General features: G+C 49.1%; 4 protein-coding genes across 5 annotated transcripts; 2 read left to right on the top strand and 2 right to left on the bottom strand.

Moving 5' to 3' along the window:
• Positions 1 to 1,036: 1,036 nt before the first annotated feature.
• On the top strand, positions 1,037 to 10,788 carry SAMD13 (sterile alpha motif domain containing 13). The gene is made up of 4 exons (XM_075320221.1): positions 1,037 to 1,089; positions 5,723 to 5,807; positions 7,413 to 7,524; positions 7,777 to 10,788. Exons 1-4 carry the CDS (start codon positions 1,080 to 1,082, stop codon positions 7,918 to 7,920), a joined length of 351 nt encoding a protein of 116 aa, XP_075176336.1. The 5' UTR covers positions 1,037 to 1,079; the 3' UTR covers positions 7,921 to 10,788.
• Positions 10,789 to 17,675: 6,887 nt separating this feature from the next.
• LOC142248870 (uricase-like) lies at positions 17,676 to 52,280 on the bottom strand. Of its 2 annotated transcripts, none has more exons than XM_075320219.1 (8): positions 52,147 to 52,280; positions 27,535 to 27,747; positions 27,204 to 27,320; positions 22,977 to 23,055; positions 22,684 to 22,870; positions 20,966 to 21,089; positions 17,985 to 18,068; positions 17,676 to 17,838 (listed from the first exon to the last, which is right to left on the bottom strand). In XM_075320219.1, the coding sequence occupies exons 1-8, from the start codon at positions 52,156 to 52,158 to the stop codon at positions 17,764 to 17,766; spliced, it is 891 nt and encodes a 296-aa protein (XP_075176334.1). In that variant the 5' UTR covers positions 52,159 to 52,280; the 3' UTR covers positions 17,676 to 17,763. The 2 variants fall into 2 exon arrangements, with proteins under 2 accessions (XP_075176334.1, XP_075176333.1); XM_075320218.1 differs by lacking the exon at positions 52,147 to 52,280 and adding an exon at positions 32,523 to 32,612.
• DNASE2B (deoxyribonuclease 2 beta) lies at positions 35,022 to 64,054 on the top strand. Its single transcript, XM_075320216.1, has 6 exons — positions 35,022 to 35,178; positions 44,412 to 44,583; positions 46,716 to 46,797; positions 57,256 to 57,417; positions 61,221 to 61,418; positions 62,969 to 64,054. The coding sequence occupies exons 1-6, from the start codon at positions 35,075 to 35,077 to the stop codon at positions 63,304 to 63,306; spliced, it is 1,056 nt and encodes a 351-aa protein (XP_075176331.1). The 5' UTR covers positions 35,022 to 35,074; the 3' UTR covers positions 63,307 to 64,054.
• On the bottom strand, positions 36,721 to 38,548 carry PPIL1 (peptidylprolyl isomerase like 1). Its single transcript, XM_075320220.1, has one exon. It carries the CDS (start codon positions 38,289 to 38,291, stop codon positions 37,791 to 37,793), a length of 501 nt encoding a protein of 166 aa, XP_075176335.1. The 5' UTR covers positions 38,292 to 38,548; the 3' UTR covers positions 36,721 to 37,790.
• Positions 64,055 to 71,527: the final 7,473 nt, after the last annotated feature.

Raw genomic sequence — 71,527 nt, 5'->3', positions numbered from 1 at the left:
TATACTGGACCGTGTACTGGACCCCTCCTATTCTGGGGCCATGTACTGGATCCCTCCAATTCTATACTGGGGCTGTGTACTGGATCCCTCCAATTCTATACTGGGGCTGTGTACTGGATCCCTCCAATTCTATACTGGGGCTGTGTACTGGATCCCTCTAATTCTATACTGGGGCTGTGTACTGGATCCCTCCAATTCTATACTGGGGTTGTGTACTGGATCCCTCCAATTCTATACTGGGGCTGTGTACTGGATCTCTCCAATTCTATACTGGGGCTGTGTACTGGATTCCTCCAATTCTATACTGGGGCTGTGTACTGGATCTCTCCAATTCTATACTGGGGCTGTGTACTGGATTCCTCCAATTCTATACTGGGGCCGTGTACTGGACCCCTCCTATTCTATCCTGGAGTTGTTTAGTAGATCCCTCCTATACTGGGGTTGTGTACTAGATCCCTCCTATTCTATACTGGTGCCATGTACTGGATCTCTCCTATACTGGGGCTGTGTAGTGGATCCCAGCTATTCTATACTGTAGCTGTGTAAAGGATCCCTTCTATTCTATACTGGGGCTGTGTAATGGATCCCTACTATGCTGTGGTTGTGTAATGGATCTCTCCTATTCTATACTGCGACTGTGTACTGGATCCCTACTATGCTGTGGTTGTGTAGTGGATCCCTCCTATTCTATACTGGGGCTGTGTACTTGATCCCTCCTATACTGGTGTTGTGTACTGGATCTCTGTCAGTCTAAACTGGGGCTGTGTACTGGATCTCTATCAGTCTATACTGGGGCTGTGTACTGGATCTCTCAGTCTATACTGGGGCTGTGTACTGGATCCCCTCTATTCTATCTTGGGGCTGTGTACTAGATCCCAGCTGTCATGTGTCACAGGTGAAGCGCAGATCTCTTACAGTCATTCACAGACATTCCTACAGAATCAGCACAATTCCTCTGCAATGAGCGAAAATAAAACTACAGCTCCCAGCATGCTCTCGGCTGCGGCAGCTTCTGATTGGTCGGATAGCTGCTCCTATTTGGACTGTGCGTGTAAGAGAGGAAACCGAGGCTGAGAGCAATGAAGAGGGGTGAGTGCGGACTCCTCTGCAGGGGGCGCTGGGGGGCCGGAGACCCTGCCCTCACACACTGCACCGGAACAGCAGCGGAGACACGGCCGGTGCACACAGCCGCATCATCCTATGGATCCATCCACTGTCTATCGCTCTATTATATATCTCTGTCATCTATCGTGACATGACGTTTGCAATCTTCTATTTCGCCTAATTATTGTGACCTCCTGGCAGATCGCGACATCAGCTGTGTCACCAGGAGCCGCCGCCGGTGTCCTCGCTTTTCTCACACTCAACCTCTGTTTTCTCTCTCTCGCTCGTCCTCTGGTTTTCTCTCGCTCGTCCTCTGGTTTTCTCTCTCTCGCTCGTCCTCTGGTTTTCTCTCTCTCGCTCGTCCTCTGGTTTTCTCTCTCTCGCTCGTCCTCTGGTTTTCTCTCTCTCGCTCGTCCTCTGTTTTCTCTCTCTCGCTCGTCCTCTGGTTTTCTCTCGCTCGTCCTCTGGTTTTCTCTCTCTCGCTCGTCCTCTGGTTTTCTCTCTCACACTCATCCTCTGTTTTCTCTCTCTCGCTCGTCCTCTGGTTTTCTCTCTCACGCTCGTCCTCTGGTTTTCTCTCTCACGCTCGTCCTCTGGTTTTCTCTCTCTCGCTCGTCCTCTGGTTTTCTCTCTCTCGCTCGTCCTCTGGTTTTCTCTCTCTCGCTCGTCCTCTGGTTTTCTCTCTCTCGCTCGTCCTCTGGTTTTCTCTCTCTCGCTCGTCCTCTGGTTTTCTCTCTCTCGCTCGTCCTCTGGTTTTCTCTCGCTCGTCCTCTGGTTTTCTCTCTCTCGCTCGTCCTCTGGTTTTCTCTCTCTCGCTCGTCCTCTGGTTTTCTCTCTCTCGCTCGTCCTCTGGTTTTCTCTCTCTCGCTCGTCCTCTGTTTTCTCTCTCTCGCTCGTCCTCTGGTTTTCTCTCGCTCGTCCTCTGGTTTTCTCTCTCTCGCTCGTCCTCTGGTTTTCTCTCTCACACTCATCCTCTGTTTTCTCTCTCTCGCTCGTCCTCTGGTTTTCTCTCTCACGCTCGTCCTCTGGTTTTCTCTCTCACGCTCGTCCTCTGGTTTTCTCTCTCTCGCTCGTCCTCTGGTTTTCTCTCTCTCGCTCGTCCTCTGGTTTTCTCTCTCTCGCTCGTCCTCTGGTTTTCTCTCTCTCGCTCGTCCTCTGGTTTTCTCTCTCTCGCTCGTCCTCTGGTTTTCTCTCTCTCGCTCGTCCTCTGGTTTTCTCTCTCTCGCTCGTCCTCTGTTTTCTCTCTCTCGCTCGTCCTCTGGTTTTCTCTCGCTCGTCCTCTGGTTTTCTCTCTCACGCTCGTCCTCTGGTTTTCTCTCTCTCGCTCGTCCTCTGGTTTTCTCTCTCTCGCTCGTCCTCTGGTTTTCTCTCTCTCGCTCGTCCTCTGGTTTTCTCTCTCTCGCTCGTCCTCTGGTTTTCTCTCTCTCGCTCGTCCTCTGGTTTTCTCTCTCTCGCTCGTCCTCTGGTTTTCTCTCTCTCGCTCGTCCTCTGGTTTTCTCTCTCTCGCTCGTCCTCTGGTTTTCTCTCTCTCGCTCTTCCTCTGGTTTTCCCTCTCTCGCTCTTCCTCTGGTTTTCTCTCTCTCACTCGTCCTCTGGTTTTCTCTCGCTCGTCCTCTGGTTTTCTCTCTCTCGCTCGTCCTCTGGTTTTCTCTCTCTTGCTCGTCCTCTGGTTTTCTCTCTCACACTCATCCTCTGTTTTCTCTCTCTCGCTCGTCCTCTGGTTTTCTCTCGCTCGTCCTCTGGTTTTCTCTCTCTCGCTCGTCCTCTGGTTTTCTCTCTCTCGCTCGTCCTCTGGTTTTCTCTCTCACGCTCGTCCTCTGGTTTTCTCACTCGTCCTCTGTTTTCTCTCACGTTCGTCCTCTGGTTTTCTCTCTCGCTCGTCCTCTGGTTTTCTCTCTCGCTCATCCTCTGGTTTTCTCTCTCACACTCGTCCTGGTTTTCTCTCACACTCATCCTCTGATTTTTTTCACACTCATCCTCTGTTTTCTCTCACTCTCGTCCTCTGGTTTTCTCTCTCTCGTTCGTCCTCTGGTTTTCGCTCTCGCTCGTCCTCTTCGTCCTCTGGTGTTCTCTCTTACGCTCGTCCTCTGTTTTCTCTCTCATGCTCGTCCTCTGGTTTTCTCTCTCTCGCTCGTCCTCTGGTTTTCTTTCTCATGCTCGTCCTCTGGTTTTCTCTCTTATGCTCGTCCTCTAGTTTTCTCTCTCTCGCTCGTCCTCTGGTTTTCTCTTTCACGCTCGTCCTCTGGTTTTCTCTCTCATGCTCGTCCTCTGGTTTTCTCTCTCGCTCGTCCTCTGGTTTTCTCTCTCACTCCCGTCCTCTGGTTTTCTCTCACACTCATCCTCTGGTTTTATCACACTCGTCCTCTGTTTTCTCTCACGTTCATCCTCTGGTTTTCTCGCTTGCTCGTCCTCTGGTTTTCTCTCTCACACTCGTCCTCTGGTTTTCTCTCTCGCACTCGTCCTACTTTTCTCTCACACTCATCCTCTGATTTTTTTCACACTCATCCTCTGTTTTCTCTCTCACACTCATCCTCTGTTTTCTCTCACTCTCGTCCTCTGGTTTTCTCTCTCTTGCTTGTCCTCTGGTTTTCTCTCTCTCGCTCGTCCTCTGGTTTTCTCTCTCTCGCTCGTCCTCTGGTTTTCTCTCTCTCGCTCTTCCTCTGGTTTTCTCACTCGTCCTCTGTTTTCTCTCACGTTCGTCCTCTGGTTTTCTCTCTCGCTCGTCCTTTGGTTTTCTCTCTCTCGCTCGTCCTCTGGTTTTCTCTCTCACACTCGTCCTCTGGTTTTCTCTCTCGCACTCGTCCTACTTTTCTCTCACACTCATCCTCTGATTTTTTTCACACTCATCTTCTGTTTTCTCTCTCACACTCATCCTCTGTTTTCTCTCACTCTCGTCCTCTGGTTTTCTCTCTCTCGCTTGTCCTCTGGTTTTCTCTCTCTCGCTTGTCCTCTGGTTTTCTCTCTCTCGCTCGTCCTCTGGTTTTCTCTCTCTCGCTCTTCCTCTGGTTTTCTCTCTCTCGCTCTTCCTCTGGTTTTCTCTCTCTCGCTCTTCCTCTGGTTTTCCCTCTCTCGCTCGTCCTCTGATTTTCTCTCTCTCGCTTGTCCTCTGGTTTTCTCTCTCTCGCTTGTCCTCTGGTTTTCTCTCTCTCGCTCGTCCTCTGGTTTTCTCTCTCTCGCTCTTCCTCTGGTTTTCTCTCTCTCACTCGTCCTCTGGTTTTCTCTCTCTCGTTCGTCCTCTGGTTTTCTCTCTCTCGCTCGTCCTTTGATTTTCTCTCTCTCGTTCGTCCTCTGGTTTTCTCTCGCTCGTCCTCTGGTTTTCTCTCTCACTCGTCCTCACAGTTGTGATTGTCTGCAGCCACCATTGGGGGGACCTCCCTGCGCACGTCCTCAGTGGTGAGATCTCGGAGAGCGTCCCCTGTGACGCCCAGCGTTCCAACCATCCAGAAATTCCAGGACATTCAGACAAAATAGCAACGTTTTTCCCGTCATTAAAATAAATTTGATGCGTCCTGTTCCGAAAAAATAAACAATCAAGTTACCAACTCTGGCGCCTCCCGGCAGATGTTATGGTTAATGAGGGGGGCAGTTCCATACCGGACCCTCACTGCCAGGCACTGTCTCCTATTCTCAGTCACTACCATTTTATTTTCTTCCACTCCTATATTTTGGAAAACTCTTTACTAATATTAAAGATCAGGGATGTACATGTTGTATTTCTTCACGGTTACTCTGGGCTGGCAACATTGTGTATAGGGAGGAAAGAGGCAGCACATCCCAGCCTCAAATGATCAGGTATTCAAAAACGTATAACTAGAGCATTAGGTATCAATTTTAAAACGGGATCATAACTCAGGGTTTCGCCTCGTATCCGGCTTCTTCTAGGGTGCGTCATACAACCTTGTTTAAATCTTGCACCTTTGTCCATTTGACTGTACGTATCGTTCTTTAGGGTCACTGTGTTGTTACTGTTGTTTCTGGGGACATTTTGCTGGTAATTTTTTTTGTGTCTCTTGCGCAATTGATTACCTGTTCACACCGTCAGTGATTTTATAAGGCTGGTGATTTGTGGTGTTGCCTCATGTATGGGCAGGGATTTCACGGCTGAAAACAGAGCACAACTACTAGTACATATGATGCTACCCACATCGGCCGCTGATCTTGGCGATATGATCAATCATATATTACATTCTGGTGGTCATATATCCCCCGATATGAGATCCTGGTGGTCATACGTCCCCGATATGAGATCCTGGTGGTCATACGTCCCCGATATGAGATCCTGGTGGTCATATGTCCCCGATATGAGATCCTGGTGGTCATACGTCCCCGATATGAGATCCTGGTGGTCATACGTCCCCGATATGAGATCCTGGTGTTCATACGTCCCCGATATGAGATCCTGGTGGTCATACGTCCCCGATATGAGATCCTGGTGGTCATACGTCCCCGATATGAGATCCTGGTGTTCATACGTCCCCGATATGAGATCCTGGTGGTCATACGTCCCCGATATGAGATCCTGGTGGTCATACGTCCCCGATATGAGATCCTGGTGGTCATACGTCCCACACATCGCATCAATCATCTCGTTAATCTTGTGATTTATGTTTTTGAACAGTTATAGAAATAAAAGAAGTGGCCGCACTTTCTCAGGACACGGAGACTATGGAGAGCAAAGAGAACGGTTCCACGGACTCCAAAAGGTAAATTCTGCTCGGCTCTGGTCACTGTGCGCCACATCATTGGGTGAAGTTTATAAAAACGAGTTCGGATGGCGCTCACCCCATCCGCATCCGATCAGCGATACCTAAGCGTTTGTAGGGCCGGACAGTAGGGATTTCAGCAGATCTGATCCCTTTTTTTCTGATAAAAGTAAGTGGGGCCTTTAATATCCGCCATCTTTGTGCTCCCACGGAAGGTTTTTATTTTCCATTTATCCTGCAGTTTTGAAATATCGCCGTCTTTAGGACAAACAACAACGTTCACAGGACCGAGGGTCCTAGGAGAGCTAAAAAAAAAATCCTACAATTATAAAAGAAGAAGAAAAAAAAAAAAAAGAGGTTGTAAAATGTTAGAAAGAAAAGGAGGCGCTTTAAGATTTTACACATTTTTCTAAGTTCCAAAATAATTTCAAAAATCCCCAAAGCATATTCTGTATCGCTGCATCCGGCAAAGTCCAATCCATCAAAAGGTAAAATTATCCCACAAAACACTGCGGAGAGAATGAAAATGGAAAACCCGGAATTGTTGGGTTTTGGGGGTTTTTTTTTTGTTTTTTGTTTTTTTTTACTCATCGCACCTCCATCAAAAAACAAAAAAAAATGCAGCAAAAAACAAAGTTTAATGTCCACAAAATGGTGTTAAATGAAATAAAAGAATCTCCACACACAATAAACAATCCCTCGCACCGTTCCATCGCTGGAAGAAATAAAAAAAAAAAAAAACATTCCGGGTCTCAAATAATAAAGACACAAACCAGAATAATAATAATATAAAAAAAAAATCTGAAAAATTTCAAAGCAGAAAAAGAAAATAAAACAGAATAAAAATAAGATAATAATAAATAAATAATAAATATAATAATAATTAATAAATAATAATAAGAAAATAAGAGAATAAAAATAAGGCAATAATAATAAATAATAGATAAATAATAAATATAATAGTAATAATTAAATAATAAGAAAATAAGACAGAATAAAAATAAGACAATAATAATAAATAATAAATAAATAATAAATATAATTAATATATAATAAGAAGAAAATAAGACAGAATAAAAATAAGATAATAATAAATAATAAATATCATTATAATAATTAATAAATAATAAGAAAATAAGACAGAATAAAAATAAGACAATAATAATAAATAAATATAATAATTAAATAATAAGAAAATAAGACAGAATAAAAATAAGACAATAATAATAAATATAATAATTAATAAATAATAATAAGAAAATAAGACAGAATAAAAATAAGACAATAATAATAAATAATAAATATAATAATTAATAAATAATAATAAGAAAATAAGACAGAATAAAAATAAGACAATAATAATTAATAATAAATAATATAATAATAATTAATAAATAATAATAAGAAAATAAGACAGAGGTGTCACCGTGATTGTTCCGACCTGGAGGAGGATCCGGCATTGTCTCCAGCCTCAGCCCTTGTAGTCATCACTGTGCTTGTGGATGTGTTGGATTATTGGAATTGTATTATTTTCTATTGAGAGCACCCCTTTATATTACTGACCAGTGTTGTGTTATTGGGGTCTCATGTTCTCATGTTTTCCAGCTCCATAGAGAACGGGAGACCCCCGGATCCGGCGAACTGGGCAATCGATGATGTCGTTAATTACTTTAAAGCAGCCGGATTCGAAGAACAAGCAACAGCATTTAAAGATCAGGTAGGAGACAATATAGGGAAACCCCGCTGTGACGGATCCTCACTTACTGTATTACACTCAGTGACGTGTTGTCTGGGATCCTGACCTGCAGGTGGCGCTCTCGTCCCACGTCTGACTGTGAGCAGTGAACGCGGCTCGTGGTCCGGATCCTGCGGTGACTTGTTACATTGTACCAACACTGTCTCATTTTCTTCTTTTTCTTTTTTTTATTGTTTTGTTTTTCTTTTCTTTTTTTCTTTTTTTTTAAATCAGGAAATCGATGGTAAGTCTCTGCTGCTGATGACCAGAAACGACGTTTTAACCGGACTCTCACTAAAGCTGGGCCCAGCGCTGAAAATCTACGAATACCACGTGAAGGCGCTGCAGACGCAGCACCTCAAGAGCGGCTCCCCGTGAGACGTGGGCTGTCATGTGGCTGCAATGGGACCCCAAAATATGAACCATCCACGAGGATGCACGAGCGGGGGAGGACGCGGGGACCGACACCGCTGATCTCCGCTCCTTTAAGAAGATTTATTGTGTTTTGTGATCCTATGAGGACCCTGCATGGATAATTGCCTTTATCTGTACAGAATTGCCCCCCCGAAAGGTGACGCGACATCCTGGCAGACCGCGATTGGGATTACCCCGAGATTAACGTGTAATAATGACCCGTACGGATTTATAAAGGATCCAAGGGCAAATGTGAACACAAGCCCAGCGCCCCCTAGTGGTCGGAGTAAGGTGAATAATCCGGTATGTGGAAGTGTATATGTGAATGGGGAGCGGAATGCGGCCCCATCACCCTTTACGGGGCCCCCGTCACCCCCCACAATTATTATAAGTGCCTCTCACTCTCCATGTTGCCGGTTACACAATCGGGGCCCGTCTTATTGCTGCCGCCCCAGGAGACCCTGTAAATCCTCGTATAGTAATTATATCAGGGGGCAGGTTGGGCGTTGACTTGTGATTCCCATTCCTGTCCACAGGGGGCAGAGTTATACTGGCTGCTAATAAGGATTGTAATGGTACAATGCGCTTAAACGCTGACAATCACTTGTACGTCCCTGCTGTTGTCGGTTGTCGCTTCCCTGTCCCCAGTATTTTCTGGGCAACATTATATGAAGCGCAAAATGTGACGTGTTCTCACCTGCAGTGTAAAGCAAGGCGGCCCCTGTGGATGACGCCTACAAATTAGACCTCAGACTGGGCCTGAAGCTGCAGATACGTCTGATATCTGAGTGACAATCACTGGAGGCATTTGTAGAGATTTCTCCAGAGCAATAATATAAGAACATTCACTATATGGAGAAAAGTATGTGCCCCCCCCCCCACATCCACCTCCGGGGGCTTCTCTGTCCCCATCTACATCCACAAGCATTAATATTGAGAAAAAAGTATGTGCCCCCCCCCCCCCCACATTCACCTCCGGGGGCCTCTCTGTCCTCATCTACATCCGTAGACATTAATATGGAGAAAAGTATGTGCCCCCCCCCACATCCACCTTTGGGGGCCTCTCTGTCCTCATCTACATCCATAGACATTAATATGGAGAAAATAATGTGCCCCCCCCCATCTACCTCCGGGGGCTTCTCCGTCCCCATCTACATCCATAGGCATTAATATGGAGAAAAGCATGTGCCCCCCCACATTCACCTCCGGGGACCTCTCTGTCCTCATCTACATCCGTAGACATTAATATGGTGAAAAGTATGTGCCCCCCCCCCCCACATCCACCTCCAGGGGCCTCTCTGTCCTCATCTACATCCGTAGACATTAATATGGAGAAAAGTATGTGCCCCCCCCCCCCCACATCCACCTTTGGGGGCCTCTCTGTCCTCATCTACATCCATAGACATTAATATGGAGAAAATAATGTGCCCCCCCCCCCATCTACCTCCGGGGGCTTCTCTGTCCCCATCTACATCCATAGGCGTTAATATGGAGAAAAGTATGTGCCCCCACCCCCCATCCACCTCCGAGGGCCTCTCTGTCCTCATCTACATCCATAGATGTTAATATGGAGAGAAGTATGTGCCCCCCACATCCATCTCCGGGGGCTTCTCTTTCCTCATCTACATCCATAGACATTAATAGGCGCTCCTCTGCAGATATAATAGCTCTGCTCTTCTTTGGGTTGTGGAGGCATCTGTGGAAATTTTTGCCCCGTCATGTGTGGGGTCAGACCCTGATGTTGGGGCGAAGGGGCTCACGATCTCGATTATAGGATGGAGTTGGGGTCCAAGCTCTGTGCAGCGTCATATTCTTCCCCCTCCATGTCTGTATGGACTTTGTGCACTGGGCACAGCCGTGGGGGACAGAGAAGGCCGGTCCCCAAACTGTTCCCACAAAGCTGAAGCTACACAATGTCTTATGCTGTAGGGTCTGAGCCCTGATAACAGCCCAGAGTATCTTCCTCCTTTACCATCTGTACAGCGGCCACAATGCAATCAGGGGGTAATCACCAAACCCAGACTCCTCCATCAGACGCGGATAGAGAAGTGCGATCTGTGGTTAGAAAATGTCTCCTCTAAGTCCAGTGGTGGAGGTTTTACATTGCTCCATCTGATGCTCGGCATTGTGCTTGGTGATGTACAGCTCAGCATTGTGCTTGGTGATGTACGGCTCAGCATTGTGTTGGTGATGTACGGCTCAGCATTGTGCTTGGTGATGTATGGCTCAGCATTGTGCTTGGTGATGTATGGCTCGGCATTGTGCTTGGGGATGTACGGCTCGGCATTGTGCTTGGGGATGTACGGCTCGGCATTGTGCTTGGTGATGTACGGCTCGACATTGTGCTTGGGGATGTACGGCTCGGCATTGTGCTTGGGGATGTACGGCTCGGCATTGTGCTTGGGGATGTACGGCACGGCATTGTGCTTGGTGATGTACGGCTCGGCATTGTGCTTGGTGATGTACGGCTCGGCATTGTGCTTGGTGATGTATGGCTCAGCATTGTGCTTGGGGATGTACGGCTCGGCATTGTGCTTGGGGATGTACGGCTCGGCATTGTGCCTGGTGGTGTACGGCTCGGCATTGTGCTTGGGGATGTACGGCTCGGCATTGTGCCTGGTGGTGTACGGCTCGGCATTGTGCTTGGGGATGTACGGCTCAGCATTGTGCCTGGTGATGTACGGCTCAGCATTGTGCCTGGTGATGTACGGCTCAGCATTGTGCCTGGTGATGTACGGCTCAGCATTGTGCCTGGTGATGTACGGCTCGGCATTGTGCTTGGGGATGTACGGCTCGGCATTGTGCTTGGTGATGTACGGCTCGGCATTGTGCTTGGTGATGTACGGCTCGGCATTGTGCTTGGTGATGTACGGCTCGGCATTGTGCTTGGGGATGTACGGCTCGGCATTGTGCTTGGGGATGTACGGCTCGGCATTGTGCTTGGGGATGTACGACTCGGCATTGTGCTTGGGGATGTACGGCTCGGCATTGTGCTTGGTGATGTACGGCTCGGCATTGTGCTTGGGGATGTACGGCTCGGCATTGTGCCTGGTGGTGTACGGCTTGGCATTGTGCTTGGGGATGTACGGCTCGGCATTGTGCTTGGTGATGTATGGCTGCAACTGCTCGGCCCTGAAGCCCCCAGCGGGCACAGTGTTACCTGATGTTACTAGAAGAGGTCTGGACTCTGCAATGGGGCTGAAGGAGAAATCTGAATTCACTGATTATGACGCGTGTACAATACTTTTCTCCATATAGATTATAGGATAATTGCAGAATAGCGGCTCCATAATGTCCTGATATGTGAGATGTCGGGCCACCAGGGGGCGCTGGATATTGCGCATAGTCTCACATGCTGTTAGGAAACCTGTGACTGGAAGGAGCACTTTACAGGGAGATGCTGCTTAAGGTGGAGTTTTTAAAGGGGATGTCCAGCAGGAAATAAATATCTATATAAATATGTTTAAAATAAAAAAATATATTTATAGAAGATACTATTCTGCTTAAATGCAGATTGTGAGGGGTCCGTGTCTGTCCTGGAAGCTCCACTTTCAGCTTGATCAGGAGAGTGTCCTGTGCCGGGAGTGATCGGAGCAATGTGAGAAGGGGCTGCCGAGTGACTACTCATCTCTATCAGGAGAGTGTCCTGTGTCAGGAGTGATCGGAGCGGTGTCAGAAGGGGCTATTTATAGTCAGGGTATTTTTTCTACAATTTTCTCCTTGGTTTTTTTTTTTTTTCTAGTCTTGAGGCTGCAATTCACATGCTTGTAATGTTGCATGTTTATTGAACATTTGTCACAGCTCAGTTTTTTGGGTTTTTTTGTCTGTTATCTTGCTTTAATGCAAGTTGGGGGTGCAGCCCTCCTGATACTGAGGCTGAACAATTACCTGCTTCTCACTTTTTGCTGTGTATTTAATCTGGGACCCAGCTAACCACTTTACCATCCATATTGAAGTTTTGACATGACACTAGTCAGGTACAGAATATGTTTTTAACTTTAGTAGGTTAGGGACTGTCTCAGATGGGTACACCGTGACGAGGTGAGACAGCTTCTTACCTTTTTGCAAAAATGTATATACTAAGTACCCTGTTTACTAAGCGGCTCAGGACACTCTCCTCATAGAGATGAGTAGTCACTCGGCAGCCCCTTCTCACACTGCTCCGGTCACTCCCGGCACAGGACACTCTCCTCATAGATGAGCAGTCACTCGGCAGCCCCTTCTCACACTGCTCCGATCACTCCCGGCACAGGACACTCTCCTCATAGAGATGAGTAGTCACTCGGCAGCCCCTTCTCACACTGCTCCGATCACTCCCGGCACAGGACACTCTCCTCATAGAGATGAGCAGTCACTCGGCAGCCCCTTCTCACACCGCTCCGATCACTCCCGGCACAGGACACTCTCCTGATAGAGATGAGCGGTCACTCGGCAGCCCCTTCTCACACTGCTCCGATCACTCCTGGCACAGGACACTCTCCTCATAGAGATGAGTAGTCACTCGGCAGCCCCTTCTCACAACGCTCCGATCACTCCCGGCACAGGACACTCTCCTCATAGAGATGAGCGGTCACTCGGCAGCCCCTTCTCACACTGCTCCGATCACTCCTGGCACAGGACACTCTCCTCATAGAGATGAGTAGTCACTCGGCAGCCCCTTCTCACAACGCTCCGATCACTCCCGGCACAGGACACTCTCCTCATAGAGATGAGCGGTCACTCGGCAGCCCCTTCTCACACTGCTCCGATCACTCCCGACACAGGACACTCTCCTCAGAGATGAGCGGTCACTCGGCAGCCCCTTCTCACAACGCTCCGATCACTCCCGGCACAGGACACTCTCCTCATAGAGATGAGCGGTCACTCGGCAGCCCCTTCTCACACTGCTCCGATCACTCCCGACACAGGACACTCTCCTCAGAGATATGAGCGGTCACTCGGCAGCCCCTTCTCACACCGCTCCAATCACTCCCGGCACAGGACAGTCTCCTGATAGAGATGAGCGGTCCTCGGCAGCCCCTTCTCACACCGCTCTCATGAACACAACCTATAAGTGGAGCTCCAAGGACCGACACAATCCCCTCGCGATCCATGCACCTTATATTAGCGAGCTGTATATATATTTCTTTTAGCTCGCTCCCTGTCGGCACCCCTCAGGTGGGTAGCGCTGTAGGAGCCTCTGCAGCGGGCACGATGAGCCTGGAGGGTGCGACCTTACCCTGTACGATGACAATCGCTGAGTATTTGGATTATTTAGTTGCTTCTTGTTATTTTGTATCGGAGCTTTGTGCCCCGGCCTCCAGCTCGCAGCCATACAGTGGCCGAATTAAAGGGCATTTGTCGTGAGCCTTTAATTTTGGGGTCTTTCTAGGACGCCTTAGTACAGAGGCTCCGTCTCATCCACTTCTAGTTCCTCTTTTAATAAACTTTTTGCTTTTGTCTCCAAAACCCCTAAACCTCGGAGTTATTGTATGGAGCTCGTGGTGTCAGATTTCCGGGCGTTACTTCCTCTACTGGAGTTTCGCTCTTTGATTCCTCCCGGGTGGACGGTGGAGATAAATGATTTCTATCTGTAATGCTGAAGCCTTAAAGGGGAAATCCATGAGATCCGGAATCGGCGCTGCCTCGTCCTCTGCCCCACATGCTGGGGGGGATTTCTGTTTCGTAGATGATGGGAGTTGTAGTTTTGTGGCTGCTGGAGTTGTCTTTTCTCTGTAATATTACTGACTGTGTAATGGCCCCTGCCCTTATTTATGGGGGGTCCTCCCTCCTCATGCGGGTCCTCGCTTCATCTTTTGGGGGCTTGTATCCTTCTAGTTAGTTGTTACAAGGCAGGTGCCCTGTATATAAGCGCAGATCTGCGGCTATAACCAGCAGGTGATTATAGCGGTTATTACAGGCGGTTCATCCCACAGAATCGTGCAGCACTACAACTCCCAGCATGCCCCCTGCCGGAGCAGTAGAGAGGATGACGGATGGTGGGAGGATTCTGCCTGCAGTTTCCGCACTTGTCGCCTCTCGATTTCTCCGCACTTTTCCTCCGGATCCGTCCGTGTCGCTCGCTCCATCGTTTTTCCGCTCGCTCTGATTTCGCTTCCGTTTTGTGATGTAAATTAAATCAGAATTTTGGACGTTGATTTGTTCTGTTTTTCTTCTGATTAATATTCATGAGGTCGCGCTGCGTTTCAGCCTTCGCTTGTACTGTGCTCGAGGCGCATTATTTATAATGGAGACAGAGGCCTTCTTTATATTTATAGATTTGTATGGAGGTTGCAGTGAGAGGCGTCCTGTGTGCAGACGGTTACCTGCAGTACATGGTATACAGTGTGTCCACCCATATCCTGTCCACCGCCATTAACTTGAGAACGGCAGCAGCTATAGGCATAGAAGTGGTGTCTAGGTATAGTAAAGTGTCCATGCGCTACGCAATGAAACCACCTATAGCGCCACCTGGTGGAAAACAACAGAGTTAGCATTTTTATCTCAATAACAGAACGAGATAGAGAAAAAAAGTGAATTACAAAGTAGTAGGGCATCATCAATTCAATATGAATCGACACCTTGCATACAGAAATGCTATGATTAGAACGTGTAACACTCACAAGGCTGCGGACGTGAAGCGATACCTCACGGAGACCTTCCTACAAGTCAGTGGGTATGGCGGCTGTGTGGAGTGGCCTCCACGCTCACCTGACCTTACCCCATTGGACTTCTTTCTGTGAGGTCACATCAAACATCAGGTGTATGTGACCCCTCCCCCAACATTGCAGGACCTACGACGACATATTACAGATGTTTGTGCAAACGTGTCACCTACCATATTGCACAACGTGCAGCAAGATACATTATGCTGTGCAGAGTCCAGATGTGCATTGCAGCTGACGGGGGCCACTTTGAGCATCAAAGTTAAATGAGCGCCATATGTGTGACCAGCATTCAATGTTTTGGGGGGTCATGGGTTTCCTATCATAGCATTTCTGTATGCAAGGTGTCGATTCGTATTGAATTGATGATGCCCTACAACTTTTTAATTCACTTTTCTCTATCTCGTTCCATTTTCGAGATAAAAATGGTAACTCCGTTGTTTTCCACCAGGTGGCGCTATAGGTGGTTTCATTGCGTAGCGCATGGCTACTTTACTATACCTAGACACCACTTCTATGCCTATAGCTGCCGCCGTTCTCAAGTTAATGGCGGTGGACAGGATATGGGTGGACACACTAAATGCTATATACCCAGACGGACACGTCCGGCTCAGCACCGCAGCCCATTCACCTTATATCATCACCAGTCATTATAGTGACCGATCAGACTCAAACACTCCAGTCATACACAACTACAACTCCCAGCATGCTCAGACCCCGCTGGCTTCTCAGGACATACTGGGGCTTGTAATTTTGCAATAGCTGGAGAGTCTCAGGTTGCAGATTTAATGCCCCATTTACGGCGGCTGGATAGTGAATCATTGCAGGTGCCACCATCAGGGGTAGATCATGCTTGAAATTAATGGACAGTTCCTAACATTTGCTCACCGCACGAATCATGTTCACACAAACCAGATTTACTGCAGAAAATACAGAAGAACCGGCCAGAAAATCTGGTTGGTACCGCTTGTGCTGTCCAAATCTCACTCCCCTCCCCGGCCCTCAGGGGTAGCGCTAATCTGCTCCCGTCAGGGTGTGCACAGCCTGACCGCCTGCGATGACGCTTCATCCCCTGTGATTGGCTGAGATGAGACCTCCACGCAGAAGAAAGGCAAAGACCAAGCAAAGAGGCCACAACATCGCGGGGGTTCACTGGGATTGGCGGATTTAGTGTAGATCAGTGAGTGATCCACAGCAAAATCCACACAATTTGGGTAAAATTTGCACCAACTTCAAGAATATACCGCAGATGTGAGATTCGCCCGGTGTCCGTTCACACGTGGTAGTTTTCTGGTGCTGCGGTCATACGCTGCGGATTATCCACCTACCGGTCAGAATATCGGCAGCTACAGATGTGAGGCCTGCACAGAGCGGAGCGCGCTGGCACCACCGATGATAACCCAAACATATCGCCCTGTGCAACCCAGAGGCTCCAATAATTAAAGGAAAAACAACCGCGGGGCAGGAACGTCTGCACCAGGAGCGTCTGCACCAGGAGCGTCTGCACCAGGAACGTCTGCACCAGGAACGTCTGCACCATGTCTCTGCGTAGAAGAAAGATGGAAATGTAAAATGACATCCAGGGAAATTCCCTTAATCCAGAATATTGGATAATCCTCTATTTCATCCCGGATTACAGGCATCTCGCTGTGTGTAACAGCTCGGGATTGGTAGCTGCATAGATTAGTGATAATCCGGAGAGATAAATATGGAGGAGCGGTCACTACCAATCCGAGTTACTCCAATCCCCCCGATCATACTGGGCTCGCTGACTGTATCCGATATCTGCTGGACAAGAGATGTGAACCCCGGCACTGAGCCCGATTTTCCCATTCAGGAAAGAAATTAGTAGTGGGGGCCACTGCAGATGGAAAAACAGCCATGGTGTTTGGTACTATGATGGGGCACTGTCCTGTAACTGATGGGGCACTATGGCTGGCGCTGTGGTGGGAGAGCAATATGGCTGGCGCTGTGGTGGGAGAGCACTATGGCTGGCGCTGTGGTGGGAGAGCACTATGGCTGGCGCTGTGGTGGGAGAGCACTATGGCTGGCACTGTGGTGGGAGAGCACTATGGCTGGCACTGTGGTGGGAGAGCACTATGGCTGGCACTGGAGGGGGCACTATGGCTGGCGCTGTGGTGGGAGAGCACTATGGCTGGCGCTGTGGTGGGAGAGCACTATGACTGGCGCTGTGGTGGGAGAGCACTATGGCTGGAGCTATGGTGGGAGAGCACTATGGCTGGCACTGTGGTGGGAGAGCACTATGGCTGGCACTGGAGGGGGCACTATGGCTGGCGCTGTGGTGGGAGAGCACTATGGCTGGCGCTGTGGTGGGAGAGCACTATGGCTGGCACTGGAGGGGGCACTATGGCTGGTGCTATGGTGGGAGAGCACTATGGCTGGCGCTGTGGTGAGGGGCACTATGGCTGGCACTGTGGTGGGAGAGCACTATGGCTGGCGCTGTGGTGGGAGAGCACTATGGCTGGCGCTGTGGTGAGGGGCACTATGGCTGGCACTGTGGTGGGAGAGCACTATGGCTGGCGCTGTGGTGGGAGAGCACTATGGCTGGCACTGGAGGGGGCACTATGGCTGGCGCTATGGTGGGAGAGCACTATGGCTGGCGCTGTGGTGAGGGGCACTATGGCTGGCGCTGTGGTGGGAGAGCACTATGACTGGCACTGGAGGGGGCACTATAGCTGTCAATGTGGTGAGGGCACTATAGCTGGCATTACAACACTGGCCCTACCTCTGTTCTGGGGCTCTGTAATGGAGGGCACTATGGCTGGCAGTGGTGGGGGTCACTATAGCTGGAGGCACTCTGGCTGCTCCTATTATAATGGCCCTGTGGCTCGCTCTCATATAGGATCCATTATGACTGTGCTCCTATGGCACTGTTGGTGTTGGGGGCTGTGTGTTTGGCACCATAATGTGGACATTCCCGTCTGACCAGTATTGTAATGGGGCGCTATTCCCAGAGCACACACCTAGCTCAGTGTCACTACCTCCAGATCTGGCAGGATCTCTGCTCCCAGGATCCAGCAGGATCCTTGGACATGGACGCTGCGACTGCTCAGATGACGTGCGGCAGTTTTTATTATTCTAGATCACCACAAATCCAATAATTAAATCCCAGGAAAAGAATTCGTCTGTCGCTTCCAGAAGATCACAACTTGGATAGAGCTTTTCTCCTCACCGTCCCGGTGATGTTTCCATAGGGTTTATCTGAGGGCAGCAGGATCTGTGGAAACATTAGATATTCACTATTATTTGGGTATCATAGATAGTATAACATCAGATTATTCTGCCATCATTCTCTGATAATGACACTGTGTTGTGGTGACACCGCCATTGTATGCAGCAGCAGACGCCACCGCTTCTCTTTACCTCGTCGTTGTTGCTCAGGCCGAACTTGCTCATGTCGATGGTGAAATAATGTTTGTTTGGTAAAGAAACCTCCACTTGTTCAATCTGCAACGAGAAGAAGCCGTTACAGGCGGTGACCGCCGGCGGATGACGCTGCGCCAGACGCACTTTTCTTTCTATTCCGAAGTTTAAGATTTCTCAGTTTTCTGGTAAACTGGAATAAGACCGATGCGAGAACGGTTCCCAAACACCGACACCGGATCACCAAGTCACTAATCACAAGAAGCCGCACCGACTCAGACACCGGATCACCAAGTCACTACTCACGAGAAGCAGGACCGGATGAGAAGCCGCACCATCTCAGACACTGGATCACCAAGTCACTAATCACGAGAAGCAGAACCGGATGAGAAGCCGTACCGACTCAGACACCGGATCACTAAGTCACTATGCATGAGAAGCTGCACCTACTCAGACACTGGATCACCAAGTCACTAATCACAAGAAGCCGCACCGTCTCAGACACCGGATCACCAAGTCACTAATCACAAGAAGCCGTACCGTCTCAGACACCGGATCACCAAGTCACTAATCACGAGAAGCAGGACCGGATGAGAAGCCGGACCGTCTCAGACACCGGATCACCAAGTCACTAATCACAAGAAGCCGCACCAACGCAGACACTGGATCACCAAGTCACTACTCACGAGAAGCCGTACCGATTCAGACACCGGATTACCAAGTCACTACTCACGAGACGAGTAACCCGACGAAAAGCCGCACCAACTCAGACGTGGCATAGGTGGGCCAAAAACCACGGAGAGAGAGTGCAATCGGCCAAAAGTTGTCACCCCCGCCCCACCACACATCCACAACTCTGTGTCCCCCTGTTCAAAACCCCACTCTACCAACCTGCAGACCCCTCTGTCCTCTGCAGAAGAGGAAGGAAACTAGTGGGAAACAGAAAATTTAATCCAAATGAGGAACAGATGAGTCAGTGAAATGAAATTCAATGGTGAGAAATGAGCTGAAGGCCAGTCCCACAGTCACCATCCCGCAGACTCCATCCCTCAGTCACCATCCCGAAATCTCCATCCCGCAGTCACCATCCCATTGTCCCACAATCACTGTCCCTCAGTCAAGGTCCTTCAGTCACCATCCCATCGTTCAGCAGTCACCGTTCAGCTTTCATCATCCCATAATCCCTCAATCACCATCCTTCTTTCTTCCTTAGTCACCTTCCCAAAGTCCCACAGTCACTGTTCTTTTTTTCACCGTCTCATAGTCCCGTAATCACTGTTTTTCTTTCTTCCTTAGTCACCGTCCCTCAGTCACTGTCACACAGTTATCATCCCATAATCCCACAACCACCGCCCTTCTTTCTTCCTAATAGTCCCACAGTCATCGTCCCATAGTCCCGCAATCACCATCCTTCTTTCTTCCTTACCTTCCTTACCTTACCTTACCTTACCTTTCTTCCGTACCTTAGTCGCTGTCCCATAGTACTTCAGTCACCATCCCTCAGTAATCATCCCATAAGTCCGCAATCACCACTCTCCTTTCTTCCTTAGTAACAGTCCACAGTCATTGTCCTATAGTCCCACAATCACCATCCTTCTTTCTTCCTCAGTCACCATCCCTCAGTCACCGTCCCACAGTCCCTCAGCCACCGTCCCACAATCACCATCCTTCTTTCTTCCTCAGTCACCATCCCTCAGTCACCGTCCCATAGTCCCTCAGCCACCGTCCCACAATCACCATCCTTCTTTCTCCTTCAGTCACCGTCCCACAATCACCATCCTTCTTTCTTCCTCAGTCACCATCCCTCAGTCACCGTCCCATAGTCCCTCAGCCACCGTCCCACAATCACCATCCTTCTTTCTTCTTCAGTCACCGTCCCACAATCACCATCCTTCTTTCTTCCTCAGCCACCATCCCTCAGTCACCGTCCCACAGTCCCTCAGCCACCGTCCCACAATCACTATCCTTCTTTCTTCCTCAGTCACCATCCCTCAGTCACCGTCCCATAGTCTCTCAGCCACCGTCCCACAATCACCATCCTTCTTTCTTCTTCAGTCACCGTCCCACAATCACCATCCTACTTTCTTCGTCAGTCACCATCCCTCAGTCACCGTCCCATAGTCTCTCAGCCACCGTCCCACAATCACCATCCTTCTTTCTTCTTCAGTCACCGTCCCACAATCACCATTCTTCTTTCATCCTCAGTCACTATCCCTCAGTCACCGTCCCACAATCACCATCCTTCTTTCTCCTTCAGTCACCGTCCCACAATCACCATCCTTCTTTCTTCCTCAGTCACCATCCCTCAGTCACCGTCCCATAGTCCCTCAGCCACCGTCCCACAATCACCATCCTTCTTTCTTCTTCAGTCACCGTCCCACAATCACCATCCTTCTTTCTTCCTCAGCCACCATCCCTCAGTCACCGTCCCACAGTCCCTCAGCCACCGTCCCACAATCACTATCCTTCTTTCTTCCTCAGTCACCATCCCTCAGTCACCGTCCCATAGTCTCTCAGCCACCGTCCCACAATCACCATCCTTCTTTCTTCTTCAGTCACCGTCCCACAATCACCATCCTACTTTCTTCCTCAGTCACCATCCCTCAGTCACCGTCCCATAGTCTCTCAGCCACCGTCCCACAATCACCATCCTTCTTTCTTCTTCAGTCACCGTCCCACAATCACCATTCTTCTTTCATCCTCAGTCACTATCCCTCAGTCACCGTCCCACAATCACCATCCTTCTTTCTTCTTCAGTCACCATCCTGCAGTCTGATATGGATGGGAAATCCTCGGAGCATCAGCCCCTGAGCATGGAGCCCATACCTGTATACTAGATAATCAGTTGCAAAGATCATTATATAATAGTGAGGCCGTCAGATAAAGCGACTCTGGGGCCGGATGTTCCTGTCGGATCTCACAACATTTCCGATAGCTGCAGCTAAGGAGGCCCCGGCCGCCGCGTGCCCCGCGCTCCGTACCTCAGGGACGCGGCTCAGGCACAGCTTCTGGATGTCGTACAGCGTCTTCTGGACGGAGGGAGAATATTCCCCTTTGTCGTACGGACCAGAAAATGTGTCAAGAACGATTTGTTTCACAGTCCCCCTGGAAAAAAAAACGGAAGCTATAAGTCAGATGATCGATATCCGGTACCGGATTTATATTATTTTTTATATTATCATTTGTCCTCAACAGGGACCCCTACTTTTCCCTTTGTGGCAGCTATCCAAAACTGGCTGCAAAATGAGTTAACTAGGAATCCTTCAGTGAGCTTGATTACAGCCTGTCTTTTTCTGTACATTTTGCACACCAGCCTTAATGAAGGGCATGCGGGAGCAAAATGTGGCACAAGCGTTAGGATGTGCGTGCTGCTTAAAGGGGTTGCACAATTGGATGTTATATAGAATGTCCTTGTGCTGAGATCATCTTATATAACATCCGATTGTGGAAATTATTATTATTCCAAGATCTTTTCATTAAAATTAACTTTGTTGGTAGGAAAACCTCTTTCATTAATTTTGCACAACTTTCTACTGTCGTGAGCCTCCGCCAGAAATGTTCCTCCGGTCGGGCGTGCGTGATTTCCACCACCTTTCCCAGCTCTGCCCTCTGCAGCCGGGACTGGGGTAAAATCACCAACGTTGCGACTTTTTACACAACTTGACGGAACATTTTCAACATTTTCAAGCAGTTCCACAGCCAGAATCGTGGCGAAACCGCCTAAATGACTAGGAGCCGAGGAGTCCCAAACTCCCTTTGGATTAAGCTCACTGAAGGATTGTCACTTAACTCATTCTGCAGCCAGGATCGTGCAGGCCAGATGCTGCAAAACTTTTAATACTGTCCCATTATATGTATCCTATAGCAGAAAGGCTCTAAGGGGAAACGCCGGACCCTCCCTCCACTGGGGGCGCCAATGTGATAGATTAACAGCCATCTTTTCACAAAAGCCGGCGCCGGGCCAGTGTGACCCCAGCGGTATCCCTGTACAATGCCCTGTGGTCAGGGCAGTAGAGCCGGTACTGCTGTTTGGGCCACTTTTTTGCCCAGGCCCCTAACTAGTCTGTAGGTTGCTACCACCAAACCATGACAAGACCAGATCTAATAGGTAATAATGGGCAAATCCAGTGCCCAATACGGTGCGGACAGGTGAAAATGCCCAGGACCCCATCAATTATCCTCCCCATGGGCTCAAGTATATAGTGGAAATGGAGGGACCGCGCAAGGGTCATAATATAATAGTCTGAATGTGCAACACCGGGTGCAAGAGGGAGACTGATGGCGGAATAGGAGTCTGCGGGTCCTGACCATGTGCGGTGTGGACATTTCTGGTGAAGGCTCTGCTGTGGCGTGCCATCGGAGCTGCTCACCACAAACTTTACTGTATTGATGAATGAATGGAGTGGAGGTGTGCACAATTGGACTCCATTAACATGGGAAAAGGCCCCCGTTCTCAGGATTGGTGCAGGTCCCAGTGGTCAGACCCCAGTGATCGGGAAGATATCCTCTATAACACTTAAGAATACTCACTGGGAGTAATATTATTTTTTTGAGGGAAGCGGTGGCCAGCGGCGGCTGCACGGGCTACGGTGTAACACGCCGGCCGTCCACATACGGTATATATAGAGAGTGGGCTCTGGCTTATAACGTGCGGACCCCTCAGTGCTGTGCCAGTCTCACCCGGCACCAGGTCACTTACCAGACGGCTTCAAAGTTAAGACCCTTGTAGGAGCCGTACTTCCATTTGCAGTTGACGATGGTGGAGAAACAGCGGTCTTTCACCTCGGGAAGTGTTGTGTATCGATCCTTAAGAAAACCTTCAAATCCGGACTGAGTCGTCTTCAAGACTCGCAGATCCTTAATTCCAGAGTAAACGACAGGCTGACCTGCGGAGAAGACATGTGTCCCAAAATACCGGTATAAGAAGACGCACCGTCCTCAACACAAACTCAACAACAACCAGACTGGTTTTGCCGGAGTTTCGGCACATACCTCCCCGCTTCTGCTCTACTTCACATAAATGGACGCCCTCGGAGGAATAGATGAATGCATGAACGTGCTCCACTCCGTCCTGCACCGAGGGAAATAGGCACATAGAGAAAGAAATATGTGTGATTTCCTATCCAAGCAGATGAAAAACTTTGTGCTAATTTGTCTTTCTGACAGACTTCCCAAACATGTGCCATCACATCACTTTTACCTCTTGATGTGCCGCCATTCAGGGCCTAATATCAATTTATTTACAACACAGAATCTTATCATGTATATCTGTATACAGAGAGCTCCCCCTAGTGGTGGCTGCAGATGTGGCGCCCTGGACAAGCCAGGACGTCACAGGTACTACAACAACACACCCCACACCCCGGTTAGGCACATCAGTCACACACACAAATCCTTGTTGCCTCCCTCCAGGGGCTGATGTCCACACCAGGTGGGGTGGAGACAGGCGGTTGGCCCCACCCACCGAGGAGTTCACAGTGCTGGAGGCGGGAAAGGAAAGCAGAACAGTTTAAGAGTTGAGGGAAGTGGTAGTGGAGCAGACTGACCATGTCCGGGTACGTGGCCCGGGCACAAACAGCAAGGTTGGCAGACGGTGGTGACAGTCTGCAGGCGAGGCCGATTGACGCACAACCGTAAGGACCGGGGACGGGCGGTGGCCCGCCGGTACCGGACCGGGGAGCGAAGAGAAGCCAGCACCATTCGGCAGGGCCTACGGACCCCGACCAAGCTTGGAGTCGCCTTTAAACCGGTCAAATCCATCAGCGACGGGAACCTCCGGGGTTTCCCAGCAGCAAAGACCCGACTGAAGGCAACCGCTAAACCGTGAAGGGAAATACAGCTACCGCCACAGCTAGAGTTCCCAGGGCCAGAGCCTGCGGGCATAAAGGGGCTCCTCTGGTAAATACACCGCTGGGGAGCGGGTTACCGGTGGGAAGCCATCGGAGCCGACAACACAACACAGGTGCAGGGAGAGACAGTCACCGCCAACCTACCGGGAGTGACCATCGCAGCCGGCTGAGGGACCCGTCCATCCAGCCGATTGTTTTAACAGAGACTCCGTCTACGTCATTGGCTGAGTGAGTACCATCGTGCCGTCTGGCACCGCGCTGCCCCGCGACCCTGCACCTCACCAAACCCCGCCATCCACCTTTCAGTCACCATCATCGGGCCCCGGGACCACCAAATCCCCCTACCCACAGAGGGGAGAGAAAAAACATCTCGGCTGCTCCCTGTCATCGCTCCCGGGATCCCCGTCCAGAGCAGCGGTGGTGTCCAAACCTCACCACAACCGTGGGTGGCGTCACGGACAACATCCCCAAACCAAACCATCCCCTTTTCACTCACGGGCGAGGAGCGCCGCTCGAGTCCCCGGATCCGGCCCACCGCTCAAGCCACCGAGCAGCAGCAGCAGCGCCGGACCCGAGTGTGGTGAGCGCAGCGCCCCGCCGCCCGCGACAACTTGGTGTCACGAACATGATCTTACCGTTCTACCGCCTGGTAGAGGTGCGCCTTGTGTCCTGCCGGAGGTGTCCGGCCGAAAAATTCCAGAATCCGCCATCTTGGGCGCGAAAAGTTCTCCGCTCGAGTGTCTTTCCGAGCAGTGGAGGCGCGAAAGCCGAAGCTCCGCCCCTGAAGAGGAGGTGCCGGAAAGAAACCAAGGGGGGACGGATGGCGTCCGGCCGCATGTGAACCGCGGCTGTGGAAGCAGGGACGCCAGGACTCTGCAAGTATTTGGTTCCTGGAGCACCGCTGCACGAGATGTCCTGTACGTCCGGCACCGCTGAAATCTCATGTGCCCATGCCCGCGGCCAACGCCCCGACCGACCCATTACCCCTGTCACCGGTAGCGGAGCTCGCAGCGTCTGTGAGGGAGGGCCCAGACCTGGGGTCCCCAGGCCTTACCTTTGTCACCGCCCTGCCACCGGCCCCGGCTTCCATCCCGGCCGCACCGCTGACGACGACGGCCCCGGCAGTCCGCCCGGCCGCAACGGAGATTACGACGGCTCCGGCAGTCCGCCCGGCCGCAACGACAGCGAAGTACCCGTCCCGTTAACAAATCTGGGCCCGTTCTTGGACTGGGGTCAAGGGGTGCTGCCCACTTCTTAGGGGCAGCATCAGGGCCAGGTTGTTTGGGTGGGTGACTGAAGGACCCGTTCCGTTGTTATTATTAAAAGTGTTTTATTGTTATTGCAACGGTTGAAGTGATATGCCTCCCGTAAGGGAAGATTTCTGAACATGCTTGTGTATTTTCTTTTTCAGTTGTGAAAATAAAACCAGTGATGGACGGGCAGCCCGCGGACGGTCTGCGTTTAACAAAGGGGGAATGTGGCACACTGGACAAGCCAGGACGTCACAGGTACTACAACAACACACCCCAGTTAGGCACATCAGTCACACACACAAATCCTTGTTGCCTCCCTCCAGAGGCTGATGTCCACACCAGGTGGGGTGGAGCCAGGTGGTTGGCCCCACCCACCGAGGAGTTCACAGTGCTGGAGGCGGGAAAGGAAAGCAGAACAGTTTGAGAGTTGAGGGAAGTGGTAGTGGAGCAGACTGACCATGTCCGGGTACGTGGCCCGGGCACAAAAAGCAAGGTTGGCAGATGGTGGTGACCGTCTGCAGGCGAGGCCGATTGACGCACAACCGTAAGGACCGGGGACGGGCGGTGGCCCGCCGGTACCGGACCGGGGAGCGAAGAGAAGCCAGCACCATTCGGCAGGGCCTACGGACCCCGACCAGGCTTGGAGTCGCCGTTAAACCGGTCAAATCCATCAGCGACGGGAACCTCCGGGGTTTCCCAGCAGCAAAGACCCGACTGAAGGCAACCGCTAAACCGTGAAGGGAAATACAGCTACCGCCACAGCTAGAGTTCCCAGGGCCAGAGCCTGCGGGCATAAAGGGGCTCCTCTGGTAAATACACCGCTGGGGAGCGGGTTACCGGTGGGAAGCCATCGGAGCCGACAACACAACACAGGTGCAGGGAGAGACAGTCACCGCCAACCTACCGGGAGTGACCATCGCAGCCGGCTGAGGGACCCGTCCATCCAGCCGATTGTTTTAACAGAGACTCCGTCTACGTCATTGGCTGAGTGAGTACCATCGTGCCGTCTGGCACCGCGCTGCCCCGCGACCCTGCACCTCACCAAACCCCGCCATCCACCTTTCAGTCACCATCATCGGGCCCCAGGACCACCAAATCCCCCTACCCACAGAGGGGAGAGAAAAAACATCTCGGCTGCTCCCTGTCATCGCTCCCGGGATCCCTGTCCAGAGCAGCGGTGGTGTCCCAACCTCACCACAACCGTGGGTGGCGTCACAGACAACATCCCCAAACCAAACCATTCCCTTTTCACTCATGGACGAGGAGCGCCGCTCGAGTCCCCGGATCCGGCCCACCGCTCGAGCCACCGAGCAGCAGTAGCAGCAGCGCCGGACCCGAGTGTGGTGAGCGCAGCGCCCCGCCGCCCGCGACACAGACAGAACCTTATCATGTATCTCTGTATACAGGGAGCTCCCCCTAGTGGTGGCTGCAGACAGAATGCTATCATGTATCTCTGTATACAGGGAGCTCCCCCTAGTGGTGAGAGCAGACAGAATGCTATCATGTATCTCTGTATACAGGGAGCTCCCCCTAGTGGTGGCTGCAGACAGAATCTTATCATGTATCTCTGTATACAGGGAGCTCCCCCTAGTGGTGGCTGCAGACAGAATCTTATCATGTGTCTCTGTATACAGGGAGCTCCCCCTAGTGGTGGCTTCAGACAGAATCTTATCATGTATCTCTGTATACAGGGAGCTCCCCCTAGTGGTGGCTGCAGACAGAATCTTATCATGTATCTCTGTATACAGGGAGCTCTCCCTAGTGGTGGCTGCAGACAGAATCTTATCTCTGTATACAGGGAACTCCCCCTAGTGACTGCAGACAGAATCGTATGATGTATCTTTGTATACAGGGAGCTCACCCTAATGGTGACTGCAGACAGAATCGTATCATGTATCTCTGTATACAGGGAATTCCCCCTAGTGGTGACTGCAGACAGAATCTTATCATGAATCTCTGCATACAGAGAGCTCCCCCTAGTGGTGGCTGCAGACAGAATCTTATCATGTATCTCTGTATACAGGGAGCTCCCCCTAGTGGTGGCTGCAGACAGAATCTTATCATGTATCTCTGTATAGAGGGAACCCCCCAGTCTTTGATGAAGTATGTACAGTTACCTTTTTAAAGCGTCTCCAGGGGGCTTCTTCGATGTAGGTCTTTGCTCTTGTCACGTGACTGAAGGATGTGAGGAAATGATTACAAATCTCCAGAGAGAATTCCTCAATGGTCTTTATCTGTGCAATAAAATAAGATATAAATTCATGGACACAGAGGACAAGAGAGGAGATAATCCGCCCCTCAAGTGTGACATAAATGTAATTAGATGGGAGCTAAGGGCGAATAATTCCCATGTGGTGGCAGTTATAGGTGCGGAATGTAATGGCTGCCACCAGAGAGCTCTAGCATACGCATTCAATAACAGTAAACACGACTATTACAAATAATTACCCCTTTGATTTTGGCCAGGGCATAGACGGTATTTTTGATGGTATCGGTGGGGATGATGTCGCCGTTGTCCCCTTGTAGGTAATCCTTCTTGGACTGCAGGGTGAGCTCCACCGAGGCCTCGATCTCCTTGATATAATGCCACTTGCCGTCTCTCTTGATTTGGAGAACTTTCACCGCGTTCTTCCCGTAACCCGTCCGGACAAACTCCAAGTCCTGCCGGAAGAATCACATAAAGTTTGGCCTCAGGTGAATCAGGTTGTGGGGGTCTCAGACGGATGGACGGTCGTGGAGGAGGGACCCCTCTGTAAGCACACAATTCTCCACTTTCTCCCTTTTCCTTCGGCATTACTATGGGCAGTCTGGCGGGTTTTATACAGAGGGTGTCGTAATGCGCAGAGACCAGGGGAGTCTGTGTGGGATAACTGCATATGTCGGCGCTATGAGTCCGGCGTTCATGGCCACAGATCATTCTGCTTTTTATTCCCGCCGTTCCCCGGAGTTTCACCAACTTTACTCTTCTCCTCCACCTGATTTCTGAGATCTGGGGATTTATATTTGGTGCGAATGATTATGGTCATTACAAGTGGGTGTGGCTCACTGCTAATTATACAAATGTACCTAAAGACACGCCCACTTGGTAAAGACCATAAAGGATAGCGGTAACTAAAAACTTCCAATATAGAAGGAAAGAAAAGAATGGAAAACTTCCAGTACCGCCTATACAATGATGAGCCTCAGATCTCCCTCCCTGGCCTCCGGGATTCTGGAGAGTAGAGAGGTGACGTCTGGGCCAGCCTGGCCAAGATGTCACCTCTCTGCTCCCCAGAATCCCGGAGTGTCTATCGGCCATATCCTCCTTCTCCTCTCACTTCCTAAAGCTCAATGTGGACAAAACTGAACTCATCTTTCTTCCATCTCACCTAACTCCCCCACCTAATGTACCGTTGTGCTCAAAAATTTACACACCCGTCACATTTTTTGCTTTCTTGGCCTTTTTTCAGGGAATATGAATGAAACACACACTCTTTTTTTTTCCTCTCATTGTTAGTGGTTGGATGAAGCCATTTATTGTCACTTCTGTGTTTTCTCTTTTTAAATCATAATGACAACCAAAAACATCCAAATGACCCTGAGCAAAGGTTCACACACCCTGGTGATTTTGGCCTGATAAAATGCACAGAAGTTGGTACAAATGGGTTGAATGACCAATAAAGGTAACATCCTCACCTGTGACCTTTTTGCTTTTAATCAGTGTGTGCATAAAAGCTGAGTGAGTTTCTGGAATCCAGACAGACTCTTGCATCTTTCATCCAGCCACTGACATTTGGAAAGCAAAAGAATTGTCAACGAATCTACAGGAAAAGATAGTTGAGCTGTATAAAACAGGAAAGGGATACAAAAAGATATCCAAGGAATTGATAATGCCAGTCAGCAGTGTTCAAACTGTGATTAACAAATGGAAAATCAGGGGCTCTGTAAAAACCAAACCACGATTAGGTAGACCAACAAAAATTTGGGCCACAACTGCCAGGAAAATTGTTCAGGATGCAAAGAAAAACCCACAATATACAGGAGTCACTGAAAACTAGTGGTGTGGCTGTTTCAAGAGGCACAATAAGGAAGCACTTGGAAAAAATTATCTGCATGGTCGAGTCGCCAGAAGAAAGCCATTACTGCACAAATGCCGCAAAGTATCTTGCCTACAATATGCCAAACAGCACACAGACAAGCCTCCAAACTTCTGGAACAAGGTAATTTGGAGTGATAAGACCAAAATCAAACTTTTTGGCCACAATCATAAATGCTACATGTGGAGAACAAGGCCTATGATGAAAGGAACACCATTCCTACTGTAAAGCATGGAGGTGGATCATTGATGATGTGGGGATGTGTGAGCTACAAAGACACAGGAAACTTGGTCAAAGTTGACGGAAAGATGAATGCAGCACGTTATCAGCAAATACTGGAGGCAAATTTGCACTCATCAGCCAGGAGGTTGCGCATGGGACGTACTTTGACGTTCCAACATGACAATGATCCAAAACACAAGGCCACGTCAACCTGTTATTGGCTACAGAAGTACAAAGTGAAAGTTCTGGAGTGGCCATCTCAGTCTCCTGACCTTAATATCATTGAGCCACTCTGGGGAGAACACAAGCAAAGCGTAGTTCATGCAAGAAATCCCAGGAATTTACAGGAACTGTAGGTGCCAAGAAGAATGGGTAGCTTTACCATCACACCAAGAAGAATGGGCAGCTTTACCATCTGACCAAGAAGAATGGGCAGCTTTACCAACTGACCAAGAAGAATGTGCAGCTTTACCATCTGAGAAAATAAAGAGCCTCATTCACAACTACCACAAAAGACTTCAAGCTGTCATTGATATTGGAGGGGGCAATGCACGGTATTAAGAACTGGGGGATGAGAACTTTTCATCGGGGTCATTGGGATGTTTTTTGTTGTCATTGTGATTTATAAAGATAAAACACAGTAATTTGACAATAAATGGCTTCACCCAACCACTAACCATGAGTACGAAAAAAGATAGTGTGTTATTCATATTCTCTGAAAAAAGGCCAAGAAAGCAAAAAATCTGCCGGGGTGTGTAAACTTTTGAGCACAACTGTATATATCTATCACAATAAATGACATTACACTCTTGTATCGGATATCGGCTCCCTCGGAGTGACCCTCGACTCTGCCTTGTCCTTCACACCGCACATCTAAGCTCTCACCACTTGCAACTCAAAAATATTTCCAGAGTGCGTCCTTTGCTCAACTCCGAATCTAATAATTTGTTAATGCCTCCCTCATAATCTCCCGCCTTAGCTACTACAACATCTGTCTCTGTGGCCTCCTGCTAACACTCTTACACCTCTTCAGTCCATCCTTAACTCTGCTACTCAACTGATCCACCTTTCTCCTCGATGCCCCTCCACATTTCCCCTCTACAAATCCCTTCATTGGCTCCCATTTCCCCAACGTATCAAGTTCAAGCTACTAACACCGACCTACAAAGCTGTCCATAATCGGTCTCCTCCATATATCTCCAAATTAATCTCCCAATATCTTCCCACACGCAATCTCTGCTCCTCCCAAAACTTCGTCCTCTCCTCCACAACTTATACTTTCTTCACCCAATTGCCTCCAAGATTTCTTCACAGTGCCCCCACATGTCCGATTATCCGCCACATTCAAAACCTTTATACAGAACATAAAAACCCATCTCTTCAGGAAGCTACGGTCTTTAATGGCCTTCCTGCCACCACAGCTACCCCCTCATCACCAGCGGAGCTGCCTCCCTGCCACCACCGGAGCTGCCACCGCATCATCACCACCGGAACTGCCGCCTCGCCACCACCAGAGCTGCCACCACATTATCACCACCGGAACTGCCGCCCCACCACCACGGGAGCTGCCCCCTCATCATCACTTGAACTGCCGCACCGCCACCATCAGAGCTGCCGCATCATCACCACCGGAGCTGCCGCCTTGCCACTACAGCTGCCTTCTCATCATCACCACCGTAACTGCCACCCCGCCACCACCGGAGCTGCCACCTCGCCACCACAGCTGCCCCCTCATCACCACCAGAGCTGTCGCCTCACCATCATGGGAGCTGTTGCGATCCCCCAACCTGCTGTCACCTTCCCATCATCCTATAGACTGTAAGCCCCTAAGGGCTGAGCCCGCTCCCCTGTGTCATTTTTAGTTTGTTCAATCTATATTTTGTATGTAGCCTCTTCTCATGTACAGAACCAGTAATCAATGCTGCTCTAAAAATAAATAATAATAATAATAATAATAATAATAATGCCGCTGCTGCACATCTGAAGAACAAGTGACAGAAATTCAGGGGCAGTGTCTGCGGATCTGACAACCGAGCCCCTCTGTGTGGAGTTCTGAGGGGACACATTGTCAGCACTCTCCATACAGCATCCTGACTCCAGAAAAGCTCGTTCTGGAGATGAGGGAAGATGGAGGTTGTAATCTGTGAGATTTTATTTTTTTTTATAGTTCTTGTATTCAGCGAGATATTAAAATCTTATTTTTCCAAGAAGGTGTACTAATTTATTCTGAGAAGTATATGTAACACAGGAGGGGTGTACTCATTTATTCTGAGCACTGTATATTACGCAGGAGGGGTGTACTCATTTATTCTGAGCAATGTGTATAACGTAGGAGGGGGTGTACTCATTTATTCTGAGCACTGTGTATAACGCAAGAGGGGTGTACTCATTTATTCTGAGCACTGTATATAATGCAGAAGGGGTGCATTCACTTATTCTGAGCACTGTATAGTACACAAGAGGGGTGTACTCATTTATTCTGAGAACTGTATATTACGCAGCAGAGGTGTACTCATTTATTCTCAGCAGTGTATGTAACGCAGGAGAGATGTACTCATTTATTCTGATCACGGTATATAACACAGGAGGGGTGTACTCACTTATCCTGGGCACTGTATATAACGCAGAAGGGGTGCACTCACTTATTCTGAGCACTGTATATTACACAGGAGGGGTGTACTCATTTATTCAGAGTACTTTATGTAACGCAGGAAAGGTGTACTCTTTTATTCTGGGCACGGTATATAACATAGGAGGGGTGTACTCATTTATTCTGAGCACTGTATATAACGCAGAAGGGGTGCACTCACTTATTCTTAGCACTGTACTGTATATTACAAAGGAGGGGTGTACTCATTTATTCACAGTACTTTATGTAACGCCAGAGAGGTGTACTCATTTATTCTGAGCAGTGTATGTAACGCAGGAGGGGTGTACTCATTTATTCTGAGCACTGTATATTACGCAGGAGAGGTGTACTCATTTATTCTGAGCACGGTATATAACACAGGAGGGGTGTACTCATTTATTATGAGCACTGTCTGTATGTTTTCTTTTTTATAGTAACGTGTAACGCACTAGTAATGTGTACAGTATTGCGGTATACACATTTTTCTCTATATGTCAGGTCGGTCGTACCTTGATCGATCCTCCGTCGTTCTGTGCCATCCTTCGATCAGTGCCGGGAGCTGTGAATTACCAGCGGTCTGTGGACGAGTCCGGAGGGGCCGCTCGGGGGCAGCTATTGTACGCGGACTCCGGGCCAATCCGCTTCTGTTTGTTCGGTTGAAGAGTAACCTCCACTGGGGGTCACAAATCTCTCATCGGGGTCAGTTACTTTTTAACTGGACTCTTCTCTCTTCCCACTGACATTTTTTAGCAAAAACAAAACCAAAAAAACAACCCACAAATGTTCTGACACCTCCGCATTGATCACGGAGGCGGCTTCTCAATAACCGGATAAAAGCCTTAATGCCTTTAAACTTTGGCGCAAGAAAGTGGTAGATTGACGAGGACGGAAGATTATGGTATTACCGTGCACCAAAAGATCCGTCCGAGCTCCTTCAGAATGCGCGGTTTTCCTTTTTGCTCTTTTTTTTTTTGTCCCCACCTTCTTTCAAGAGCCATGATTATTTTTCATCATTTTTTGTCTTTTTTTTTAGAATGTTTATTGTGGGTTAAAAGCGCGATTCTCCGGGTCAGCGCCATCACAGCGGTTCCACATGTACACTGTGTGCAGAATTATTAGGCAAATGAGTATTTTGATCACATGATACTTTTTATACATGTTGTCCTACTCCAAGCTGTATAGGCTTGAGAGCCAACTGCCAATTAAGTAAGTTAGGTGATGTGCACCTCTATAATGAGGAGGGGTGCGGTGTAATGACATCAATACCCTATATAAGGTGTGCTTAATTATTAGGCAACTTCCTTTCCTTTGGCAAAATGGGTCAGAAGAGAGATTTGAAAGGCTCTGAAAAGTACAATATTGTGAGATGTCTTGCAGAGGGATGCAGTAGTCTTGAAATTGCCAAACGTTTGAAGTGATCACCGAACAATCAAGCGTTTCATGGCAAATAGCCAACAGGGTCGCAAGAAGCGTGTTTGGCAAAAAAGGTGCAAAATTGCCCATGAATTGAGGAAAATCAAGCGTGAAGCTGCCAAGATGCCATTTGCCACCAGTTTGGCCATATTTCAGAGCTGCAATGTTACTGGAGTATCAAAAAGCACAAGGTGTGCCATACTCAGGGACATGGCCAAGGTAAGGAAGGCTGAAAAACCACCACCTCTGAACAAGAAACATAAGATAAAACGTCAAGACTGGGCCAAGAAATACCTCAAGACTGATTTTTCAAAGGTTTTATGGACTGATGAAATGAGAGTGACTCTTGATGGGCCAGATGGATGGGCCAGAGGCTGGATCAGTAAAGGGCAGAGAGCTCCACTCCGACTCAGACGCCAGCAAGGTGGAGGTGGGCACTGGTATGGGCTGGTATCATCAAAGATGAACTTGTGGGACCTTTTCGGGTTGAGGATGGAGTGAAGCTCAACTCCCAGACCTACTGCCAGTTTCTGGAAGACAACTTCTTCAAGCAGTGGTACAGGAAGAAGTCGGTATCGTTCAAGAAAAACATGATTTTCATGCAAGACAATGCTCCATCACATGCATCCAACTACTCCACAGCGTGGCTGGCCAGTAAAGGTCTAAAAGATGAAAAAATAATGACACTGCCCCCTTATTCACCTGATCTGAACCCCATAGAGAACATGTAATCCCTCATAAAATGTGAGATCTACAGGGAGGGAAAACAGTCCACCTCTTGGAGCAGTGTCTGGAGGCTGTGGTGGCTGCTGCACGCAATGTTGATCGTAAACAGATCAAACAATAACAGAATCTATGGATGGTCGGCTGTTGAGTGTCATCATAAAGAAAGGTGGCTATATTGGTCACTAATTTTTTGGGGTTTTGTTTTTGCATGTGAGAAATGTTTATTTCTAAATTTTGTGCAGTTATATTGGTTTACCTGAAAATAACAAGTGAGATGGGAATATATTTGTTTTTTATTAAGTTGCCTAATAATTCTGCACAGTAATAGTTACCTGCACAAACAGATATCCTCCTAAGATAGCCAAATCTAAAAAAAAAACCTCCAACTGCCAAAAATATTAAGCTTTGATATTTATGAGTATTTTGGGTTGATTGAGAACGCAGTTGTTGATCAATAATAAAAAAAATCCTCTAAAATACAACTTGCCTAATAATTCTGCACACGGTGTACATTATCAGCGCTTTTCAGTGCACTTTTTGGGGAGGTCATTTCTACCTTTTTGATTATTTTTTTCACTTTGTTATATTTTTAATTTGGACTTTTGCAGATGTGAAAATACTAAATGTGTTATTTTTGGATTTGGGAAGGCAGGGTCATTGTCTTGTCCTCTGCAGCAGAGGCTTGGGACCCCCATTGCACTGAGTGTGGGGTCCGCAGCGATCATTTATCATCTATCCTATGACAAGGCAATCTTTGTGTGCCTTCCCCTTTAATAGGTCAGACCCGGGTCGCGCAGTAACCTGACGCTGCTGGAAGATTTCCACTTTCCCGGCTGCTACATGACGATTTCACTTCCTGCTCTGGAGCATAACATGAGGACGCGACTTCTCCTTTGCAGCCATTCTTGCAGCATTCGGGGGGATGATGTGCGGCCGCGGCTTGTTCTCTGCGCTCTGTATGATTGGCGTCTCTCTGGCCACATGCGAGATCGCATGTCGCAATGAAGATGGAGATCCCGTTGACTGGTAGGTGATGAACCCTGATGGATAGGTGCGATCGGAATCACTGAGTGTTATATTCACCTCTCATCAATTATAAGGCTGCGTTCAAACTCTGCATCAGGTTTTCAAAATATTGGCAAAAAACGTTCTGATTGTATCACCATTGCATCAAAAGAACGCGGCTGCGATGTGTGAACGTAGCCTAAAAGCTTTGTGACTAGAAACAGATCATGAGGAGCCGCAGTCCCTTCTTTCTCCGTACAATGGAGGGTCTTGGCGCCACTGCAGCATAGCTTAATGGGGTCTGCTGCTGCCCCTGACAGCTGGGGGGTGCAGGACTGCGCTGTCGAGGAAATAAGCGTGAAGTTGGTGCAGCCCCCTATTCCACAGCCGAGGGAGAAAAAGTGAAGGAGCTGCAGCCCCCTGTACCACAGCCGGGGGAATAACAGTGAAGGTGCTGCAGCCCCCTGTACCACAGCCGGGGGAATAACAGTGAAGGTGCTGCAGCCCCCTGTACCACAGCCGGGGGAATAACAGTGAAGGTGCTGCAGCCCCCTGTACCACAGCCGGGGGCATAACAGTGAAGGCGCTGCTACCCCCTGTACCAAAGCCAGGGGAATAAGAGTGAGGGCGCTGCAGCCCCCTATTCCACAGCCAGGGGAATAAGGTGAGGGCGCTGCAGCCCCCTATTCCACAGTCGGGGGAAGAGTGAAGGCGCTGCAGCCCCCTATTCCACAGCCAGGGGAATAAGAGTGAAGGCGCTGCAGCCCCCTATTCCACAGCCAGGGGAATAAGAGTGAAGGTGCTGCAGCCCCCTATTCCACAGCTGAGGGATATTAGAGGGAAGGTGCTGCAGCCCCCTGTGCCACCATCGGGGTCCTGTCCATTCTCTGTCGGGTCCCATTCCCCCCCCCTTCCGCTTATCAATCCTATACTGTAGTAATCACCCTTCCATTTGCGGAATCCAGCGCTCGGCTGTATAGATCCCAGTAGCACAGTAATGACACCAGTCTTTTAGTGACCAACCTGCCAGCGCCGAGATATCAAGCTTTGTAGCAAATTAGCCCAGAAGTGCATTAGGGGTGTGGAAACACGAGAACATGGACACTCCCCCAATGCACTTCTAGGTTAGTTTGCATGTGGTTTCAATACCTGATTTCTCAGCGCTGGGAGGTCGGGTCACATCATGTTTACTGTACTGGAACCTATGGAGCCGTCCACTAGTGTCAGCAGTGACATCCTCCCGACAGCTCTCTGTATACGGCACCTGGGCACCCGATCGGACCTATACGTGCCAGCAGCCAAGTTATCATGGACCTGGACCCGTCCTTAGTGCGGACAAACACCTGCACATGCTCGATGGCTGCAATATGGCTGCATTGGTGTCTTATTCACCTGAGCTCTTCACCACCAGCCCTCACTCTACTGGATGCAGCCCCCGGCGTCCTGCGGGGGTGGAGGAGGATGGACCCTTAACATTAGGGAACATTCTTAAAGATTTAACTCTCTGGGATTTTTCTATGTAAGCTGCAAAGTAAAATCTGTTTTTTTGTTCAGAATTTAATTAAGAAAAGAACGAAGAAAAAAAAAAAAGTTTAACACAAGGTACAAAATTTATGTAAAAAAAAATAATGATGGGGTCTCTGTACACAGAACAGTCCAGAGGATGATGATGAGGGACTTCATGCACAGAAGAGTCCGGGGAGTGTGTGTGTGTGTGTGTGTGGGGGGGGGGGGGGGGGGATGGAGGGGATGATGACAGGGGTCCGTGCACCCAGAAATGTCCGGGACAGGATGATGATGGGCATCCTTTACACAGAAGAGTCTTGAGGTGGGGGTGGAGAGAGGGGGGATGATGACGGGGGTCCTCGTTCACAGAGGAGTCCGGGGCGGGATGATGACCGGAGTCCTCGCTCACAGAGGAGTCCGGGCCGGGATGATGACCAGGGTCCTCGCTCACAGAAGAGTCTGGGATGGGTGGTCCGCCCATCATCTGGCGGTGGCAAGGAGAATCTTCGCCTTGTCCTGCGGCCGGTCCTGGTTGTCAATTGGCGGAGGATTATCCCAGTGGCCGGTCCTGGCTGTCAGTTGGCGGAGGATTATCCCAGTGGCCGGTCCTGGCTGTCAGTTGGCGGAGGATTATCCCGCGTCCGGTCCTGGCTGTCAGTTGGCGGAGGATTATCCCAGTGGCCGGTCCTGGTTGTCAGTTGACGGAGGATTATCCCAGTGGCTGGTCCTGGCTGTCAGTTGGCGGAGGATTATCCCAGTGGCCGGTCCTGGCTGTCAGTTGACGGAGGATTATCCCAGTGGCCGGTCCTGGCTGTCAGTTGGCGGAGGATTATCCCAGTGGCCGGTCCTGGCTGTCAGTTGGCGGAGGATTATCCCGCGGCCGGTCCTGGCTGTCAGTTGGTGGAGGATCATCCCGCGGCCGGTCCTGGCTGTCAGTTGGCGGAGGATTATCCCGTGGCCGGTGCTGGCTGTCAGTTGGCGGAGGATTATCCCGTGGGCGGTGCTGGCTGTCAGTTGGCGGAGGATTATCCCGCGGCCGGTCCTGGCTGTCAGTTGGTGGAGGATTATCCCGCGGCCGGTCCTGGCTGTCAGTTGGCGGAGGATCATCCCGTGGCCGGTCCTGGCTGTCAGTTGGCGTTGGCCCGGAGGATCTTCACCTCGTCCCGCGGCCGGTCCTGGCTGTCCGTCTCCACCATGCCCAGTCGGTTCAAGGTCCCCAGCCCCTGGCACACTCGCCCGAAGATCGTGTGCTTCCCGTCCAGCCACTGCGCCGGGGCCAAGGTGAGGAAGAACTGGCTGCCATTTGTGTCGGGCCCAGAGTTGGCCATGGCGAGGATCCCGGCCCCGGTGAACTTCAGCTCCGGGTGCAGCTCGTCGGAGAAGTGCTTCCCGTCATAGATGGAGCCGCCGCCACGCCCGGTGCCCGTGGGGTCCCCGCCCTGCACCATGAAGTCCTTGATGATGCGGTGGAACCTGGTGCCGTTGTAGTAGCCGCGGCGGGAGAGCTCGGCGAAGTTCCTGCAGGTCCTCGGGGCGTGCTCCCAGTACAGCTCCACCGTCACCGTGCCCATACTGGTGTCCAGGCTGACGATGGCGGGCCGCCAATTGTCCGGAGGGATCCCCGCCATAGTACACGTGTGACCGGGGCGCCGCGCGATCTCACTTCCGCCTTCCAAGCCTCGTTCTCAGACGCGCTATCTCCGCCTGCAGCGCAGCATTCCGTATAAATAAAGTTGTATTTGAATACTGTGAAACTTCTCCGTGTCCGGAGCTCATAGCAACCAATCAGAACGCTTTTCGCATTCTGGAATCTTGTTTGGCATTATAAAAGCTGGAATCTGATTGATTGGTTGTTGTGGTCAGCGCTGCAGCTTCTTACATCAGATTCTCTGGAAATAAACCAAATCAAATAGGCTTTATTGGCAGGACCAAAAAACTATTAGCATTGGCAAAGCTATATTTCTACTTAGAAATAATTCTAAGTATTCACAACCGGTCACCGATAAATATAAACACAAAATCCCAAATACAATGGGGAAGAGTGAGCGAAATGTCTAAACGATAATTATCTGAAGTAACCAATCACAGAGCAGGTTGTAATCTCCAAGAGCAAAATCTAAAAAGAAAGCTGCGCTGTGATTGGTTGCTATGGTGCACGTGCCAACAGTAATCCCAGGATCTGAGGGCTTTAGGCAAAGTGGGAATTGGGGGGAAAATGTGTCAAAAAGTGGTCAGCCCCCGAGTAACAAAAAACAGGACCCCATCCGTGTATCTATTATCTATCCATTATATATCTATTATCTATTCATTATCTATCCATTATATATCTATTCATTATCTATTATCTATTCATTATCTATCTATTATCTATTCATTATCTATCCATTATATATCTATTCATTATCTATCTATTATCTATCTATCTATTATCTATCTATTATCTATCTATTATATATCTATTCATTATCTATCTATCATCTATTCATTATCTATCTAACTATTATCTATTCATTATCTATCCACTATATATCTATTCATTATCTATCTATTATCTATCTATCTATTATCTATCTATCTATTATCTATCTATTATCTATCTATTATATATCTATTCATTATCTATCTATTATCTATCTATTATCTATCCCTCTATCTATTATCTATTATCTATCTATCTATCTATTATCTATCTATCTATTATCTATCTATTATCTATCTATTATCTATCTATCTATTATCTATCTATCTATTATCTATCTATCTATCTATCTATTATCTATCTATTATCTATCTATTATCTATCTATCTATTATCTATCTATCTATTATCTATCTATTATCTATCTATTATCTATCTATCTATTATCTATCTATCTATTATCTATCTATTATCTATCTATTATCTATATATTATCTATCTATCTATTATCTATCTATCTATTATCTATCTATTATCTATCTATCTATTATCTATCTATTATCTATCTATTATCTATCTATTATCTATCTATCTATTATCTATCTATTATCTATCTATTATATATCTATTCATTATCTATTTATCTATCTATCTCCCCGTTGTTACTGTCTCTGCTCATTATTTGCCCCCTACACTAATGCTGGGGGTCCGTTGTTTCCTCGCTGTCAGGTAGAGGGGGACAAGTCCGCCATCAGGAGAGACTCCCCCCAGGGGGCCATGATGCCGCTGCGGTGCAGGATCTGTTAGTCCAGTCCCCGGTGGCTCGGGGGCCTCATGCCTGGGCTGCACAGACTAAGCACCAAGAACACTGGAGTATATAGCACTGGACCCATATAAAATAGATCAGGCGAATAACGCAAGGGCTCAGATATAACAAGATGAGGGAGTAACCCCCAGGATGAGTATACGGCCTTATAAATACAATTTATGTTAAGCACAGAAATAAAATATGTTCAATAAGTCATAGCAGAATGCACCGAGGCCGCTGTGTGAGCCGGGATAAGAGAATATCCCAAATTCAGCCAAAATGCTAAGTGATGGAGAAACTGCCTAGATGCAGGAATTGTGAGAATATTTGTGCATATATCATTATATCGGCTTCTCCCGGCTCACTCAGCGGCCTCGGTGTATTATATTATGACTTATTGAACTTGTATTTGGACTTAATAAAAGGTGTAAGATGCACTTTTTTCTAAAAACGTTTTGGAGGAAAGTGGGGGGTGCATGTTATAGTCTGGATGTACCTGGCTGTGGCTGTGAGGTGAGGACGAGGGTCACAGGAGGCAGGAGCAGACGCTGGGGCCAACACTGTGCCCACTAAGGCTATATGCGCATGCTCCATCTTTGTGGTGACCACAAAGATGTACGTTTTTGGTCCCAAAAAAAACACACCCTCGGCATGTTTTTCTGCGTTTTTTTAGTGCGCTTTTGCCCAGTGCATTTTTTAAGTCATATCTATTGACTAGAAGGGCTCAAAATGCTGACAAAAACGTAGAAAGAATTGACATGTTGCAGTGGTCACCACAAAAACACAGCCAAAAAAAAAGCTGCAATGTGCGGACAGAAAAACTGAAATCCCAGACTTTGCTGGGGAAGGAAATGTTACAGTTTTAGGACCAAAACTGCACCCATAAAACGAGCAAAAACGCGGCAAAAAAGCAGTGTGCGCACAAGGCCTAATAAAAAAAAAATGAATATTCACTGCTCCCCACAGCGATAATCCTGCCCATCTCTCTGCACTGAAGCCAGTGCCAAGAGGTGGCATCAGAGGGCACGCATGACCACCTAACTGCCGGCTTACTGTAGCGACTGGGGTGATCACCGTGTCCGCTTTTAAAGGAAGTGAATATTCACTGCTCCCCAAGCCCATGATCTCAGGCGTGAGTAGCAGTGAATATTCCGTCAGCTAATACTGACGTGTAACTGGGGGCGCATAGCATTGATGTCATGCGCTGCACTGCTTACATTCTAAAGACACTTGCCGACATCAGAAGAGGATGCCGAACACCAGGGGAGCAGAGGGATGGTGAGTATATTAGTTTTTTTGTATGTGTGTGCAGTGTGATCGAAAGCATACACACCAGAAAGGGCCCATGATGGGGGCATATATACTAGGATAGGGGACATATATACCAGGATTAGGGACTTACACTGACAAGCAAAAAGGTAACAATGTTTTAGCTTTTGACTTCCAGGCTCCATATCTCACTATCCACTACAGCTCTGAGCATGAGACGACCTTCATTTAATAGACAATTATCTTGGCTATCTCATTCATAAATGTGACTTGCAGATATTTAGCATATGACCTTATACGTCTTTGCAAAGGTGATGAGTGAAAGATTGCCTTCAATACACCCGAGGGTCACTTTGAAAATTTGGTGATGCCATTCAGTTTAACTAATGCTCCATCAATGTTTCAAAACTTCATAAATTATATTTTTTCTCCTTTAGTGAGTAGATTTGTAGTGATATACTTGGGTGACATCTTGGCTTACTCATGTTCTCATGAGGAGCATCAGGAGCATGCTCAGCAGGTACATCAAGTTCTTCTTGACGATCATTTATATGCCAAACTGGAGAATTGTCATTTTGAGGTGCAGCAGATTCAGGTTTCCAGATGGATCTTGTTAAGGTACAGGCCATCCTTGATTGGGTACAGCCTACTAACCTTTACACTAGAACTACTGGACTCGTGGCACCTATATAGGAATACATGGTGCAAAGTAGTCAAAATGACTACCTCAGTAGTTCTAGTGTTAAAGCTTTGCAGAGGTTCTTAGGTTTTGCTAATTATTATTCTTAGTTCCTTAAGAATTTCTCAGTTATAGTCAAACCTCTTACTGATATGACCAAGGAGGGGACTGACTTCTCCTCTTGGTCTACTGAGGCTGTTGATGCCTTTGTGGCTCTCAAGTCAGCTTTTTCTGAGGCCTTAATCAACCCGATGTGGACTTGCCTTTTATGGTTGCGGTAGACGCCTCTTCTGTGGGGATGGATGTTGTTTTTTTCCTTAGGAACACTAACCTCGACCCCTGCTTGGTGGAACTCCTATTGTTACTATTTGAGTTCATTTTAATCCACAACTGTCTTTTAACCGCCAAGTGCACCTCCAGCTCCAGGGAATTGCGATGGGGGCGGCGTTTGCCCCATCCTATGCCAACCTGTTCCTGGGAAATTGGGAAAGGGATGTGACACCCTGGAGAATCCAGGTAGTCACAGATAGGCCCCTGCATTACACCATTCCCACACTAGGCAACACACAGCCGACCTCGACCTGAAACCCTAGTCACCCCCCCTTAGGAAGAGATAGACACACCAGTGGGCGTGACCAGGTGGTTGGTGCACGCCAACCCAGGGGTCTAGACAGCCCGGGGCGGGAAAACAAACAGATTAGTCTGAGGTTCAAGTTGAGAGGAGGTGTGCTGGGGCTGTGTGTGGCTCCAGCACAGGAGGTCAAGTTAAACGGTACCAGGGTAAGAGCCCTGGTGCCTCTGGCTAGGTGGCAGACGGTGGTCTCCGTCAGCAGGAGACGGGAAGACAGCTCGGTGGAACCGAGGTGGACCGGGACAGGGTAGTGTCCCGCCAGTACCAACACGGGGAACCAACCCGGAAACCGTAGCACAAAGGGGGGTACTCGGACCCTGAAGCCAGAAACAAGCGGACTGGTTAATTAACCAATTGAGGTCAGGACTAGAGGTCCTGTCCCACCAAAAGTCCGTCATAGAAGACAGCAGCCCACCGATTCGGGATAGGAGGTCACCGCCAGGGTCCATAGATCCCACGGGCCAGCGTCTGCGGGCACGGCTCCTTAAGCCACATCCAGCCGGGAGCGGACTCCTGAGCTTCATACTAGGACAGTTTACGTTACACAAAATAGTGCAGGAGAAAGATAGAGACCACCAGCCGGGTGGGGAACTTGGACGCAACGGGCCGCAACACCGGCCACCATCACCTTGGTTTACCAGAGACTTGTGTGTTTTACTAACAGTGAGTACACCAGCACCCCTGCAGTCGCTATCCCCCTGCACAGAACCACTGGGTCCCGGGGCCACCATCCCTGCCCACAGAGGGGTTAACAACTTGCTGCAGAACATCTCCCCCGGGTGTCCCATAACTGCAGCGGTGGTGTCCCAACTCACCACGCACCATGGGTGGCGTCACAAACCTAATACGGCCCAGCCCGTACATATACGTCCCCCCATTTATTCAGCGTGTCCGCGAGACCCCCGGGTCCGGAATCCCTCGAGCCACCACCCCTGAAGGCCCGGACCCAAGCAGCGCCGGGTGCTGGCACGGGGGCGGCACAGGGACATTTTTCAGAGCTCGGCCAGGTACATGACTGGATCCGCAACATTGATGATATCTGGTGTGTCTGGGACCAACTGTATTTATGGCAAAACTCAACAACTGGGCGTCGGGAACAAACCTTTATACCTTGGCATCTGAAATGTAAGTGCAGTCTATACATATGTCCTTACAATTCCTGCATCTAGGGAGTCACCCCATTTAGCACTTTGCACCTTATGGGGAAATTGTATCCTAATACTTCTATTATCTGGAGAGCTGCTTTGCAGAGCACTTTATTTCTAATTATCACTACCTCAATTATGCCTTCAGGTGTTTTATTGCATAAATAGTATTTAGCATTTTGGCGGAATTTGTGCATATGTAATGATATTGCCTTGTCCTGGCTTACACAGCGGCCTCGTGCATTCTGCTATGACTAATTGAACCTATTTTATTTCTGTACTTAATATAAACTGTATATATAAGGCCGTATACTCGGCCTGGTTTTTTTTATAGGGCCATATACTCGTCCTGGCTGTTTTTAGAGGGCCGTATACTCAGCCTGGGGGTTTTTATAGGACCGTATACTCGTCTTGGCTGTTTTTAGAGGGCCATATTCTCGTCCTGGGGATTTTTATAGGGCCTTATACTCGTCCTGGGGACTTTTATAGGACCGTATACTCGTCTTGGCTGTTTTTAGAGGGCCGTATTCTTGTCCTAGGAATTTTTATAGGGCTGTATACTTGTTCTGGGTGTTTTTACTCCCTGATCTTGTTATATAAGAATACAATATCCAGTGTCTGAAAAAGTTCTGCAACTTTTGTTTTGGGGATTTCCTCATAGACAACATAGTGGGATATGAAAGTGCACTGAGGCGCAACCTGATGCAAAACCTATAAAGGCGCCCCCTCCTGTCAACTACTATTCATTACACTGCTGACTTTTTTTGCAATGTTTGTTCTCCTTTTATATTTCCGAAGGTTTGTGGTTTATAAGATACCAATGCGTATGATCAATGAGTCGTATGGACCAGGCCTGGACTATTTGTATCTCGACTCAAAGTCACAGGGATGGCAAGTCAGCAAATTCCTCATCAACATGACCAAGGGGGCGATGGCGCATGCGCTGGAGCAGCTGTACCGGTCATACAACGTGAGTGCTGACTGCAGTGTGTGCCTCGATATTGTGCCAAGTAGATGTAGAAACGTGGTGTCAAGGGAGGAATTTTGGGTCAAGACTGCTAATGGAGTCTTCGTTTAGGATCCAGAGACGGTGCCCCATTAATGCTGTATACCAGTGCCGATATATATCAATGTATATAAGACAAAGAACACAGACATGCTCTCTTTTCAGCCAGCATCACCAACTGACTTGGTTTTAATGAGATAGATCCAATTATACAGTAAGTAAGCCTAAATAACCTTGAAACTAACGAAGGAGTGCATTCACTCCCCAATTTCTCACATCACTCCTGCCCTCCCGTACATTCCTTTTGTGTGAACATTACTGATAAGAGTTTATAGCTTCACATCTGGCTTCATCATCTTAAAGCTGGTGTCACACTAAACGACAGCGACAACGACGTCGCTGTTACGTCACCATTTTCGGTGACGTAACAGCGACCTTGTAAGTCGCTGTTATGATCGCTGCTTAGCTGTCAAACACAGCAGAAGCAGCGATCATAAGGTCGCTGTGCTACATGTTCAGAGAGCAGGGAGCCGCGCTTAGCGCTGGCTCCTTGCTCTCCTGCAGCACACATCGGGTTAATTAACCCGATGTGTGCTGCAGCTACATGTCACAGTTCAGAGAGCAGGGAGCCGCGCTTAGCGCTGGCTCCTTGCTCTCCTGCAGCACACATCGGGTTAATTAACCCGATGTGTGCTGCAGCTACATGTCACAGTGCAGAGAGCAGGGAGCCGCGCGCACTGCTTAGCGCTGGCTCCTTGCTCTCCTTGCTACAGTATGCATCGGGTTAATTACCCGATGCATACTGCAGCCACATGTGCACAGAGCAGGAGCCGGCGCTGGCAGCAAGAGCGGAGGCTGGTAACCAGCGTAAACATCGGGTAACCAGGGAAAGGTCTTCCCTTGGTTACCCGATGTTTACGCTGGTTACAGCTTACCGCAGCTGCCAGTGCCAGCTCCTGATCGCTTCATTTCGTCGCTCTCTCGCTGTCACACACAGCGATGTGTGTGTCACAGCGGGAGAGTGACGACCAAAAAATGAAGCTGGAGATTCAGCAACGACCGGCGACCTCACAGCAGGGGCCAGGTCGTTGCTGGATGTCACACACAGCGACAGCGACGGGACGTCGCTGCAACGTCACAGAAAATGGTGACGTAGCAGCGACGTCGTTGTCGTCGTCGTTATGTGTGACACCAGCTTTAGTTAACTCCTTCATGATTATACAACTTTGAATTATACTATAGGTCTGTGCAATTGCTACACAGACAGATAATTTTGCATCTACATCTACATTTTGATTTAGTTATATACACAGATATTCTTATTACGTTTAAATAAACATACTACAGCTCAGGTGACCTCCACAGTGGCACTGAAGATAATTGTAAATAGTTGTCTTTTATTGAGAAGAACTTGTAGGACCAGCACAAGCACAGACGTTTCGTTCAAAGACCTTCATCAGTGTGCTTGCAGGGGGTCCTCAGGAGGTATAGCAACTTAACAGCTGACGTGGTCAGGTATGATGTGGTGCGCGTCATACCTGACCACGCCAGCCTTCTGAGGACCCCCTGCACGCACACTGATGAAGGTCTTTGACCGAAACATCTGTGCTTGTGCTGGTCCTATAAGTTCTTCTCAATAAAAGACCACTATTCACAATTATCTTGAGTGCCAAGTTTCTACATCTACTTGAGACAGTTTTGGACCCTACTTGAGCACCACCCCAGAAGTGCCGTGTGTATCAACTCGCTCGCTATTGTGCTAGACTGTTCAGGGCTGGTACGTACGTCCCTTCTTCTCCTAGGATTAGGTATCGTCAGCCAAATAACACCCGGTGTGCACTGTGCGGCAGATGTGTCTGTATATGGAATTCTGTGTGCAAAATAATCCCAGCGTGCCCATAAACCCGGGTGGACACAAAGGTACATTGGGCCATCAGAAATTTATAAGCAACATGTTATGGATAAATGCATTTTGGGAACGCCGTACAATCGAGTCTAGAAGGTACAAATATGAAGAAAAGGTTGATGTGATATGTGTATTATGGCTCCTGAAATTTATGCATGGTTTTTGAATCTCACTATTTTCCTTCCTTCAGAGAAACGACACAGCATACATGCTATATAATGATTCTCCGCCGGGTATGAACAGCTCCTTCACAAAAAGAGGGCACTCCAAGGGTAAGTCCCACTCCTCCTATGTGTACATTGTATACTGGCCGCACAGCAGCGCTCAGGCTGCAGTATCTGGAGGTCCCACTCCTCCTATGTGCTCTGTATACTGGTCACACGGCAGCGCCCGGGCTGTATTATATAGAGGTCCCACTCCTCCTATGTGTACATTGTATACTGGTCACACGGCAGCGCTCGGGCTGTAGTATATAGAGGTCCCACTCCTCCTATGTGCACATTGTATACTGGCCGCACAGTAGCGCTCGGGCTGTAGTATATAGAGGTCCCACTCCTCCTATGTGCACTGTATACTGGCCACACGGCAGCGCTCGGGCTGTAGTATATAGAGGTCCCACTCCTCCTATGTGCACATTGTATACTGGCCACACGGCAGCGCTCGGGCTGTAGTATCTGGAGGTCACACTCCTCCTATGTGCACTGTATACTGGCCACACGGCAGCGCTCGGGCTGTAGTATATAGAGGTCCCACTCCTCCTATGTGCACATTGTATACCGGCCACACGGCAGCGCTCAGGCTGTAGTATCTGGAGGTCCCATTCCTCCTATGTGGATTGTATACTGGCCGCAAAACAGCGCTCAGGCTGTAGTATCTGGAGGCCACACTCCTCCTATGTGGATTGTATACTGGCCACACGGCAGCGCTCAGGCTGTAGTATCTGGAGGCCACACTCCTCCTATGTGCACTGTATACCAGCCGCACAGCAGCGCTCGGGCTGTAGTATATAGAGGTCCCACTCCTCCTATGTGCACATTGTATACCAGCCGCACAGCAGCGCTCGGGCTGTAGTATATAGAGGTCCCACTCCTCCTATGTGCACATTGTATACCAGCCGCACAGCAGCGCTCGGGCTGTAGTATATAGAGGTCCCACTCCTCCTATGTGCACATTGTATACCAGCCGCACAGCAGCGCTCGGGCTGTAGTATATAGAGGTCCCACTCCTCCTATGTGCACATTGTATACCAGCCGCACAGCAGCGCTCGGGCTGTAGTATATAGAGGTCCCACTCCTCCTATGTGCACATTGCATACTGGCCGCACGGCAGTGCTCGGGCTGTAGTATCTGGAGGTCACACTCCTCCTATGCACATTGTATACTGGCCGCACGGCAGCGCTCGGGCTGTAGTGTCTGGAAGTCCTACTCCTCCTATGTGCACAGTATACTGGCCGCACAGCAGCGCTCAGGCTGTAGTATCTGGAGGTCACACTCCTCCTATGTGCACATTGAATACTGGCCGCACGGCAGCGCTCGGGCTGTAGTATTTGGAGGTCCCATCCCTCCTATGTGCACTGTATACCGGCCGCACGGCAGCGCTCAGGCTGTAGTATCTGGAGGTCCCACTCCTCCTATGTGCTCTGTATACTGGTCACACGGCAGCGCCCGGGCTGTATTATATAGAGGTCCCACTCCTCCTATGTGTACATTGTATACTGGTCACACGGCAGCGCTCGGGCTGTAGTATATAGAGGTCCCACTCCTCCTATGTGCACATTGTATACTGGCCGCACAGTAGCGCTCGGGCTGTAGTATATAGAGGTCCCACTCCTCCTATGTGCACTGTATACTGGCCACACGGCAGCGCTCGGGCTGTAGTATATAGAGGTCCCACTCCTCCTATGTGCACATTGTATACTGGCCACACGGCAGCGCTCGGGCTGTAGTATATAGAGGTCCCACTCCTCCTATGTGTACATTGTATACTGGCCACACGGCAGCGCTCGGGCTGTAGTATATAGAGGTCCCACTCCTCCTATGTGCACATTGTATACTGGCCACACGGCAGCGCTCAGGCTGTAGTATCTGGAGGTCCCATTCCTCCTATGTGGATTGTATACTGGCCACACGGCAGCGCTCAGGCTGTAGTATCTGGAGGTCCCATTCCTCCTATGTGGATTGTATACTGGCCACACGGCAGCGCTCAGGCTGTAGTATCTGGAGGTCCCATTCCTCCTATGTGGATTGTATACTGGCCACACGGCAGCGCTCGGGCTGTAGTATATAGGGGTCCCACTCCTCCTATGTGCACTGTATACTGGCCACACGGCAGCGCACGGGCTGTAGTATATAGAGGTCCCACTCCTCCTATGTGCACATTGTATACCGGCCACACGGCAGCGCTCAGGCTGTAGTATCTGGAGGTCCCATTCCTCCTATGTGGATTGTATACTGGCCGCAAAACAGCGCTCAGGCTGTAGTATCTGGAGGCCACACTCCTCCTATGCACATTGTATACTGGCCACACGGCAGCGCTCGGGCTGTAGTGTCTGGAAGTCCTACTCCTCCTATGTGCACAGTATACTGGCCGCACAGCAGCGCTCAGGCTGTAGTATCTGGAGGTCACACTCCTCCTATGTGCACATTGAATACTGGCCGCACGGCAGCGCTCGGGCTGTAGTATCTGGAGGTCACACTCCTCCTATGTGCACATTGAATACTGGCCGCACGGCAGCGCTCGGGCTGTAGTATCTGGAGGTCACACTCCTCCTATGTGCACATTGCATACTGGCCGCACGGCAGCGCTCGGGCTGTAGTATCTGGAGGTCACACTCCTCCTATGTGCACATTGAATACTGGCCGCACGGCAGCGCTCGGGCTGTAGTGTCTGGAAGTCCTACTCCTCCTATGTGCACAGTATACTGGCCGCACAGCAGCGCTCAGGCTGTAGTATCTGGAGGTCACACTCCTCCTATGTGCACATTGAATACTGGCCGCACGGCAGCGCTCGGGCTGTAGTATCTGGAGGTCCCATCCCTCCTATGTGCACAGTATACCGGCCGCACAGCAGCGCTCAGGCTGTAGTATCTGGAGGTCACACTCCTCCTATGTGCACATTGAATACTGGCCGCACGGCAGCGCTCGGGCTGTAGTATATAGAGGTCCCACTCCTCCTATGTGCACTGTATACTGGCCACACGGCAGCGCTCGGGCTGTAGTATCTGGAGGTCCCATCCCTCCTATGTGCACAGTATACCGGCCGCACAGCAGCGCTCAGGCTGTAGTATCTGGAGGTCACACTCCTCCTATGTGCACATTGAATACTGGCCGCACGGCAGCGCTCGGGCTGTAGTATATAGAGGTCCCACTCCTCCTATGTGCACATTGAATACTGGCCGCACGGCAGCGCTCGGGCTGTAGTATCTGGAGGTCCCATCCCTCCTATGTGCACAGTATACCGGCCGCACAGCAGCGCTCAGGCTGTAGTGTCTGGAGGTCACACTCCTCCTATGTGCACTCTATACCGGTTGCATGCCAGCGCTCGGTCTTTAGTATCTGGAGGTCACACAACCGGAATAGAGATATTGGATGAGCATGCCATCAAAAGATATGACCGAGAGACACATTACTCAGGTCTGAAGCCCCATAGCGGAGACCCCTCTGGGCAGACAGTAGATAGTGGAAAAAAATACCATCCAGAAATGATTAAAATAATCAGAATACAGAAGGAAAAGCTGTAGAAGTGTTAGAAGACTGGAAGTGATAGTGGCAGGTGATGAATAAACCATGTATTTGGGACATATATGGATACTACAGATGCTGATATAGTTATCTCCTTTGCCTGATTTTATAATGGAATAATAAAGGATCAATTTTATTAATATCATTGATGGATGTGCCGGACATTTCTAGTTTGAACCTTTTGATAGTGGAGGATTGATCCTTTTTCTTGCACCTTGGTATTCATGGACGTCCAACAATGTGACTTGTCTTAACTCTGAGGGTTTCATAAGGTTGCTAGAATGTCAGTCCATGCTGTCACTTCACCAGTCCATGCTGTCACTTCACCAGTCCATGCTGTCACTTCACCAGTCCATGCTGTCACTTCACCAGTCCATGCTGTCACTTCACCAGTCCATGCTGTCACTACACCAGTCCATGCTGTCACTACACCAGTCCATGCTGCCACTTCACCAGTCCATGCTGTCACTACACCAGTCCATGCTGTCACTTCACCAGTCCATGCTGTCACTTCACCAGTCCATGCTGTCACTACACCAGTCCATGCTGTCACTACACCAGTCCATGCTGTCACTACACCAGTCCATGCTGTCACTTCACCAGTCCATGCTGTCACTACACCAGTCCATGCTGCCACTTCACCAGTCCATGCTGTCACTTCACCAGTCCATGCTGTCACTACACCAGTCCATGCTGTCACTACACCAGTCCATGCTGCCACTTCACCAGTCCATGCTGTCACTACACCAGTCCATGCTGTCACTTCACCAGTCCATTCTGCCACTTCACCAGTCCATACTGTCACTTCACCAGTCCATACTGCCACTTCACCAGTCCATGCTGCCACTTCACCAGTCCATGCTGCCACTTCACCAGTCCATGCTGCCACTTCACCAGTCCATGCTGCCACTTCACCAGTCCATGCTGTCACTTCACCAGTGCATGCTGTCACTTCACCACTCCATACTGTCACTTTACCAGTCCATTCTGCCATTTCACCAGTCCATGCTGCCACTTCACCAGTCCATGCTGCCACTTCACGCATCTATGTGGCCACTTCACCAGTCCATACTGCCACTTCACGCATCTATGTGGCCACGTCACCAGTCCATTCTGCCACTCCATCAGTCTATTTTGCCACTTCCCCAGTCCATACTGCCACTTCCCCAGTCCATACTGCCACTTCACCAGTCCATGCGGCCACTTCCCCAGTCCATACTGCCACTTCCCCAGTCCATACTGCCACTTCCCCAGTCCATACTGCCACTTCCCCAGTCCATACTGCCACTTCCCCAGTCCATACTGCCACTTCCCCAGTCCATACTGCCACTTCCCCAGTCCATACTGCCACTTCCCCAGTCCATACTGCCACTTCCCCAGTCCATACTGCCACTTCACCAGTCCATACTGCCACTTCCCCAGTCCATGCGGCCACTTCACCAGTCCATGCGGCCACTTCACTAATCCATTCTGCCTCATCACCAGTCCATGCTGCCACCTCTTGGTATAGTAAAGTGGGATGGACAACCCCTTTAATTGCTATTGGAAGAATGGTGACAATCAGCGAGCCGTCTGCAGTGCATTTCTAATAATACAGCTCAAAGTGACTTTTCTGGGGCGGCCGAGTGTCGACCACTTTGTGGGCCCCTCACCATCGTTAGACTTGGGATGGGGCAGGGAACGTTCCCTTTGTCTTTTGCTGTTCCTGATTTGAATCGTTGTCTTTTCGGAAGACATTCACCCTGTAACTATGACGTGACCTGTAACAATCTTGTTTCTTATACGGATCGGTCACATTATCCACATCTAAATCCCTCTGATGAAACAATCCGAAATCCTCAATACAAACTCTGCCTGTGTAAAGTAAATATAATTTCCTACCTTTGTTTGCATTTTGTCGTTTTTCTCTTGAGACGATTTTTCGGGTGCACTCGTCACCTTTGATCCAAATCTTCTCTCAGACACGCTTGATCTTCTGCTTTCTTCACTTCTTACCCAGCTGGTTTATTTCAGGTATCTCAGGGTGCTGAGTATCCACCCACCGCACCTCCTCGCACCCTCCTGGCCATCACGACCCACCCAGTAAGAGTGGAGCAACGCCTTCTGTGCATGCGCTGCTGCTTGGCACATAGATGGTGGCTGCACCCTATAGATTTCCCATCCTCATTATTCATGAACATTGGGCGTGTGGAATTCAGCATCCTAGGACTCAATGTTCAGGTCATCAGCAGAAGAGGAACGAGACACTGCACCGGGAATCACGTGGCCAAAGAGAAAAGCCCTGCAAATGACCAGGACTTAACTGGTCAAGAGGGGCTTCAGGAAAGGGCGAGGAACATCCGGAGCCATCACCAGTCACGTGGGCAGGTTCTGCTCTTATGTTATTCCCGCTGCTCTCCAGAGAAGTCACCGTTCCACAGAATCATGATGGTCTTTATAAAAGGGACGGAGCTCACAGGGCAATAATGCAGAGCAACCTCAAGACACGCCCCTGAGGATCCCGTGAGTAACGCCCCCCTGGGGCACTAAATAAAAAGTCCCATATCTCTGGAACAATATGGTAACATTTTAAAAAAATAAATAAAAACCTGCATAATGAGGGGAGCAGATAGAGTAAATAAATGCAAATACTGTTCACGTTACACTGTAAATGCTGGTGATGTCACCGCTGCAGCAAATCAACAAAGACCAGAGCAGTACCCGAGGATGACTAATTGGCTGAAAATATTTTAAAGAGGAGAACCCCTTTAAATTCAATAAATTGTGGTGAAAAGTAATTTTTGCAATTGTGTTTCATTCAACTTTTTGCAGCCTTTGGTTTTTACAGGATCCTTGTTTCCCAACACATCGTTAACTGAGAATTTGTCGGTGATGTCGATAGTTTCTTTGACTTTTATCTTTTTTTTTTCTGAGCTCATTTGTGTCCATATCAAAGTTCTTCCCAACGTTAATCTGATCTGTGGAAAAGACAGATAAGAATGACAAACTCCCTGTCGCTCGCTGAAGGATTCTCAGTTAGCTCATTCTGTAGGCAGTATTGTTCAGAGGAAAGAAAAAGAAAAATTAAAAGCCAATTGGTGCAAAAAATATTAATAACACTAAATTGCAAAACTTATTTTTAGCCCAAAATTCTTGCATCTAAGTAGAAGAAATGTCCTTGCAGTTTCCATATCCGTGATGGTGTCTCTAAGCTGTCCTTAAATGACAGAGAACTTGTGCACGATTGCTGGTGGGTCGAGTCCACCCTATGGCCCTGTGATGGGGGACGTGCTCGCTGGTTGTGTTAGTGGCCACCATGGGGTCATGACCAGGAGTTTGTACACCGGCTCCTTACCTGGATGGGTCCGGCAGAGGGTTAATCATTGTCCTCAGTTACTCCTGGACACGTATAGCGCTTGCCCTGGAGTAACGGGATCCGTGTCACGCAGCGCTGCACTAATCCAGCGCTGCACTTTGAACGATAAAAAGTCGACTTTGCAGAAAAAGATATACCTGCACTCCTATATGGGCATGGCGGTGGCGGCCGTTGCGAAGACTCGGCGAGATATCACTCTCCTAGAACAGAGAACCGCCAATAGAAAGGATCTTATATGCAGGTCTCATGTATAGAGGAGTCACTTTCCATCAGACCTATGGCACAAGGGCTGGTGAAGATATATAGGGCAAAGATGCAGGGTGAGCTCTGCTCCATCCAGGGGGCGGACACCACCCACCCGGCATTGTTTGCATATCCCTTGTGAATATGCCAGAAATGTTGAAGTTGGGAGTACCCCCCTTAGGCATTTGTACCCACGCAATTACATTTTCTGCAGCGCCACCTCAGGGCAAATGTTGTATTACACAGAGCACATTCAAGTGCTGTGTAATACAGGACAGGACAGGTCCTCTAGAGCCAGAGACCCTCTATGACTGACCCTCTCTGTGGCCAAGAGATGCGGATCCTGAGCAGAGACCCCCCCAACCCTCATCACCACCCCTTCTATTAACTCAAAACTGCCTAACAGGGCATGAAAATGGGTTTTCTAACTTATACAACCTCCATATTAAAGCCCTTATTGCCTGTGTGATGCCCTGGACCCCAGGGGTCACAAGTAACAACACCTACCACATTACACACACCCCCATCCCCTGTGAGGACACACACCCGTCACCCGAAAGGGAGACCTGGTGCCTCCCTCAGGGCCAGTAGAGCACACCAGGTGGGCGGAGTCATGCGGAAAGGCACGCCCACCGAGGAGACTACTGTCCTGAAGCAGGAAGTACAAAGAGTTCAGTTTAGAGTGTGAGAGTGACAGGAGGTGAAAAGGAGAGAAACTGTCAGGGACCCAGGTTGGAGCCTGGGACCCTTGAACCGTCAGGCAGGCAGACAGTGGTGGCCGTCTGCAGGAGTCCCGGTACAGCAACCGGCGGAACCGTAGGGACCGGGCCAGGGTTGGAGCCCGCCGGCCCTGAACCGGGGAGTCAACCGTATACCGGAGCACCAGAAACCGGGTACTCAGACCCCGTCCTAGGTTAGAAGCCACTGAGTCTAGGCAAATTGACTGATTGCTGGCTGGACCTCACGGGTTCATCCTCACCCAAAGTCCCGAAAGAAGACAAAAGCCCACCGATTCCGGGTGAGTGCCACCGCCAAGGGCCAAACACCCGACGGGCAACCGAGGGCTCCTCCGGAAGCTAAACGCCGGGGAGCGGGCTACCACTGTCCAGGCAGGGGAGCCGAAAAACCGCACAAGAGGTGCAAGGGAAAAGGGACCACCATCAACCTCACAGGGGACACAAGCAGCCGGCTGCGGGACCCGACCATACCTGAACTTTGGTTTACCAGTGACTCTGAGTGTGAATTAATCGTGAGTACACCAGTGCCATCCGGGCACGACACAGCACCGCAGCACGGCACCCTGCACCCCGATAACAACGCAAGCGCTCCCTCACCACTGAGCCCTGGGACACACCACCCCTACCCACGGAGGGGCTAAAATCTAGGCTGCGGCCGCAACACCGATCCCGGACGAGCCCGCCTTCACTCCAGCCGCAGCGGTGGTGCATCCCATCACCACGACCCGTGGGTGGCGTCACGACCCGTAGGAACGACAGCGCGGCCCACCCGGCTGCGCGCCTCGTCCCGCCACCACCACCACCCCACAGACTCTCCCCCCTTAACAGAGCGACGTGGCCCCCGGTCCGGAGGCGCTTGTGCCACCGACAACCCGAGCCCGGACCTCAAGCGGCTCGGCCCGAGCAGCAGAGAAGCGGCCGGGCCCCTCTCAGGGCGGTACACCTGTGTACAGGATCGATGTTACATGTATGTTGTATGATCGATCGCTGGGAGTGAGACCACCGGGACCCCTAATAAACCAATGTGGATATTTCAAAGAATCCACAGCAGAAATCCCCCAGACTGACAATCGCATTCTGCTGCGGCTGTGTCAGTAAATCAGCAATACATTAGCTCCATTGTTAATCAGTGGGTAATCCACAGCTATACGCTGCTAAATCCGCGCACACACTGTCCGTGCTGAATCCACGCACACACTGTCCCTGCTGAATCCGCGCGCACACTGTCCATGCTGAATCCGCGCACACTGTCTGTACTAAATCCACGCACACACTGTCCGTGCTGAATCCACGCACATACTGACCGTGCTGAATCCACGCACACACTGTCCGTGCTGAATCTGTGCACACACTGATCGTGCTGAATCTGAGCACTCACTGTCCGTGCTGAATCCGCGCACACACTGTCTGTACTAAATCCACGCACACACTGTCCGTGCTGAATCCGCGCACACACTGTCTGTACTAAATCCACGCACACACTGACCGTGCTGAATCTGCGCACACAGTGTTCGTGCTGAATCCGCGCACACACTGTCCGTGCTGAATCCGCACACACACTGTCCGTGCTGAGTCCGCGCACACACTGTCCCTGCTGAATCCATGCACACACTGACCCTGCTGAATCCGCGCACACACTGACCCTGCTGAATCCGCACACACACTGTCCGTGCTGAATCCGCACACACACTGTCCGTGCTGAATCCGCACACACACTGTCCGTGCTGAGTCCGCGCACACACTGTCCCTGCTGAGTCCATGCACACACTGACCCTGCTGAATCCGCGCACACACTGACCCTGCTGAATCCGCACACATACTGACCGTGCTGAATCCACGCACACACTGTCCCTGCTGAATCTGCGCACACACTGTCCGTGCTGAATCCGCGCACACACTGTCCGTGCTGAATCCGCGCACACACTGTCCATGCTGAATCCGCGCACACACTGTCCCTGCTGAATCCGCGCACACACTGACCCTGCTGAATCCGCGGACACACTGACCCTGCTGAATCCACGCACACACTGCCCCTGCTGAATCCGCGCACACACTGACCCTGCTGAATCCGTGCCTACACTGTCCGTGCTGAATTCACGCACACACTGTCCGTGCTGAATCCGCGCACACTGTCCCTGCTGAATCTGCACACACACTGTCTGTGCTGAATCCGCGCACACACTGACCCTGCTGAATCCGTGCACACACTGACCGCGTTATATAGAACCCGAGATGTGCTTATATTTCCCCCCTTTGATAATGAGGTAGAAAATGCTATTTAGCTGTGACATGTGGCAGTATGGGCTTTCCCAAACAGCAGAAATCATGTACAGTAATGAAATCAGGCAGCTCTTCCCCTCCCCAGGTCCAGTGCTTGCTCTCTGCCGCTGCTCCGGTTCTGTGTTTTGGCAGCAGCGCTGCTGTCGTCTCAATAGCGCCAATCACCGCTGCTACTGTCTGAAAATCCAGATGTGAATCCGCAGCATTAGCACCGGCTCGAGCTCAGGACAAGTTCAGCCTCCAAATATCAGTAAATATGGTTTCCACTTACTGACAGTAAGCAGAGGTTGTGAATCGCGGCTGGAAGCGAGGCACTCACATTTCTTACGTGAATCCCGCACACAACGTTGATTGCAGCTTTTGCTTTTCTTTCAGGAGCGCTGCTGTTTGACAGATCTCAGGGCTTTTGGCTTGTCCACTCCGTTCCACATTTCCCCCCATTTCCAGAAGACGGCTTCGGATATCCTAATACCGGCAGACGATACGGACAGGTCGCCCTGTGTGTGACGTACAAGTATGAGCAGTTCAAGCAGATCGGTGAGCGTCCGTACTCTGATCCCGCCCTGGCGGCATTTCTGTCTATGGTATAGCAGATATCGCTCTCAGGGACAGCGCCTCTCACATCCGCAGGACCTGTCTGGTATTGCATCTGAGCCTGGAGTAATCAAGGCTGCAATACTGGAGACACCCATGGAGGACACTGCTGCTTCTGGAAGAAAGCAGCCATGTTTTTATGGGGTAGCGCACAGTTTGTCTGTTCACTGGGCTCCGCCATGTCAGGGAATCATGTTGCAACCAGGTCAGTATCGTTCGGGCTGTCCGCACAGTGTATCTTTTTTTGGCTGAGTGTTTGAAGACGCAGCCAAGATGCAGATGTCAATTCTTTTTCTGTTTTGTCCCTGCGTTTCGGAGGACTGGCAGATCAATCCCCGGCTGACTCGGGATCAGCAGGGGATTGATCCCTGGTATCTGGTCATGTGGCGCCCTGGACAAGCCAGGACGTCACAGGAACTACACCAACACACCCCACACCCCGGTTAGGCACACCGAAGTCAAACACAAAATCCTTGTTGCCTTCCTCCAGGGGCTGATATCCACACCAGGGGGTGGGCCAGGCGGTTGGTCCCGCCCACCGAGGAGTTCACAGTCCTGGAGGCGGGAAAAGGAGTCAGTTAGTTTGAAGATGAGTTTTGGAGAGTGAAGTGGTAGGAGAGGAGCAGTCTGACAGCGTCCAGGTGTGTGGCCCGGACGGTACAGCAAGGTTGGCAGACGGTGGTGACCGTCTGCAGGAGAGGCCGATTGGAGTGAGCTGTAAGGACCGTGGACGGGCAGTGGCCCGGCGGTACCGGACCGGTGAACAAAGAGAAACCAGCACCATCCGGCAGGGCTTACGGACCCCGACAAGGCTAGGAGTCGCCGTTGAATTTGTCAAATCCGTTAGCGAAGGGAACCTCCTGGGTTTCCCAGCAGTCAAGACCCGATTGAATGCGACAGCTCAAACCGTAAAGGGAAACACAGTCACCACCAAGGCTACAGTTCCCAGGGCCAGAGCCTGCGGGCAAAAGGGGCTCCTTCAGCACCCATCCAAGCTGGGGAGCGGGTTACCGGTGGGAACCCATTGGGACCGTACACACTACACAGGTGCAGGGAAAGGCAGTCACCATCAACCTGCCGGGAGGAGAAACACCGCAGCCGTCTGTGGGACCCGTCCATCCAGCCGTTTGTTTTACCGGAGACTTTGTATTCATAGATATAGCAACATGTGATAATAAAACTTAACCTTTAATTGGGTTATTTAAAATAAATATATACAAACTGTGATCCAAACACCAATTAAAACCTGGAAATGATGGGACCAATGTATGATGCGTGTATCTATGGCGCCATCATTTACAGAATAAGGGGAACAGATAACGTTCACCTTAATAAACAACACCGGAAAGGTAATACATTTTTCAACACACAAATAGCTGATATGGTATCGCTGATTAGACAGATGCTGGGTAAGTGCAGCCTTCAGAGATGCGTGTATTCACAAGAAGTAGCATGCCACTTAACAAACAGGATATTGTCACTTGGGAGTCACCTGTATTATGGACACTAGGGTCAGCCACAACAGGGCCAGCTGTGGACTGCCCTTGTAAGGGCGGGAGTTCTTGTGGATAATCTAAGGGTCAGCTTTATCCCAGACAGGGCCAGTGACCAAGCCACTGCTCCCCCCGTGCCGGTATATGGACTAAGCAACACTGGAGAAGGACGATACCTCACCGACAAAAAGACTGGGTGAGATGGTTCCACTTTAAGTGGTCCTAACATTGCACTGTATTTGACATCCCATGTTCTTTGACTCTTTGATGTAATTGGTATATAGCATGGTATATGCATTAGGAGGTCATTATCTCCTGGATAGTGTATGTCATGGTGCATCTGTTTGGTTGTCCCCTGATAGAGCGTATTACACTAGCATAGCTCTATAGTGGGACATTCACACTATTTTGGTCTGATGGTGATGACGCCAAGTGACAATATCCTGTTTGTTAAGTGGCATGCTACTTCTTGTGAATACACGCATCTCTGAAGGCTGCACTTACCCAGCATCTGTCTAATCAGCGATACCATATCAGCTATTTGTGTGTTGAAAAATTTATTACCTTTCCGGTGTTGTTTATTAAGGTGAACGTTACCTGTTCCCCTTATTCTGTAAATGATGGCGCCATAGATACACGCATCATACATTGGTCCCATCATTTCCAGGTTTTAATTGGTGTTTGGATCACAGTTTGTATATATTTATTTTAAATAACCCAATTAAAGGTTAAGTTTTATTATCACATGTTGCTATATCTATGCAAGTTGTACATGTTGGAATTCTATTCTAATACCTACTGGTTCTGAATTGGTGCTATTTTCAGACTTTGTATTCATCATTGGCTGAGTGAGTACCACCGTGCCGTGCGGCACAGCGCTGCCCCCGCGACCCTTCACCTCGCCAGGCCACGTAACCCACCTGTCATCCATCCCTACCCCTCACCGGGCCCCGGGACAACCAACCCCCCTACCCACGGAGGGAAGAACCAACATCCAAGCTGCTCTCTGTCACCGCTCCCGGGATCCCCGTCCAGAACAGCGGTGGTGTCACAACCTCACCACAACCGTGGGTGGCGTCACGGACAATATCCATAAACCAAACTACCCCCCTTTCACTCACGGGCGAGGAGCGCCGCTCGAGTCCCCGGGATCCGGCCCATCGCTCGAGCCACTGAGCAGCAGCAGCAGCCGGACCCGAGCAGTGGGAGAGCTCAGCGTCCCCTCCTCCGCCCGCGACAGTCATATGCCGGTCCCCATATAACGTTTATGGGGACCAGAATCTGGTGCAAAGGGGTAGGAGCAAGTGCTTCATACTTAGCGATTCGCTGTCACACTGCTCCCACAGCCCCTCATTCACGTCCCGGGCCGCTCATTCACGTCATTGAATATGCACTGCTTCCCCTTCAACCGATGTCTGTGATTGGTTGCAGTCAGACGAGCCCCCACGCTGAGTGACAGCGTGTCTGATGCTTCCAACCACACATGCCGGTGGGTGGGTCTATATAATACAGTAAAATAAATAAATAATTTAAAAAATTGGCATAGGATCCCCCCATATTATGATCACCAGCACAGATAAAGCCCGCCAGCTGGGGGCAGGTATTTTCAGGCTGGGGATACGCATGGTTATTGGGCCACCCCCAGCCTAAAAATAGTAGCCTGCAGCTACCCGGAATTGCTGATGCAACAGTCCTGGCACAATACCCGGGTCTTCCCGTTGCCTTGGTGCGGTGGCAATAGGGGTAATAATGAGTTAATGGCAGCCCAAAGCTGCCGCTACGCCCTAGATTTTAAATGGGAGGAGTCTATGAGACCCCCCCATCACAAATCTGTAAGGGAAAAGAAAGAAACACAAACACTAAAATAATCCTTTATTTGGAATAAAAGACAAAAAACACCCACTTTCACCACTTTAACCCCAAAAACAACCCTGCAGGTCCGACATAATCCACACAAGGTCTCACGATGCTTCGAGCACTGTTACATCTGAATTCACACAGTGCAGCCATAGAACATGACCGCCCGCTGTGACGTTTAGGCAGCGAGCGAAGTGAGCCGCAAGATCAGCGGTTACGTCACTCAAGTTGGCCTCGGCCACAGCTGGAGTCCTCCACCTGTGACCACAAATAACCTGAATGACTTCGCCTCTGCTGCTGTTCCTGTGCTGGATATAAAAAATGGGGGGACCTTAGATGGGGGGGGTTGGATACGTCGTCTATGACTAATGTTTTGTCTTCTCTTCAATCAAACAGCTGCCCAATTGTTGTACTACAATCCCAATGTGTACAACTGCTCCGTCCCGGACGCCTTTCACAGCGACCTGTGGGGACTGTACAATATTTGTCATAATTTGTCCTTCCCCTGGATAGAGACTACGAGACTTGCTGTCCTCGAATCGGCACAAGGAGAAACCTTCCTTAATTTTGCAAAATCAAAATACTTTCTTGACGGTAAATCCAGAATTTATTGCTTCCTCAATCACACTGGGGCCCTGAGTCATCATCCTGTCTGCACCTTTGTTAAGGCTTTTTTAATGTAGGATGGAGCGGGTAATTTTAGACGGAGCGGGTAATGTTACATGAAACGGGTAATGTTGGACGGAGAGGGTAATGTTAGGTGGAGCGGGTAATGTTAGACGGAGCGGGTAATGTTAGACGGAGTGGGTAATGTTAGATGGAGCGGCTAATTTTAGGTGAAGCGGGTAATGTTAGATGGAGCGGGTAATGTTAGATGGAGCGGATAATGTTGGACGGAGCGGGTAATGTTAGATGGAGTGGATAATGTTGGACGGAGCGGGTAATGTTACATGAAACGGGTAATGTTGGACGGAGAGGGTAATGTTAGGTGGAGCGGGTAATGTTAGACGGAGCGGGTAATGTTAGACGGAGTGGGTAATGTTAGATGGAGCGGCTAATTTTAGGTGAAGCGGGTAATGTTAGATGGAGCGGGTAATGTTAGATGGAGCGGATAATGTTGGACGGAGCGGGTAATGTTAGATGGAGTGGATAATGTTGGACGGAGCGGGTAATGTTAGACGGAGCGGGTAATGTTAGGTGGAGCGGGTAATGTTAGACGGAGCGGGTAATGTTAGGTGGAGCGGGTAATGTTAGACGGAGCGGGTAATGTTAGGTGGAGCGGGTAATGTTAGACGGAGCGGGTAATGTTAGACGGAGCGGGTAATGTTAGACGGAGCGGGTAATGTTAGGTGGAGCGGGTAATGTTAGACAGAGCGGGTAATGTTAGGTGGAGCGGGTAATGTTAGACGGAGCGGGTAATGTTAGGTGGAGCGGGTAATGTTAGACGGAGCGGGTAATGTTAGACGGAGCGGGTAATGTTAGACGGAGCGGGTAATGTTAGACGGAGCGGGTAATGTTAGCTGGAGTGGGTAATGTTAGGTGGAGCGGGTAATGTTAGACGGAGCGGGTAATGTTAGATAGCGGGTAATGTTAGGTGGAGCGGGTAATGTTAGGTGGAGCCGTCCCCCAGCCATGTACAGGAGAGTCCAGCGCTGTGTTATGGGTCACTATCCCGTCGCCTTCTCTGCTTTCCCCCTGCAGTTATGGAATATGCTGTACAAGCGGCAGATGATTACATTCATCTATTGTTTTACAGGTAAAGATTCAGTATTAGCGGTGATGTTTTTCCTTCTTATTCCTCCTCTGTCTGGGCTGAGGAGTCCAGTGGGCGGTCTTATTGATTGGCAGCGCTCTCTGTATACATATTTATACCAGGCATTCACTGATAAGCTCCGCCCACTGGACCCCTGAGCCCCTAGTAAACCAGAATTTAGATAAAAATGCTATTTATTCTTAAGCTTTTCCTGTAAACCTATGTATTATATATATTGCCCTGCTCCGCCGCTCCAGCTCTGTAACATGCTGCCCGTAGATCAAACACCATGTTCCATGTGATGGTTCGTTTTTAGGTCCCAGTCCAGCTCCATCCTCGGACATCACCGCTACTTGAATCTGTCTTTCTTCTTGTAATTCTTCTCCCACAGATATCTTCACCGCCTGGATGGCTCAGAAACTGCAAACAGATTTATTAGCGGAAACATGGCAGCCGACGGGAATAGAGGTTCGCTCAAACTGCACGCTGCCCTGGCACGTCTACACCATCAAGAGAGTCAAAGTCCCCGACCACTCCTTCTACTCCCGCCAGGACCACTCCAAATGGTGCGTGTCCCGGCTGAGCGCAGACATGTGGACGTGTATTGGAGACCTGAACCGATACACTGAGCAGATATGGAGGAGCGGAGGCTTCGTCTGCACCCAGAACAAGCTGATATACTCCGCATTCAGCAGCATTGTGGCCTACTACAGCGACTGTGGACAGTAAAGTCCGGGCTGGGAATCACGGCTGAGCCACTCGTATGATCAAACATCCCATTCCTCATCATCAGTATTGATATAAAAGCCTGTCCACGCTCATCCTCTTCTGAAGACGTCCATGGACCACGCCATGTAATGCTAGAGAAATGTGTCAACACGTGGCTTCCTGCAGCATTTACATGTGACCGTCTGGAGAAGCTGGAACCACGGCGGCCATCAGTGGCACCCGCTTCTTTAGGCTCGGTTCACACATTGCATATTGGTGCAGATACTGCACAAAAAATTGACAATAAATCACAAAATGACAAACAATATATGGTCATTTCCCCACATTAGTGGAAAAGCTTCAATCAACAATATTAACACCATAATCCGAACAGGATATTCAGATTAAAAAAAGCTAAGTAAATCATGAATATTAAAGTATTAATTTTTATTACAAAAATTTTTAATATAATGAACAAGTTCTACAATATAATACCCAGGGACATGGAAGGGGGTGAAATTAGTATAATATTAATGTCGATATCAAAAACATGTAACAATCCAGCACAAAAATTCATTTTATATATTGAAAAAGAGCAATGGATAAATAAATAGATAAATATACCAGTCAACAAAAAAAAAAAGTCCATCAATAGAACAAGGAAAAAGTGCTATATGCTGTGCAGACTTGCTGGTTAATAAAATAAATCCCAAGGATATACATACAGTGTGTCCACCCATACCCTGTCCACCGCCATTAACTTGAGAACAGCGGCAGCTATAGGCATAGAAGTGGTGTCTAGGTATAGTAAAGTAGCCATGTGCTACGCAATGAAACCACCTATAGCGCCACCTGGTGGAAAACAACGGATTAGCATTTTTAGCTGGAAAACGGAACGAGATAGAGAAAAAAAGTGAATTACAAAGTTGTAGGGCATCATCAATTCAATACGAATCGACACTTTGCATACATAAATGCTATGATATGAAACCCATGACACCCCCCCAAAACATTGAATGCTGGTCACGCATATGGCGCTCATTTATCTTTGATGCTCAAAGTGTCCACCGTCAGCTGCAATGCACATCTGGACTCTGCACAGTATACTGTATCTTGCTGCACGTTGTGCAATATGGTAGGTGACACGTTTGCACAAGCATCTGTGATACGTTGTTGTAGGTCCTGCAATGTTGGTGGAGGGGTCGCATACACCTGCTGTTTGATGTGACCTCACAGAAAGAAGTCCAATGGGGTCAGGTCAGGTGAGCGTGGAGGCCACTCCACACAGCCACCATACCCAATGACTTGTAGGAAGGTCTCCATGAGGTATTGCTTACGTCCACAGCCTTGTGAGTTTTACACGTTCTAATCCTAGCATCTCTGTATGCAAGGTGTCGATTCATATTGAATTGATGATGTCCTACAACTTTGTAATTCACTTTTTTTTCTCTCTCTCGTTCGTTTTCGAGATAAAAATGCTAACTCCGTTGTTTTCCACCAGGTGGCTCTATAGGTGGTTTCATTGCGTAGAGCATGGACACTTTACTATACCTAGACACCACTTCTATGCCTATAGCTGCCACCGTTCTCAAGTTAATGGCGGTGGACAGGATATGGGTGGACACACTGTATAACACCAGTATTGCCTTATACCAAAAAACACTGAGTCCTGTTTTATAATTACATGATTAAATGACATGGGAACCATTTACTACCATTGCATTAAACTTTTGATTGATAGAAATTAAAGTGCCAAATGCTGTGCAACAAGGCTGACTAAAATCAGGAGAGAAAAGGCGCAATAGGGTCTTACCCGATTTACTGGGTGAAAAACATAAAGAAGTGGTGCACTCACCTGGTCGGGTTGTGCCAGTCACAACTCCTTTAATGGCATAAGTGAGTGCCTAGGCGGTCCAGCAGCAGCCCTGTTGTACAAGTGGAACATCAAATTCGGAACTGCGCCGCGCTTGAAGACCACGAACATCAGTGTCAACCAAACAATTCTTTTATTTCAATCCTACGCGTTTCGGAGACCCCAACTGCCTCCTTCTTCAGGGAAAGGACGAAGAAGGAGGCAGTTGGGGTCTCCGAAACGCGTAGGGTTGAAATAAAAGAATTGTTTGTTTGACACTGATGTTCGTGGTCTTCAAGCGCGGAGCAAAACCTGTTTTTCCTTCAGTTCCGAATTTGATGTGCAACAAGGCTGGAATTTGTACTTCCTCCAAGTAATATACTGCGCATGTCAATTGCTACAAGTGAGGGCTAACTAATCCTATCATTTCAAACCATCCGGATGTAAACAACACATGTATGAGATAAATATTTACTGCTGACCGTGCTATCCACGTCTCTCTACCCCAACGTACGTTTCACCACTTCTTCTTCGGGGTGCACAGCATATAGCACTTTTTTCCTTGTTCTATTGATGCAAAGTTTTTTTTTACTGGAATTATATTGTGGAACTTGTTAATTATTTTAAAAAATGTCGAAATAAAAATTAATATTTTAATATTCATGATTTCCTTAAGCTTTTTTTAATCTGAATACCCTGTTCAGAGATTATGGTGTTAAACATAAAATTGACAGCAGTTGTAGTTACCAACAAAGCGGATGAGTTTAACTATATGTTGCAATTTTTATGGGATTTTTGTTTGCAAATTAGCCTTTTCTGCATTTTTTTTTTGCATCCACTTTATGTTAATCACTGCTGCAGAGTCACCTTTTTGGTGCAGATTTTACCCATTTAGATAGGGACACTAAATCTGTACGTTACATTGCTGGCCTTACATTGTTTGTAGTGTTTGTGTATTTTTCACAGCCATAAAATGCATGAATAAGTGCAGAAAATAAGCACGGATTTTAGATGCAAAAATGCTGCAGATGTCAATTCAAAATCTGCACCAAATGCAGAATCTGTGAACCCGACGTCAATCATCCAACCTTCCTAGCAAAGATCCCCAGCTACAGGCATGCCATGATTAGGGGCAGAACTGCTGGAAACGCGTGGGCCAGCGCCTCATTCTGTTACAATGTGTTATTATTCACTGTTCAATAAAGAAGATTTTATGCTGCATCCGCGCGGCCGGACTAAAGATGCATTTTTGGATATCCAACTACATACCTTACATTACCGATATCCTAACCCTCCAGACAGATATTTACACCACGGCTTTAATATTAGAATTCAATATCCAGAGGATAAAGATCAAAGTGCACAATCGCTCCAAAACAAAATAATATAATTTATTAATTCATTTAAAACCAAAAATCAATTGCAAACATTTACAGGGATCCAGAATAAGGACCTCATTTTAGTCCAGATGTAACTAGTTAATAATTTAATACAGCGCCAAAATTGTATATATTTACAGTGATTTATTTTTTTATTTTTTTTTAAATATAATAATAATGATTACATATTATCAAATTCCCTACAATTTGATTAAATAATTAAAGGAGTTATCCGACATACACTCCAAAAAAATTGTAAGCTAATCTGTGCTGTATTGTCATATAAATCACCCCTACATTGTTATTTTTAGTTTTCTAACTTTTGTTCCTCTTGAATTCACCCTTTATTCTCTGCAGCACCTTGTTTACATTCAGCTCCAACAAACATGACAATTTCCTGTATTCTTGGTTGCCAAACCTCAGTCAGAGCTGGCACCGCCCAGCCTCAGTGTCCAGAAACGCCCCCTGCCCTCCCTCTGCACATTCAATGGCTGTCAGTATTCTGCCCAGCACCTGACCTCTCAGCATGTGACAGAGCAGAGATCCAGCTTCTCTCATCTGTGACACAGCAATCAGCTCACATCCCATCCACAATGGTAACAGAAAGAGTTGTTACATGTTCCTCACCCCTTATAGATAAATGAATACTGTGTTAGGCCCTTTTAAACGTACCAGAATCACTGACATATGCAGACCCATTATAATGAATGGGTCTGCTCACACGTCAGTGATTTTTCACTGCACGTGTCTCCATGCGGCGTACCCGCGTGTGCGTGATTGCCGCACGGAGACATGTCCTTTTTTTTTCTGGCATCACTGATGTTCCACGGACCACGCAGTGGTGTGGTCCGTGAAACACGTGCCAGAAAAAAACGTGCTTTTAAAATAAAAAACATTTTAACTCACCCGGCGTCCAGCGATGTCCTCTGCAGCCCGTTCTCCCTGCTGCTTCTGAGCCGGCTGATTACTGTCGCGCATATTCATTATGCGCGACACAGCCGACCCGGAAGCAGCTACTGTGTGGCATCCGTTCCGTTCTGTATATGGTCCGTGTGTCATCTGCGTACCTTCCTATTTTTTTCATACTGCAAAAAAACGGAAGCAGCTAGATAGAGGGATAGATAGAGACAGATAGCTAGAGGGATAAATAGAGGGATGGATGAATGAATCAAGGGATAGATAGAGGGATAGATAATAGATGAGAAAGACAAATATAATGTCCTACCCCCCCCCCCCCCGCATAGTCTAAGCTGGCACCCTTTAGTGCCTTTCATGTGGCACTAAAGGGTGCTTAGCCTTGTATTTAGCCAATAAATAAATAAATAATTAAAAAAAAAACGACGTGAGGTCCCCCCTATCTTTTGTAGCCAGCTAGGGTAAAGCAGACGGCTGCAGCCTGCAGACCACAGCTGGCAACTTCACCTTGGCTGGTAATCCAAAACAGAGGGCACCCCACGCTATTTAAAATTAAATAAATAATTTAAAACAAAAAACGTGGGGTCCCCCCCAAATTGCATCACCAGCCAAGGTAAAGCGGACAGCTGTGGTCTGGTATTCTCAGACTAGGGAGGTCCACCGTTATTGGACACTCCCCAGCCTAAAAATAGCAGGCTACAGCTGCCCCAGAAGTGGCGCATCCATTAGATGCGCCAATCCTGGTGCTTCGCCCCAGCTCATCCCGCGCCCTGGTGCGTTGGCAAACGGTGTAATATATGGGGTTGATGCCAGATGTGTAATGTCACCTGGCATCAAGCCCTGGGGTTGGTGAGGTCAGGCGTCTATCAGATACCCGACATCACCAACCCAGTCAGTAAGAAATAAAAAATAGACAACAAAAAAAGTTTTATTTGAAAAAACACTCCCCACATTCCCTCTTTCAACAATTTATTGACAAGAACAATCCAATCCGGGTCCGGCGTAATCCAATAAGGGGGTCGCACGGCGATCCATACCATAGTCAATGAGACTCCCAGTCAATGAAGAACAAAATGTTCCCCATTGGCTGGGAGAGCCGTGCAGTGACCTGAGCTAACATCAATAGGTCAGCCCAGGTCACTGCAGGGGATGCCGAGCGCTGCCATCAGGAGGTTAGATGAGATCATTACCTGCAGTAACGATCTCCTGCTCTCCTGACGTCAGCGCTGTCACTGACTTCTATGCCCGCCACATTCTACGCAGTATCGCGAGAGCCTGTGACGTCACTGCTAGTGACAGTCTCGGGCCGCCCGCGAGACGGGCAGAGAAGGCAGTGACCGCGGTGACGTCAGGAGGCAGGAGATCGTCACAGCAGGTAATTATCTCATCTAATCTAACCTGCAGCTACATGTGCAGAGAGCAGGGAGCCGCGCACACTGCTTAGCGCTGGCTCCCTGCTCTCCTAGCTACAGTACACATCGGGTTAATTACACGATGTGTACTGCAGCTACATGTCACAGTGCAGAGAGCAGGGAGCCGCGCACATTGCTTAGCGCTGGCTCCTTGCTCTCCTAGCTACAGTACACATCGGGTTAATTACCTGATGTGTACTGCAGCTACATGTGCAGACAGCAGGAGCCGGCACTGGCAGCGTGAGAACGGCGGAGGCTGGTAACGAAGGTAAATATCGGGTAACCACCTTGGTTACCCGATGTTTACCTTGGTTACAGCTTACCGCAGCTGCCGGCTCCTGCTCCCTGCTGGCTTCATTTCGTCGCTCTCTCGCTGTCACACACAGCGATCTGTGCGTCACAGCGGGAGAGCGACGACCAAAACATGAAGCTGGACATTCAGCAACGAGCGGCAACCTCACAGCAGGGGCCAGCTCGTTGCTGGATGTCACACACAGCGACGGGACGTCGCTGCAACGTCACAGAAAATGGTGACGTAGCAGCGACGTAGTTGTCGCTGTGTGTGATACCACCTTTAGCAGTCAGTGTCCCGCTCCCTGCCAGCCCCGCGGCGTGAGAAGTGCGGGCATCCGCGGGGCTAGCGCGGGACACAGACTGATGCACATACACAGATGACCCATGATGACACAGACAGCGCGCACGGGGGGGGGGGAACAGTTCCCAGGGCGTCAGGCAGTAAATGTGGCGCCCCTGAGGCTTCCGTCGCCACAGGTCATTGCACCCCATCCAGCGGTGTGATGCCCCATTCTGGGAGAGGAAGAGAGTGAACTCCGGTCCCCTGGTAAATCCACACTACACCCATTGCTAGGAACACACTGGGACCAGGGAAAGTGTCAGGCAACCCTCCCATGCTGCATGCTGAGAGGGGCTGTAAGACCCATCCCTGCTCCCATAGGGTGGTAGCTTAGCAACTGGGGAGGTGGGAGGAGACATCTGAGAGCAGATAGAGAAAGGAAGGTCAAGTTAGTTTCAGTTTACCTCAGGGAGTGAGAGAGTGAGGAGCCAGCATGTAGTTGGAGAAGAAGAACGAGAGAGAGGAGGGAGGAGGAGGCCTGCTGGAGGCAGGCAAGGAGGAGAAAGAAAGAAAGAAGGAAAGAAGGAAAGAAAGCTCCAAGTCAGACAGGAGCAGAGAAACTGAAGGAGACGCTTCCTGGTGAAGATCCTGGGACCCAGAGGTCCAGGTGACACCACGTAGGAAACAGAAGGAGTCGCAGGGCCGCGGGTAGTCCTAGAGGTACCAAGGAGAGAGGGCCTAGAGGCGCCATGGGTAGTTGTAGGCTGCGGTGGCCTGTTCCACATTAACATCGGTGGAGTGATCAAGCTGCGACAGGGGACGGTCCCTAGAGACTGGAGGAGTGCAAAGACAATCTCCAAACAGTAAAAACCGAGGCCCAGGGACGATGCTGAAGTTGGTTTCTTATTCGTCCAGTTTCTTATTCGGCAATTTAGTTTTTTCAGTTTTTTATGCATTTAACAACAAAAATAACACATGACAATAATAAAATACAATGCACTGATGTGCCCTAATATAACTACACTCAAAATCAGCTACAAAAATTATAAAACTGGCATAAAAATGGGCATCAAAGTGGGCACCAAAGTATGTTAGTGAAAGGGTTAAATGGCTTTGGGCCACTGATCTAACACCAGAATTGCATATCTAGTGATGCCTCTAATCAAACTGAAGTGACTCCAGCCTGGCCCAAAGGGGTTCTGGGCATCAGAACTGGCATCAAAGTGGGCACACAGCCAATTTTCACAGATTTGAATAAGTAACTGGTGTTTTTGAGGGGTTAAATGGCTTTGGGCCACTGATCTCACACCACATTTACATACCTAGTGATGCCACACGTCAAATTCAGATCACTCCAGCCTGGCCCAAACATTTTCTGGGCATCAGAACTGGCATCAAAGTGGGCAAAACCCCAGTTTTACAGATTTGAATAAGTAACTGCTGTTTTTGAGGAGTTAAATGGCTTTGGGCCACTGACCTCACACCACAGTTACATACCTAGTGATGCCACACATCAAATTCAGATCACTCCAGCCTGGCCCAAACAGGTTCTGGGCATCAGAACTGGCATCAAATTGGGCACACAGCCAATTTTCACAGATTTGAATAAGTAACTGGTGTTTTTGAGGGGTTAAATGGCTTTGGGCCACTGATCTCACGCCACATTTACATACCTAGTGATGCCGCACATCAAATTCAGATCACTCCAGCCTGGCCGAAACAGGTTCTGGGCATCAGAACTGGCATCAAAGTGGGCAAAACCCCAGTTTTACAGATTTGAATAAGTAACTGGTGTTTTTGAGGGGTTAAATGGCTTTGGGCCACTGATCTCACACCACATTTACATACCTAGTGATGCCACACATCAAATTCAGATCACTCCAGCCTGGCCCAAACAGGTTCTGGGCATCAGAACTGGCATCAAATTGGACACACAGCCAATTTTCACAGATTTGAATAAGTAACTGGTGTTTTTGAGGGGTTAAATGGCTATGGGCTACTGATCTCACGCCACATTTACATACCTAGTGATGCCACACATCAAATTCAGATCACTCCAGCCTGGCCGAAACAGGTTCTGGGCATCAGAACTGGCATCAAAGTGGGCAAA

The sequence above is a fragment of the Anomaloglossus baeobatrachus genome, chromosome 8 (assembly GCF_048569485.1).
Source record: "Anomaloglossus baeobatrachus isolate aAnoBae1 chromosome 8, aAnoBae1.hap1, whole genome shotgun sequence".
Taxonomy (NCBI): domain Eukaryota; kingdom Metazoa; phylum Chordata; class Amphibia; order Anura; family Aromobatidae; genus Anomaloglossus; species Anomaloglossus baeobatrachus.
This window is presented reverse-complemented; position numbering and strand designations above follow the sequence as displayed.

Coding starts and splice junctions, on each gene's coding strand:
- SAMD13 (XM_075320221.1), top strand. Junction 5,808..7,412: donor GGTTCCACGGACTCCAAAAG/GTAAATTCTGCT, acceptor CATGTTTTCCAG/CTCCATAGAGAACGGGAGAC. Junction 7,525..7,776: donor CAACAGCATTTAAAGATCAG/GTAGGAGACAAT, acceptor TTTTTAAATCAG/GAAATCGATGGTAAGTCTCT.
- LOC142248870 (XM_075320218.1), bottom strand. CDS start 32,552: ATGGCACAGAACGACGGAGGATCGATCAAG. Junction 27,321..27,534: donor CCCTGGCCAAAATCAAAGGG/GTAATTATTTGT, acceptor TTTATTGCACAG/ATAAAGACCATTGAGGAATT. Junction 22,871..22,976: donor AGTAGAGCAGAAGCGGGGAG/GTATGTGCCGAA, acceptor TCTTCTCCGCAG/GTCAGCCTGTCGTTTACTCT.
- DNASE2B (XM_075320216.1), top strand. CDS start 35,075: ATGATGTGCGGCCGCGGCTTGTTCTCTGCGCTCTGTATGATTGGCGTC. Junction 35,179..44,411: donor GATGGAGATCCCGTTGACTG/GTAGGTGATGAA, acceptor ATATTTCCGAAG/GTTTGTGGTTTATAAGATAC. Junction 61,419..62,968: donor ATCAAAATACTTTCTTGACG/GTAAATCCAGAA, acceptor CTTCTCCCACAG/ATATCTTCACCGCCTGGATG.
- PPIL1 (XM_075320220.1), bottom strand. CDS start 38,291: ATGGCGGGGATCCCTCCGGACAATTGGCGGCCCGCCATCGTCAGCCTG.